The following is a 72,089-nucleotide window of genomic DNA, read 5'->3' on the forward strand; positions in this document are numbered from 1 at the left end:
TCAAAATATAACTTTGAGAGGTTTCCTTGACATCTTGAAAACAGGCAACATGCATATACTGTACAAAAGGATGGAAACAACTAGAACAGGATCAGAAAAATAATGGTGAAGGGAGGGGAATGGAAAGGACATATGCTAATGATATCCTGCCATGTTGCTCTTTCATGAGATCTTGGAAACTAGTATGATTTGGAGGCAAAGAATAGGGACTCAGCATTGTGAGAGTTAGACAAGGAACAAGCTGCACATAACATCTGGTTGGCACGTACAAGAAATTGGGCTGTTATTTGGAGTGAGCAATTACCCACCACAAGGAATAATCTCAACCCATGTCAGAGTGAACTCCCAGTTCTCTAAGTTAATCTGAGCTTCACCCCCTAGTAGCAGACAAGCTTAAATTATGGTAGTGTGTAAAGTTATATGCAGTACCAAAACAATATTTAAGCTAAAATCAAAATAAAACTCCTGAGCGAAATATGAAAAACAGAATCAAATGGCAAAAATCCAATAATGGGAAACAGATCTGATTTTTCAAAGTTTTGAGTAGAAACAGTGCTAAGCAGTTCTCAGCTAGTCTATGATGAGGGTAAATTGGGACATAAGTGGAATTTGAGAAGGACTGCGGCAGAGCGCCAGTTGAATAAACCAACCAGGTTCACCCTAGCCAAGGAATTTACTTTCTGACTTAGGGCCTGATTTAGAGTTTGAAGAATGGGTTACTCTGTCACAAACGTTTTCCATAGGATATAATGGAATCGTAATATGGTAGACAAAATATCCGTCATGTTTGTGATGGAGAAACCTAACCCACCAAACTCTAAATCAGGCACTTAGGGATTGATTTAGGACTTGGTGGAGAGGAATACTCTATCACAAATGTGACAGATATCTTGTCCACTGTATTATGTTCCCATTATGTCCTATGGGGATCATAATATGGTGGACCGGGTATCTGTCATATTTGTGATGGAGTATTACATTCACAAAGTTCTAAATCAGGCCCTTAGTCCCAATCCACCACAGGAACACACGTTTAATGCTCCTTGAACCTCAGGGGAGGCACTCAGACTCAGAAGATTTCAGGCAGAGGTCAACAGCAGGGTCCAGTTTGCTACTGACCAGCTGTGTAATTCCCAGAAAAGACCTCTTGCAACTTTTATTTCCCATTAGCCAGAAAGGAAGTCAGCCAACTGACCCTAAGGGTCCACGCCTTTGTCTTGGGTTCATCTTTGGATTTCTGTCAGAGTACCGTCAGCAATCCTAGTCCTCTTCTGATTTTCCTCAAGTCCAGAAAGTGTTTTCAAGTGGGCGTCTGGACACATGAGCTAATGGGTGGGTGGGACTCCTGGCCCCTCCCTTACCAATTAAGTAAATTTTCCCAAGTCCTGACCTACCTACTTTAGAAGGGTAATTCCTGATTGACACATTGTAAACAGGCCCGAAATGCCATGCTTCAGAGCATTTACAAGATCCTTTTCCTCAGCCACACTGAACTGGGCTCTGAGGGCAGGGTGTGTGGGGAGTGTACCATGGTAATCCTATTACCTTCAAACATCTAACACTAAAATCTAGTTTCGAAAAGATACTGGGCCCAAAAAAAAACCACAGGCAAAGATCTGGTAGGACAAAAGCAAGATCCTCCAGCAATCAGACAGTGGATACACACAAATTGTCTAGGCATCCTGTTTCTCCCTTTCAAGTGTGCCATAAACTGCTACATGTAAACCCAGTAGACTGGTCATGCAGGATTTGACATTCAAGCAGAATCTGACACTACAGTGTCTCAAAGTATGTCACAGCTCCCACCTTGTATATTCCATGCAATTCAGAGGAGTCATCTCTGCCCATTTAGGTCAGTCTATTGTTTGCATCTAGAAGGCATGTCACAGGGAAAGGGTAGTGTTACAAAATTACTTTTCTCAATATTTATTTAAAAGCCCAACTTTACCATTGAATTGGACTTTTAATAGCTCTCAAAAGTATTTGTTTATTGTTCCAGGGGGTCTCATTCCTGAGATATAGTATTATTATAATCCACTCTCTGCGGTTCTAAACAGGACAGGCAGGCCTACCACAGTGAAAATACCTTTTGGGCCTTTTCACTCTAGGGACATGGTAAAATGAATGCTACATATCGCACTCTTAAATATCATGCATCCTACATTGTGGGCTAGAAGGCTTACATAGGCGTGATTTCATATTGAAAAGAAAGGTTCTCTCCTGTCAAAACCTATTTATTTTGACAGGTCACAATGCATGTTTTTCTCTGGTATTCAGGCTACAGTAGTAAGCTTGAATCAATGTTTGAACTGCATCTATTGTGTATGGCACAATTAGTGATGCAGCCCTTAATTGGCATTTACCATCCCAACCCAAGTGCATTCTGTACCATGTATTAAGGACTTATAGGCAGGTTAAATATTCCAAATAGGAATATGCCAATTTGACCATGTTAAAATTGGGAGCACAGACATTTTACCCCAGGTTAAAAGGTTTAAAGTCCACTGAGTTCTAAAAAAAGCAAAACTATAGAGTCTTTTAAAAGGTGAAAAAGACCACACAAAAATAGTAGATTTTTCAAAGGCTCCATTATCATCCTATTTACTGTTGACACCTTGCTCAAATCTGCCCCGGCCCATGTACATATTGTGAGTCTGTATTCCTTCCTGTTAACTTTAGCAACAATCTTTTGTTGGCTTACCAGAAGGTATGAAAACGAGGGGCGAAGGAACATTTATTGCCACAGTAATAAAAAGAGAGGGAAAAGAAAGCTAGACAGAATGAAGTCAGTTTCAGATGCAGGGGAAATATAAAAGAAAACACAAGGATGTATGCTAGGATAATGAAAACACCATATAGGCAAAGGGAACTTGAAAAGTTCACAAAGCCATAATGCATACTAGTTGTTGAAGGTAGATGAGAAATAATTAACGTGACTCAGCAGCATGAACTGCTGCCTTGGAGGATGTGGTGTTGCAGTCACCCTGGGCTATGGAGGTCATTTGTTTCTTTCCCCTTAGTTCTCTTCAGTTCTCCTGAAAGGTAGAAAGAAAAAGAGGACACTGGTTAGTAGTACTCTACAAAAGGGCATATCACAGACAACTCTACATGACTAGTCTGACAAACCAATCCTTTTCCTCCCTTCACCTGTATCCTACAAATAAAATATTTCACTGTTCTACACACTTCTTCCTACAAATGCTATTTGATCCTCCACTTGTTTCACACATTTTTACTATTTAATCACTCTCTAAAATATAGGCATAGTGAGCCTTCTTATGTGTAATGAAACTCACAGAGACTGTACTAGTGACAGTGTGGCCAAGTCGTGGGAAAGTGCAATGCCCTTGATATCAGACTACACTCCTGACATCGCTTACATCAGCCTAAGCGTACCTGCCTCATTGTGGAATAGAATCCAGGCAGTATAATTTCTTGACATCCACTCGACCCCCAATATTCCAGTTCTACAACCTTCACTGTCAGGCTGACATCACCCTCTACTCTCTGGACCACTCACACTCCCCAAAATCTATAAAGAAATCCTAAGGCAGTAGATATCAGCTCTTTGAAATAAAGCCAGCAAATAAAGTTAAATTATTAAGCACCAACGTGTTCTATCTCTGAAATAAGTGCTGCTCTTTTCACTATGAACACTGTGCCACTGACATAAATAAATGTACTTTTTACACCAAAGGGCCTGTCTGGGTCCATAGCCTTGGTTGTAACGATGGAAAGGAGTGGAAATTAAACAAATGTAAATCATTATATTGTCCACATGTATTTATATATACACGACTGATTTACCTATACAATGTATATAATGAAGATACATGTATTTATTGGCATAATATATATATAGTGTGTTTTAAAGTACAACAGGTTTCTATGTTATGCACATATATATTTGTGTATATTATGTAAAATTTCCATCAAATGGCTCAGCGAAAACCATGAGTGGACTTGCTCTTATATAACTATCCTTTTGGCTATGCAAACACACCCACACCCACACACCCACACACCCACGCACCCACAAACACACACACACACATGCACACACACACATATGTATGTGTGTGTATATATATATATATATATATATATACATATATATATATATCACCAGCATGATCCTGCTTATCTTCTGACCACATCCGCCTCACGGAGTCAGTCCCGGGCAATGGGTGCAGGACCCACTAAACATACGTTGTCACCAATCACCTTCCACAAGTTTTGACAAAGACTGAGAGGTCAAACTGCGTCAGTTGCTTTTGGAATAGAATTTGTGAGCGTGACTCCTTTGTTGTGGAAGTGCTTAGTGACAAAGTATATATATATATATATATATATATATATATATATATATATATATATATATATATATACATACATAAACACACACATGTATTTATTTATTTACTTATTTATTTATTTTTGCAATTTTATATAGTGTGGACAGTGCCCGAAGGCATCAGAGTGCTTTACAACACACAGGAAACAGTAGTTTACATTAATGCCATAGGTGCATGCCTCAGCCACTGGCCAATGCACGCACACCATCCCTGGTGTGGGTCATAACCAGCGGTTGACACCAGGGAGGGGTATTAAAAATCCTCCGGTGCGTTGTCCCGGAGGATTTTTTTTTTTATTCTATCAACAAATTCAACTCCTACATGGAATCCCTTGTTGTCAAATGTGCACCCCTGAAATGCTAATTATCAAGACCAAAATCCTCTAGGCCCTGGTTCTCTAAAGATATGGAAGCTTATCTGAAAATATGAGAATGAATGGTGAAAAGCACCATCTTTCCTGAGTATGACTAAACTTCACAAAGTGAGAAAACAATACAAAGACCAAATCCTTTCATATCACAGCCCTCATAAATTCTGCAAAGACTAGACCGAAGTGCCTGTTTAATGTTATTGCACAGTTTACTAACCCCTCTGACACTTCACTCTTAAGCAATCCATGGCCTGTTGTATTGACTTTGTGGATTTCTTTGACAAAAAAGTTAGAGACATCCATATTTTGCTTCCCTTGAAACAGTTGAGTTTCTACAATGCTAAGCACTACAACCATGGTCATCTTTCTCTACAATCTCTGAGCCGTACATGCAATGAACAATCTCCAAAGTGAAACCCTCAAACCATCTCCAGGACTCGAATCTAGGCTCTCTCAGCAAATTTCTTGCTACACACCTACTCCCCATATGGACCACCATCTTCAATTCCTCTCTTAAACAGGGCCTCTTCCTTGAACCACTAAAATGTGTCAAATCACTCCACTCTTAAAAAACAACCTCTTGATCTAGAGAACCTGCCCATTCTCCACACAACAGTTTTTGGGAAAAGTCAGCTAAAGTTGTGTAGCATCTCAACAAGCCTCACACATCCAAACAAATATACCCCTAGTCACTCTCTAATTAGGTTTCTGCCATAGTCATAGTGCAGAAACTGTGATCCTCCAAATAGTTGATGACTCCTTTGGATCCTCAACTCCTCCCTCCTGGTCCTCCAGGATTTATCTGCTGCATTCAACACTGTCAACCATCATGACCTCCTTTGTATGGTTCTCCTACCACCTATCCAACTGTTCCCAAATTGTGAAAATGGGCAAGTTGTTCTCAAGGCAAGTCAGCGTTAACCAAGGTGTCCCTCGAGGTCCAATCCTTTCCACAACCCTCTTCAACCTGTACCTTGAACCTCTATGTGTGATTCTCAGAAACTCAGGGACTCTCTTCCACCTCTATGCTGACAATACCAAAATGTACTTGAAAATCTCTTCCCCAGAGGACGTTACCTTGCTCTCAAATACATTCTTAAAGATTCAGATCTGGATGTCCAACCACCATTTAAGACTCAACCTAACTAAAACAGAATTTCTTTTTATCTCACCACCGAAAGCAAAAATGCCAGTGGAAAAACAGATGGCCAAATTTTCTGCCTGTTGACAACACCTATTTACTTTCTGCAATGTTTAACTGTTCATGTTCTCTGCCTTATTGTTGTAACTGTCTCTTGTGGTAACTCTTGTATACACATACACTGCTGTAAATGTCTGAGCTTTGCTGGGCCTCTCCACTGTCTGGGCACTTTTTTGGCTATTAGGGGTAGTTTGCATCCTTTTTTTCCAAAATCCTGGGGATTCTAAAGGTACCCAGAGCGTATGGGTTCTCATGGAGGAGCCAGAGCAATTAGCCAAAATACAGCTAAAATTTGTTTTTTTGAGGGCAAAATGGGGAAAAAGTGCTGCAGAAGACAGCATCTGTTTTTTTCCTTGCAGATAGGACCTACAAAGGGTGTGCGGTAATAAAATCAGCATCTGCCCAGCTTTCAGAAACAGACAGACTTGAATTAGAAAAACATTTTTTTCACACAGTTTTAGCATTTTACTGGGACAAACTCCCATTTTTACTATTTTTTGTGCTTTCAGCCTCCTTCCAATTAGTGACAGAAATGGGTGTGAAACCAATGGCGGATCCCGGACAGCTAAACACCTCTGTAAAGTAGACACAATTCTGAATTCAGAAAGGGTAATTTGTGTAGATCCTTCAAGATTTTCCTACAGAAAGTAACAGTGGAAATAAAAAAGATATTGACATTGAGTTGAAAAAAACAGCCCTTTCTGACTTCAATTTCTTCTTTAAATTTTCCCAACTATAAAAGATTATTGAAAGCAATATACAGTTGTGTTTGCTGGATCCTCCTGGCTGCAGAGATACATAGGTGTTGTAGGTTCATCAAGAACCCAAGCTACTCAAAGCCAATAAATGAGCTGCACCTTGCAATGGGTTTTCATCGTATACCGAGTATGCAGCAATTCATTTGGTAAAATATATAGAGTGAAATATAGGTATCAAGGAAACCTATGTATTTCTGAAATGGGAACAAGATAAGGAGTTTAGAAACAGTGGTTATTTGCACATCTCTGAACTCAAGGGTCCCCATACTAGCATGTGAATTTCAGGGCATTTCTCAAAATGACTTCTTTCTTACACACTGCCTTACATTTGGAAGGCAAAAATGTAGAGAAAGACAATTGGCAGTAACACTTGTTCTTCTATTCTGTGGTACCCCAAGTCTCTCAATAAAAATAGTACTTCACTTGCGTGGATAGGCCTAGTGCCCGTGACAGGAAATGCCCTAAAATGCAACATGGACACATCACATTTTTCCATTGAAAAATGATGTGTTTTTTGCAAAGTGCCTTAGGCTGTAGCTCAGCGGCACCTAGGGAAACCTACAAAACCTATACATTTATGGAAAGTAGACATCTAGGTAAATCCAGGATGGGTTGAGTTGTCGTGGTCTCACTGGGTTCTTTCACCCAGGATCCTATGCACACCTCAAAATTGGGCTAAATAACACTTTTTCCTCACATTTCGGTACTGCAAAGTTTCTGGAATCTGGGGAGAGCCATAAACGTCCTTCTACCCAGCTTTCCCCCAAGTCTTCCAATAAAAATGGTACCTAACTTGTGTGGGTAGGCAGGTACGGCACAGAGATTGTAGAGAAAGATACGTATATATATATCTATATATATATAGACATATATACATATATATATATATATATATATATATATAGAGAGAGAGAGAGAGATCTTTCTCTATATATTCACAGATATCTATAAAAATATTTTTTTAATAGCTGTTTGGTTTCCCTGGGGGGAGACCCTGTGTCAGTTTCATTTTTGTTTTTTAAATGCATTTTTTTTTTTAAATCCCTGGGGTCTAGTAGTATTTCCTGGCCCCTGGGGGGGTGACCCATTTACAGAGGGCGCAGACTTACCCAAGTGTAATCCCTGGTGTCTAGTGGGATTTCCATTTTCAGGAAGGCCTTGTTTCAAAGGGGATAATCTCCCCTTTCGAATTAGGCCTTCCTGAAGGTCAGGGAGGACCTTTCAGGCCTGTTTTCCCTACCAAAGCAGAAAGTGGCCTTACCTGCTGCTTCCTGCTCCAGTGAGGAAAACGAATTGTGATGTCAGCATGCATCGCGATACACTGATGTCACGGGGATGGGTGGGGTGGGAGGAGGAGGCACAGAAGCTCATCCGTGTCTCCCGAGGGGGGCTTGCCTGCTTGATGTCAAGATGAGATGTGATTCCATTAGGGTGGAAAAGGCCATAATGACCATATCTTCTGTGTCAAAGTTGGATGTGTCTCTAAACCATATTTTCTCTTTCTTAGGTTGAGTTTTGGTGTAAGAATCAGTTAGAGAGAATGGGATCTGCATGTAACCAGACCAGTCGACTGGGATGGGGTCATATGTCTTTAGATAGGGGGAATTTGAGATAATCAGATCCAGAATGGTCCTTTTGTGGTGTGTAGGTTTATTAAAGTGTTATTGGAGATCGTTGATATTAAGAAAGGAGGTAAAAGTGTCCACATACCTGCTGCCCACTGCTCCTCATTGGATGTTGAAGTCACCAATGAAGCTATTGTTGTCAGAGCTGATAAGCTGAGAGGTGAATAAACCCATGCATTCCTCAATGAAGGTGTCGTTTTGACCCGGTGGGTGGTAAATCACATTCAATCTGAGGTTGGGGGTAGTGAATGTGGACAGTTTCACTGACAAGCTTTCAAAGGACTGAAAGTGAGCTGTTCCGAGGGTTAGACACCTCAGAGAGTTTCGGTAAATGAGTGCAAGACTTCCACCCTGTCTATCGTCCCGGTTGTGGCACAAAATGAAGTAGTTGGGAGGAAAAAGAAGGTCTAGAGTGTAGTTAAATGAGACATTGAGCCACATTTCTGTGAGGATCGGGATGTTAAGATTATGGGTCTGTATTGAGTCTGATAACTCTAGACAGTGTTTGACTGCAGATCAACATTTGTCTAGCATGAAGTTCAGGGAGAAGCTGGTGTCTTTCTGACATGGGTAACACAGGAGTTAGTTGGATTTTTATCAAGTTTAGGGGGATGAACATGCAAGTTTTAATGTGGAAAGAGATGGTGGTGGAAATCTAACAGCCCCCTATGGGAAGATAGGAGGAGGGGTTTACGGGAAGATAGCAGGAGGGTGGAGCAGAATTGGAAGATGGGGAACTCTTTAGGTGATGGAGTAGGTCTGAGTTGTCAAGGGGAGGTTGTGTCCTTTTGGGTCTGGGCATTCGGATGTCTCTCAGTATGCTGGAAATGTGTTAGGGGGCCCAGCAGGGGGTGATGAGAATAGAAGTGAAGGGAAGAAAGGGAGTCACTAACCTGTAATACAGCCAAAATGAGGATGTCCATTCTTTAAGAGAGAAGACAGGTGGCAAAAAAGGAAGGGAGGAAGGGGGGACATGTATACCAACTGTGGGGATGAAAGAGGGGTGGTGAGAGTAGTGAGAGTGAGGGATAATGGTTTGTGGAAGGTTGGAGAGGAGTGGTGCAGAGATGGTTTGTGGCAGGGATGTTCAAGGTCTGGAACTGGTGATGAGGGTGTGGGGGCATAATAGATTGTAGGATTGTCTGGGGTGAGAGAAGTTGTCTGGGTAGACCAGAATGGGGGGCATGAAGTGAGGGTTGTTATAGGTGAACAGAGAGGTAGATCATGGAGGATAGTAGGAGGGACTGAGGGTGAGATCAATCAAGTCGAGTGTTTCCAAGATTGTGTTGTTGGCTTGGAACATGATCTTCCCATTGTTGTAAATGGATATAGAAAGGTTGCCCAAGTGACCAAACCAGGAGTAGCATTTGAGTTTGCATCCAAAGGGGTTGTTCAATTCAAAAGAATTAAATTAGCTTTTGCAAAGCACAAATATTCACCCATAATGGTCTCAAGGCACTGTTGGGGTTTGGTCCTCTGTGAATGAGTCGAAGAGCCAGGTCTTAAGGTGCTTCCTGAATTGAGGTAACAATGGTGACTGCCTGAGGTGAAGAGGCAGGGTGTTCCAGCTCTTTGCTGTGAGATAGGGGAAGAATGTAGCTCCAGCCGAGTTCTTCGCTATGTGGAATATGGTGGCCAGTGCCTCTTGAGCGGTGCTGAGAGGTCTGGTGGGGGAGTAGAAGGTGATGGGGTGGTTTAGGTAGGGAGATCCTTGTATACATGGATGAGGCGATGGAAGTTGATCCTTTACTCGAAGGGGAGACAATGGATGTCTCTCAGGTGTTTTGTGATGTGTTTGCATCAGGGGATGCTCAGGATGAGACTGGCTGAAGTGCTCTAGATGTGGTACAGTTTCTTCATATTCTTCTGGGTGGTGCTGGTGTAGCCATAATCGAGTCCGCTGGTGACCAGGGTGTGAGTTACGGTCTAGCGATAGTCATTTGGGATCCATTTGAAGATTTTCAAGAGAAGTCAGAGTGTGTGAAAAAAGGAGGATGCAACAGAGTTGATTTGACTGGTCATGGTGAGATCTAAATCCAGGCTGAAGCTGAAGTTACGTGCATGGTTCATTGGGATGTGGGGGTGCCAAGAGTCACAGGCCACTAGTAGTCATCCCAGGTGGATGTGGAGGGTCCCAGGATGAGGATCTCAGTCTTGTCTGAGTTGAGCTTGAGGCAGTCTCCTTCACCAGGCTGCTACGGCTTCCATCCCATTGCGGAAGCTCATCTTGGCAGTTGTAGGGTTTTCGGTCAGTGAGATGATCAGCTGGGTGTCATCAGCATAGGAGATGATGTTCAGTTCATGGATTCTGATGATGAACGTGAGCGGGACCATGTAGATGTTAAATAGCTTGAACCTCAGAAGGAGCCATGGGGCACTCCGCAGCTGATCTCTGTAGGTTCTGACAGGTAGTGTGGGAATCTGACTCTTTGTGTTCTGCTGGTCAGGAAGGAGCATATAAGCTGTAGGGCCTTGCTGTGGATGCAAGCTGTGTGGATTCTGGAGCAGAGGGTGTGGTGGGGGACTGTGTCAAAAGTGGCCGACTGGTCCAGCAGGATCAGGGCTGCTGTTTGGTCGAGAAGCCAGCGAATGTCATCTGTCTGTGGCGGTGATCAGGGGGGTCTCCGTGCTGTGGTTGCTCCTAAAGCCCGACTGGGAGAGGTCCTGGATGTTGTTGTTATCAATGTGTTTGCGGAGCTGTGCATTGATGGCCATTTCAATGACCTTGGCTGGGAAAGGCAGTAGAGAGATGGGGTGGTAGTTCTTGAGATCCAGAGGGTCAGCCATGGTTTTTTTTCAGGAGCGGTCGAAATTGCGGTGAAGGTATCCGTTTCCAAGGAGCAGTTGAGGGTGTGGTGGAGCCCGGATGTGATGGAGGTGTTTCTTTTGTTGAAAATTTGGTGAGGACAGGGATCTGTGGAGTTTCGGAGTAGATGCTACTCATGATTGAGTGGGTCTTGTCGGAGGTGAGTGTGGTCTAGCAGTGCAGGACCTGCAGAGGTTCAGGTGATCCAGGCTGATTGGTTGTAGGTGGGTTCAGAGGGTTTTGGGGTCAGGAGGGCCCCACAAGCCACATCCCAGCTGACCCATGAAGGACTGCCAGCCACAGCCCAGCTGGGCAATGACAGACCGCCAGAGCAAGGACCGCTGAACAGGGCAAAGACCGCCATGGCAACCACCGCTGAACAGGGCAAGCACAGCTGAACAGGGCAAGCACTTCCCTTGTGTCGTAAGGTGTGTGCAGGCTGGTCTGATGGTGTGCTTTGGATAGGCAGAGGTACAGGGGATTGGGTCTGGGTGGAGGAAGTTGGAGGGGGGAGGCTAGACACAGGGACAATGGCTGCCATCAGTGCTGAGGCCAGAGTTTGAAGGGTTTGATGAAGGGCAGCCTGACCAGAATGAATGCCCTCCAGGAATGCATTTGTATGTTGCAACTCCCTTTCTACACCCTGGATGGCATTCAAAATGGTAGACTGCCCAACAGTGAGTGACCTGAGGAGGTCAATGGCCTCCTCACTGAGGGCAGCAGAGGTGACAGGGGCAGGGGCTGAGGTGCCTGGGGCGATAGTGATGCCTACCCTACTGGGTGAGCGGGCACGGGGCGAAGGCTGAGGGGCTGCTGGGAGGGCAGTGCTGGTAGGGGGGTGGCGGCTGTACCTGTAGTGGGGGGCACAGATGTTGCCGCTGCCACAAGGGAGCTCCCATCGGAGGGCGAGTCTGTGTCGCTGGTTGCAGATCCTGTGACCGCCATGGTGCTCCCCTCGCCCTCCGTCCCACTGGTGTATTCAGAGTCTGTAGTGTGGGCCTCCATGCCCATGTGGGATGCAGCTCCCTCATGCTCCGGAGCCACTGTACCTCCGTCCTGATGATGCTAATACACACAAGAACAGGGAGACCGCCAAAAAAGGGGGGGGAACAGAAGAAAGACAGGTTGAGTGCATGGCTTACCGCTACAGTTGGCGGACAATACAGACACAGCAGCCCCCTGCACTACATCGCGCTGTTGGGCTCTACAGTGCAATTCCTGGGAAATGGCCTACAAGGCAATGGACGACATCTGCACACATAGATGACCCTGGGACATGAATAGCTGCACTTGGCACTCTACAGAGGTGGGGTGTGGGGGCCACAGGGCCATGCCCTACGAATGGGCCTAGCCTACGGAACTCACCCTGGCCTAGGGGAACCCACAGCCCTCCTCCCCCACCCAGACACCTTCACTGCGCGCAAAGTCAGCTGAATGATAGTGTACTCACCCCCTTGTGTCTCCTGTGATGCCCTCAAGTGCCCATCCAACTCAGAGTAGGCCACCGCCAGGATCCGGAACATCAGGGGGGTCATGGTTCGACGGGCACCCCTCCCACGTTGGGAGACCATCCCCAGATGAGCCTCCGCCGTCTTCTTACTCCAGCGGCGAATGTCCCACCATGTCTTCCGGCAGTGGGTGCTCCGTCTGTTTTGGACCCCCAGGGTCCGGACGTCCTTGGCGATGGCACGCCAAATATCCTTCTTCTGGTGGGCGCTGACCTACATGAAATGTACAGGGGAAGAAGAGAAGTCATTACCAACTGCACCGTCAAAGTGAGTGGCCCCCATCCCTACCCTTGCCATGTGGCACATGCATTCACCATCTTTCATGCACGCAGAACTCTGCCCACTTCCTTCTCACAACCAGCCCTCTCCACACAGGCATAGCCCATACAACATGCTCCCTGTGTACTTACCTGTTGGTCTGGAGGACCGTAGAGTAGTGTGTACTTGGGGAGGACCCCATCGACAAGCTTCTCCAACTCCTCTGCAGTGAAGGCAGGGGCCCTTCCCCCAGACGCACGAGCCATTGTCTCTTCCAGACCGAGGTCACAGCAGCACTTGCAGTGTAGGTCCTCTCCTGAAAAGATCAGGTATCGAGTGATTAAACAGTTAGAAAATGGCAGTCACGTCCGCGGCGGTGCGTACCATCACCGCCGGCGTACATCGTCATTGGCTCCTGGGACCCATAGGGTCCAATGTTAACCAATGCAGCATTACGCCGCGGTCTTCGACCGTCTACTGCAACGGTTTACAACGCCAGCGCAGTTACCTCACATCCCATTGTCCCGCTTTAGAGGTCAAACAGCTGCCATTTCAGGGGCCCACATGGCCTAATTACCAACTACGTCACACATACCTAGGCCTACTCTCAACGCACATACAGGCCAGATTTTGTGTATGATTGGTCTTCTGTGCAGACTGTGGGTACATACCTCTGAGTTGTTTGACTCTGTGCTCAATGTTGTCCTTCATAGGCACCGTCCACTGGGACATGTGAGGAGATGGGGGAATCCTCCGGTGTACCGATCACTGGTTGACATGTCGACAATGGAGGAAAGACATTTGATCATCACCTACAGGTTTGACCGTGCCACAATCCAGGAACTGTGTACCCAGTTGGAGCCAGACCTAATGTCAGCAATCCGCCATCCCACTGGAATCCCCACTCAAGGGCAGGTGCTATCAGTGCTCCATTTCCTTGCAAGTGGGTCTTTTCAAACAACTGTGGCCATGGCATCAGGGATGTCCCAGCCTATGTTTTCCAACGTGTTGTGCAGAGTGTTGTCTGCCCTGCTGAAACACACGCGGAGCTACATCGTTTTCCCTCAGGTGGAAGACTTGCCTACAGTGAAAGGTGACTTCTATGCCCTTGGACATATCCCCAACATCATAGGTGGCATTGATGGGACCCATGTGGCTTTGGTTCCCCCCCACAGGAGTGAACAGGTGTACAGGAACCGGAAGAGTTATCATTCCATGAATGTACAGATGGTATGTTTGGCAGACCAGTACATCTCCCATGTGAATGCCATGTTCCCTGGCTCAGTGCATGACGCCTACATCATGCGGAATAGCAGCATCCCTTATGTGATGGGTCATCTACAGAGGCACCGGGTGTGGCTATTAGGGGACTCTGGTTACCCCAACCTGTCATGGCTACTGACCCCAGTGAGGAATCCCAGGACCAGGGCAGAGGAACGCTACAATGAGGCCCACGGGCGGACTAAGAAGGTGATCGAACGCACCTTCGGCCTCCTGAAGGCCAGGTTTAGGTGCCTCCATATGACAGGTGGATCCCTATTCTACTCACCAAAGAAGGTGGGTCAGCTCATCGTGGCCTGCTGTATGCTTCATAATTTGGCTTTGCGACGACAGGTGCCTTTTCTGCAGGAGGATGGTCCAGATGGCGGAGTTGTGGCAGCTGTGGAGCCTGTGGACAGTGATGAGGAGGAAGCAGAGGAAGAAGATATTGACAACAGGGACTCAGTCATCCAGCAATATTTCCATTGAAACACAGGGGAGAATACATTCCTGCCTACTGCAAGTACTTTTACCCTTCTACCTCTATCCTGTCTGTGGATTTCACCCAGTATATGGTCACTGAGTTGTCACTTTCTCTTACGGTTTCACAGGTGTGGGTTCCAACGTGTGTCATCTGCTTAGATTCATCATGGACAAGAGCTGTGTGACATAGGTATGTTGACATTACTATTTTCTGGAAATTTTGTCACTGTAATTGCAAATACACTATTTCAAAATCACAGACAGACTCAAGATCTTTTGGTGCTTAAGGTGTGTTTATTTACATACCAAATATTGGAGGGGGAAGTTAAATGGTGAGGGCTGATGACGGAGGAGTGTCCATGGCAGAGTCCAGTCTATTTGTCTCATAGGTGCATTGCCCATATTGGCATAGGAAGTGGAGCTGGGGCAGTTCTAACATGGACAGGGTGACAAAGTGGGACAGTGGGTTGACAATCAGGGTGTTCTCATTTCTTGGCGGCGGTCTTGGCATCGTGCTCTGTCTTGTTCCTGGATCTCATTGACCGCTTGCGGGGTGGTTCTCCATCTGCAGGGGGTGGGTGCTGGTGTGGTGGGCCTGTGGCGGTGCCTCCTGTCCACTAGCGCCAGCGGAGGTGGTGGGCAGTTCATCGTCCATGCTAGTGTCATGGGCCCCTTGGAGTGCCACAGTGTCCCTCCTGGTGTTGAGTATTTCCTTCAGCACCCCTACAATGGTGCCCAGGGCGGAGCTGATGGTTCTGAGTTCCTCCCTGAAGCCCAAATACTGTTCCTCCTGCATGCGCTGGGTCTCCTGAAACTTGGCCAGGACCGTTGCCATCATCTCCTGGGAGTAGTGGTATGTTCCCATGATGGAGGAGAGGGCCTCGTGGAGAGTGGGTTCCCTTGGCCGGTCCGCCCCCTTTTGCACAGCAGCCCTCCCAGTTCCCCTGTGTTCCTGGGCCTCCGTCCCCTGGACCGTGTGCCCACTGCCACTGCCCCCAGGTCCCTGTTGTTGTTGGGGTGGTGGGTTATCCTGGGTTCCCTGTAGTGGTGGACACACAGCTGATTGACGTGTCCTGGGGATGGAGGTATGGGCCCGCTGGGTGGGTGCTGTGCTGGTGTTACCAGAGAGTGGAAGGTCTGTGGTGGCCTGTGCCTGTGCAAGGGGAACCGACTGTCCTGAGGCCCACAATGGTCCGGGCTGGTCATCTGGATCTAGTTGGACAGAGCTGCTGTCATCACTGTGGGCCTCTTTTGTGGGTGGGGTGGAGATGTCTGGACCCTCCTGTCTGGTGATGTTGGGTAGTGGTCCTACAGGGGTGTAAAAGCTTAATTATTGCATCTGTGTGTGTCATGGTGGGCAATGGGTGGGTGACCGGTGTACCCCAGTGCTTGCATTCCTATGTGGGGACTTGTGTGATGATGGTTTAGGGGGTTGTATGGGTATGTGCAGTGGGCATGCTTTAGTGATGGGTGTCCATGCGTTGGGGTTTCATGCAGGGCTTGGTGTTGGGTTGGGTGGTTTGTGATAGTGAGGTATATGTGAGGTGGTGGAGTGATGAGGGTGAGGGTACGGGTAGGAGTTTGTGATGGCATGCAGGAAGGGTGGGGGATATAGTGGTAAAGATTTGACTTACCAGAGTCCATTCCTCCACCGACTCCTGCTGGGCCCTCAGGATGCATAATCGCCAAGACCTTCTCCTCCCATGTTGTTAGTTGTGGGGGAGGAGGTGGGGGTCCGCCGCCAGTCCGCTGAACCGCCAGATGGTGTCTTGAGACCACAGAACGCACCTTCCCCCGTAGGTCGTTCCACCTCTTCCTGATGTCGTCCCGATTTCTTGGGTGTTGTCCCACTGCGTTGACCCTGTCGACAATTTTTTACCATAGCTCCATCTTCCTTGCAATTGAGATGTGCTGCACCTGTGATCCAAATAGCTGTGGCTCTACCTGGACCATTTCCTCCACCATGACCCTGAGCTGCTCCTCAGAGAACCTGGGGTGTCTTTGCCGTTCCATGGGGTGGTGTAGGTGATGTGTGGGGTGGTGTGTGTAGCGATAAGTGTGGTGATATGTAGTGGTGTGTGGTGTTTTGTGCGTGGAAGTTGTGCGGGTGATGGTGTTGAGTGCCTGTGGATGCTAGTTTGTGGATGGTGGTGTCTCTCTCTGGCCTTCTTTCTATAATATTGGTTGTAGGGGTTTGTGGGTGATGTGGGTGTGTGTTTTATATTGTATTGGGTGTGTGGGAGTGGTGTGTGTATTTGTATCAGGTGTGTGTATTTTGAATTGTCCAATATGGCTGTGTTTTGTATATGTGTGTGTATTTTGAGCACAGTGGTGTGTACCGCCAATGGAATACCGCGGTTGAAAGACCGCCGCGTGGATTCGTGGGTCGTGATAGCGTGAGCGTATTTTTGTTGCCGTGACGGTGGAGGTTTTGTTTTCGCCAGTTTATCACTGACCTTTGGTGTGGCAGACTTGTGTGGGTGTCTGGATTTTGTCAGATTTGGGTCACAATAGCTGTGGCGGAATTCCGCAGTCGCGGCGGTATGTTGGCGGTCATCTGCACGGCGGTAAGCGGCTTTTACCGCCAATGTTGTAATGAACACCTTTGTCTCCAGTCAAGGCTGCAGGAGGTCTCAGAAGTTCTCTTTTTATGTGTGGCAGCACCACAAAGTCCCCAGATTATAACCAGGGTCACAGGGAGGGCAAAGGGGAGCAGAATCAGGGACCACATCTCTATCTGTTCAAAAGTGTGTTCTGAGGTTCAGCAAGGGCTGCAGGTCAGAGTTCAAAGTCTCTGACCAAAATAGTGAGAGGTGCGCTCTCTGCTCAGTCTTGACTGGCGGCCATACAGCTCTTGGACAGAGTCAATTCGATTAGCTCTGCACAATTAGGTGAATCAGGTGGACGTCACCTGCTTATTTTGTGGCTGTAGGCTGATCATCATCACCACTTTTTCATCATCTGACACTGGGTCCTGGAGTATCACCACAGTCTGCAGAGAAGATGGCTTTCTGATTTTGAGGCAAGGGTCGTCCTGCTGTACCTGTGCAAAGGTTACAGGGACGATATAGTTAGGTTCTGAATTTACCTATACAAAACCATAGAAATTCACCTGTAATATTTAGAGATATCTCAAGTAAATATAACCTGTGCCCTAAGGTAACTATAACTCTCGCCCTGGTTTTGTACATTTAAAATGTGAGCCTAACTATAATATTCATGTAACCGTAGGTTTGTTCAGTGAATTTCAATGTTTTTTAATGTAAACTAATTTTTATTACTATATGTTAACCCAACTACTGCTGCACACAGCCTTTGGCCAGACTCCCCTAACCAGCCAGCCTCCTGTTGCGCATGTTCTTTGGCCATTCTAGGTGGGATGTGGGCACGGCCTGTCTCTCCGGGTGTGAGAGGGTGTATCTGGGTGTGAGAGTGTGTGTATCAGTATCTTAGTCGGCCTGTGAGTTGGTGGGTCAGTGTCTCTGTGGGTCTGTGAGTAGGTGCATGAGGGCTTGAGTGGGTTTGTGAGTGGGTGTGTGAGTGGGTCTGTAAGTGGTTGCATAAGTGTCTGAGTTGGTCTGTGAGTGAGTACTTGAATGTTTAAGTGGATCTGTGAGTGGGTGCATAAGGGTCTGAGTGGGTGTGTGAGTGGGAGAAAGAGACTGAAAGAGAGAAATTGAGAAAGAGAGATAGAGTGATAGGGAGAAAGATAGAGAGTTTTTTAGGCTTTGGTGAATGATATGCTTAGAATAAGATATTTCAGGACAAATTGAAAAGAAAAAGGTATTTGTTAATTAAAACAAGTGAGATCACCTCAGTATGAGCCTTAAACTTCTGATGTTTCAAAGAAATTAATGACAGAAAATTACCACAGACACACCTGGAATAGAACCCTCTACTTTTAACGGGAGGGTCTGTGACCTTAACCTTTAAGCCATACCTGACTCCTTACTCTGATGCTTTGACATACCATTGACAGTCACCCACACAAGTGACTAGAAAGAAATGTGAATGTTCCATCACTAGGAAAGTTTAACAGTCAAAACACTAGTAAATAAACAAACTCACTGCCTTCAGCCTACTGAGTGACAGCAGAAGACTGTGGTCATTAGGCCAGAAGTGACTCTGTTCTGCTCTGCATCCAAACGTAACTATAACATTCATACAAAACATCTTGTAGTCTGACTCTTTGAGGTCATTGTATGGTAAGATCATTGCAATAACAATGTCTCTCTCTTTTCCATCCTTTTATGGGATGGAAGAGGGAGAGAGATTGACCAAACCACAGGGGGGATCCTCAAGGCCTTCATGGTCCTAACCAGCTGTCCACATCCTGTGGGAGCTGGCATTGCTGCCACAAGATGGGAGCTGCTTTAAATATCAGCTCCCTGTGTGCAGGAACAATGTTTTCATCTGTTTTCCTGCACACATATTTGCATGCAGGGAAACAGAATAAAACTGCTTTCTGCTAGCAGGAGCGGTTTGACAGCACTAGCTGTCAGAAAGTGGACTTTGTTTGCTTTTGCTTAGTGGCAGCTATCAAAAAATCAAACAGCTATGTCCTGGGCTGAGCATCCCAGGTCTTAGCAGGAGTTAGCCCTGGGCCGGCGGTCCCCAAGCCATCATTGGCTCCTTGGGAGAGGCACACAGCTGCCCTCCAATGTGCATTGCCCCAAGGAGGTGGTGGTCCGAAACAGATCCCCTCACTGTTTTACTTTAGCCCTGGGGAGGGGGTGGTCCCTGGGGCTGCAGGGGGGCATGTGACCCCTATCACACAACTAAATCTTTGCACTGGGGAGGTGGTGGTGCCCAGGGCTGTGGGGGTGTCAGATGGCCCCCGCATGTCATTACTATTGTGACCCGAGAAGGTGGTTGTCCCCAGGGCTGTGGGAGGCCCAATGGCCCCCCGCATTTCATTACTATTTTGGCCCAGGGAGGTGGGAGTCCCCAAGGCTGCAGGGTGGCCAGGCAGCCCCTTGCCTTTAATTAAACATTAGCCCTGGGGAGGTGGCGGTCCCCAGGGCTGTGAGAGGTAGCAATGCATACCCCTGCATATCATTTTACATACGGCCCAGGGAGGTGGCGGGCCCCAGGGCCAAGTGGGCCAGATGGCCCCCTACATGTTATTACTATAGTACCCCAGGGAGGTGGCAGTCCCTCACGCTGCTGTGGGGCCCCGCAGCCTCCCATGTATTAGTGAAAGTTGGCCCTGGGGAGGTGCTGCTCCCTGGGGCACTGAGGTGTTGGAGGACCCCCCTATATTAACTAAGCCATTTTGCACTGTGAGATGGTTGTCCCCGGGGTGCATGGGGCTACGTGGCGACCCACATGCAATCTATTAAGGATGTGGTAATCCCTGGGGCTTCAGCAAGTCCTGGAGGGGGACCGTTTGTGACCCACTCCTTATTTTTGGCATGTCCCCAGGACTTGGCCCACCCTGGGCCTTCAATAAAAGAAAAGGCGGGAAACCACCTTTTCTTCATGTTTGAAAAGTCTGCAGATCCTGATGCTTTTTAGCCCTGGTGGGGTCCCTCTGGGAAACCAGCACCAGACCTAAGGGGTCAGGATGTTCCCTTTTCTTTTTTTTTACTTTTGTTTCTGGGATTCAGCTTAAGCTGAGTCCCAATATGGCTGTCAAAACGTCCTAGTTGAAGTGACAACATCCAATCAGATGTCACCACAGAGACAGTTTAATCAGTTGGACAGTTGGAAATATCTATATTTTTGAAACTCTAATTTTCTCCACAACTATGAAAGATATTTTCACCAAATTACAAAAAGCATGCTTTCTGGACCAAGAGCTAGCTTTCTGCCAAATTTTGTTTAATTCCTTTCAGTGGTTCGGGCTGTAGTTGTGTTAAAAAAATTGTAAAAATCCCATTGATTCAAAATAGGGGGAAAGTGTTTTTGGGACCCCCCCATTTTTCTTGGCCCGCACATGACGGATCACCGAGAAACTTTCAACACAGAAGCTGCACTAACCAAAGTATACGTTTTAAAAGTTTTGTGAAGAAATTCATCAAACAGCTCCAAAGTTATTGGAAAAACAAAAAATGCTCTGTCTATGGAAAAACCGCTAGTAGAATGGATACATATATATATATATATATATATATATATATATATATATATATATATATATATAAAGATCTAATGAAAATGGAAACCACTGCACTCCGTTTCAACGAATAGCCAATATTTTATTCCAGCCAACAACAAACAACCAATGGGTTTTAACCCCAAAATAGTCTTGTTCACGATTAAAGAGTTACTCTTTCATTACCATTATATACTATTTTCACAGATAGCCCATAATGAGGCATTCTGGGACATTGTGGTTCCAAAAGATGAAAAGGAGAAAATATCGTTATTTTTTCATAAAATAAAAGTACACCTTTAAAAACAAATAACAAACAACTGAATCAGGCAAAATGGAAATAAAGAGAACTCAAATATGGTGACACATCAGAATAATTTGTAAGTCCGTGTCTCTTAGTAGACACAGAGACCATTTTATCACAAAGCCAAATATACGAGTCAGAGATCCTAAATTTCTCATAGTTGGTAGTCTATTCCAAACTCTATATATATATATATATATATATATATGAGGAGGAGGCCCCTCTTTCTGGATTCATTAATAGTACTGGGGACCGCCACCCCCACAGGGCCAGCTCCAGCTATCTCCCAAACAAAGATGTGCCACCCCTTATCACATGTGCTGTCAGCTTGCATGCTACACTGATGTAAATAGGCATGGGCCAGACTGCAGCACTGCATATACTGGTTGTAAAAGTCTTTATCACTATGGAAATCAATAAAATTATTTTGAAAAAAATAAGACCTCTTATTTAAGATGCATTAGAACAAGCATACAGAACCTTAAAGGTCTGAAAGCAAAAGCACAGTTCATGAGACATTACATGGTAAGAGAAATCAGCATTCACCGAATGAAAAGTCAATTTGTTAGTTTGATACCATACTATGGATTTGTCAGAAACTGAGCTCTAAGTTTATGTAAACAAGAGGCTAAATGGATCAAATAAAAGGATACAATCTGGTTGATGGGCTTGAATGACAAGCATTTCTATTAACTTCTTATACAAAAGAAAGCAGATCTGTGAACTACAATGGGCATTGAGGAAAGATCGTAAGATGAACTAGTTTTGCAGGATGTACACATTTCCTGTGGAAATATAAATGCAGATCCTGCTTGGAAGGACACACAATAGACTGTTGATTTAATGAAAGAATAAAGTCTTGCCCTTATCTCAATCTGAAAGAGTTAGAGACTGATTTAGATCTTGATGGTGTTACTGACAAGCCACCTTGGCCCAAAAAAACCTTCAATTTGGCAATGTTCCACCCGCTGTATTTAGATGCATTGAGGCTGAGCCAGAGACTGCTATGAAGGAGTGCACTCTATTGCGTAAGCTGCATCCCGCAGTCAATGTGGTGGACTCCAATGCTGACGAGTAGGCATCTGTCACTGTCTTGACAGTAAGATCTGATGAGCCTATTTAGATCACTCAGTCGTCAGTCACTCAGTCGTCCTAGGGGTGTATCAGCGGTGGGCCCATGTTGGTGGGAGTCTCTTGTGTGACCCGTTCAATATAGTACTATGGCTGTGGCTATTGGTTGGATGCTAGTAGCCCACAATTGTTATTGATATGACAATTTTGAACACCTTTTGGTTAGTTTTACTTTCTCTCATTATCCTTAATTTTTTTGGGCACTCTATTTGTTTAAAAAATATTCACAATGGCAAGGAGGAGAAATCCCTGTTTCACAAAGAGAAAGCTGTCTGTCATGGTGGATTAAATCATTAGAGTAGAGCCATAATTGTTTGGAGCACAGGTACAAAATACAAGCATCGCTCAGAAAATGTGGTCCATAATAGCTGACAGAGTGAATGCTGTGTCAAACAATCTGTGCACAGGACAAGATTAGGAAGAAGGTGGGATGACCTGTGGAAGAGAGTGCATTCCCTGGCCTCTAAGCATCACTTGGAGGCCAAGATGACTGTGGTGATGGTTCCCCCAGCCCCGCGTCACAGCTGTCGCCCTGGGAGGAGATGGTCTTGCAGATCCTACATCCTGATGGCTTGACTTGAGTCCCTGGTGGAGTGGAGTCTGGTACGTTGCACTTAGCAATGTATCAACAATCAATGGGTTTCTGGCTTCAGGTTAGACATGAGGGCCACATGTACATGACTTTGTTTGGTCACAAACATCCTGATTCGCTGAATTGGGCCGTTTCCAACCAACAAAAGTAGTTTCCTATGTACAAAGCACTATTTTGCAATTCTGTAACCTATGACAGAATTGCAAAATGGGTTGCGGCTCGCTATTACAAAGGAGTGCCCCAAGATCCTCCTAACCTAGTAGCAACTGGCAGGGAAATGTATGATTGTTTTGCAACCCAGAATGCAGTTGTGAAACAATCGCAGTTATCACCAATTTTGAATTGGTGGTATCCTATTCACACACGGGAGGGGGTCCCCAAGGAACGCTTACCCCGTTGTGAATGGGAGCAACAACATTGTTTCAGAGGAGGCAGAGGTCTCAAGGAAACTTTTTAATATTTTTTTGTGATGCATCTCATTTTCCTTTAAGGAAAATGGGCTGCATTAAAAAAAAAAAAAATCTTTATTTAAAAAGCAGTCACAGGCATGGTGGTCTGCTGACCTTAGCAGGCCACGGTCCCTCTGATTGTGGCCATTCCCAAATGGGTCGCAAATTTAGATCTGCGTCATGAATATTAGTGAGGCAGGTCCCTTGAGTTCCAATTGGGATTCACAAACAGTGTTAAACACACTGTAGTACATAGAAGTGTGTGATTTCCTAATAGCGAATCACAAAAATTAGCTATTAGGAAAGTGCAAACTTAAAGCTACGTATATCAGGCCCTTAGAATGGTTCACCACCCTTAGCAAAACAGATATATCTAAACTTGACTCCAGAAAATATCTTGTTTCATACTAATTACTAGCATCATGGTTGTATATCTCTTTTTAACAATGTGCAATATGTTTAGTTAGACTGTGTGTTGCTCCCCATGGGTCATCCCTTGTATTTGCTCAGACCGTTGCTTTTTATCAATGTATTCTGTTGTTCTAAAAAAAAACAGGTCCAAAATAACTCTATCCATTTGCACTTGAAGGTTTTTTGCTTGTAAGTGGTATTTACATCTGTTCACATCATACCCATATGTGGAAACATGTTGTAAATGTGTGTTCATCTGCACTATGGTTTTTTAAATAGATTTGAGTAACTCACTGTTTAAACAATTATTGTTTATAGTGTTAACAGATGACAACAAGTACCACGATGGCCTGTTTTTGTACCTGCAAAACAATAGTGCAATGTAATGTTGATGCACCTTCCTTTACTTCTATATGCCCACAGATCTCAAAACCGTGTGCATTTGACAGTAACCTGGTCATGCTATGGATTAAAATGTCACTTGTGTATCTCACACTTGTTGACACATTTTCATAGCTACATTGAAGTGATGTAAATGCTCACATAATTCATAGTCTGTTGAATCCAAAATTTCCTGCCATATGATGTGGCATGTTGAATCGAAGTAGTAGCCACACACAATTTACTTTGCACTGTCCATATGATGATCAATGACATCTTCAATATTAAGTTGAACACACAGTTTGTCTAATGTTTCATAGCTTGCTAGTCCCTGGAATGGTCTGATACTTTAATTTACTCACCACTGTGTTGGGTTGAATGTCTGCTTTATGTAATGTACAATTAAGAAATAGCACTTTTGCATTTCAGGACATCTTTACAATGTCATCACTGGAGTTGGTATCTCTGTAAATCAGTTTGCGTGCGTAAAACAATGAAAATCACCTAAATGCCTAATCAGTATTTAGGTTGCGCAATTTGTAGCTAAAGGCGCAAATGTGATGTAAACTAGATTTTAATTTCATATTGTCTGCTTTCTTCTGAGGTCAGGCCCCTGTACCACTGTTTGCCATGCAAGAGACATCCACTCCAGACCAGGAGCATGCCTTCAGTGAGGACTCCAGTCCTGCAAGTCTGTATGATTGGGACCAGCCTGGTCCATCTGGTCTATCTAGTTGGACAGTTCCAGTGAGTCACACTCGACCCACACCTTCTCCTCCCTATCCCAACAGCAACAACATCTCAGCATCAGGATACCTCCACTTCCTGTGTGCTAAGGAACTACACACTGATCTTCTGCCCTCCAGCCCTGGCTCCTGTTGGGACAACACCAATATCACCTCCAGTTGTGCCAGGATCCAGTGAAATGGGGCACACTGCCTCATGGGCATAGGGCATATTGGGTAGGGTTCATGGGAGGGAATCTGTGGGCTGGCAAGGTGAGGCCACTGGCATTTTGGCAGCCAGACTGCCATTGACCAAGTCTTAGGAACAGTACAACAGTCCCAAGATGAGATGAACCAGGTGGTATTTGAGCTCCCGAAGATCAAGGAGGTGCAGAGAGAGCTTATGTTGGAACTGCGGAACCACAATGAAAAAATGAGCTCATGTTTTTTAACATCTACTACCACATGTGCAGGGATTTTCCCATACCATCCACCCCTGTCTGTAGTCCTTCTCCATCTGGAGCAAGTACACCACTGTCAGCCACAGACAGTGAGACAATGCCACATGAGGAGCCTGCTCCTCCCACCTCAGTCGCTGAATCCGTGTCCTCCACCTCACCATAAGGGACAGTGATCCGGACCACCACGAGAGGATGGCAAGATATCCACCATCACCTCCAAGAGACTCAGATCCTAATTTCCTCCAGTGTGTGTGTACCTTTCACTTTATTGACTATTTCAGGGACACATTTACCTTTTTTTAAGACAATTGTATTTTGTACATTGGACTCTAAACTGTTTCTGGCTCTACTGCCATACTTTCATCCATAATGATATACTTTTTTCTGTTCATCTCCTCATTCTGTGATCCACCTTTGTGTCTTTGGTGTCATCTAAATAAATCATACGGACACAAACTACAAGACTCTTGTTGGACTTATTGTGGAATTTCATTTGTCACGTCAGTCTTCCACTAGCATATTGTCAAATCTTTTGAATGTTTATTTGCAAAGGAAAAATTTATTTGACAAAGAGGTAATACGTTACCCAATTCATTCAAACAAAACAAATCAAAATCTCAATGTATTAGTAACATATCTATGTAGGTAATAAGTCCTTGACAAAATTAGAGTAACGTTTCACAAACCATGCCTAACCCCAATAGTCTGTGCCATGTAGGGGTGGACACTCCGCAACCTTGACACCCTGGAAGAAAGGGAATATTGTATGTTATCAAATTAAATAGGCAAACTATTATTGATGCATAACCTCAGCTAGAGCCATACATCCTTCCCCCACAGTAGGAATCTTACATCAATAATAACAATAGTCTACACCAGGCACTGCCAGAGTGTATTGAAAAGAGCCAGAGGCCACAGAATGAAGTACTGCCATGAGTTTCATTATTGGAGTTATTGCTCTTGCGATCATGCGGTCAGGCTCCAGCTGGTAACAGAAATCCAGGATAGTTTGACTATTTAGCCAAACCCTTTTCATAACACCCCTCTACTCTATGGTGACAAGGTCTGGCCAGAGGTCATCGTCTCCCACCCATGCCTAGGTTCAAATATCTGCATGTATGGAAAATAAAATATCAGCTTTACTGGTCACACCATACTTGATAATCAATACACATCTTAGGACGTGGTAACATTATGAATCTAATTGTGTCATACAGGGAGTGCAGAATTATTAGGCAAGTTGTATTTTTGAGGATTAATATTATTATTGAACAACAACCATGTTCTCAATGAACCCAAAAAACTCATTAATATCAAAGCTGAATATTTTTGGAAGTAGTTTTTAGTTTGTTTTTAGTTTTAGCTATGTTAGGGGGATATCTGTGTGTGCAGGTGACTATTACTGTGCATAATTATTAGGCAACTTAACAAAAAAAAATATATAACCATTTCAATTATTTATTATTACCAGTGAAACCAATATAACATCTCAACATTCACAAATATACATTTCTGACATTCAAAAACAAAACAAAAACAAATCAGTGACCAATATAGCCACCTTTCTTTGCAAGGACACTCAAAAGCCTGCCATCCATGGATTCTGTCAGTGTTGTGATCTGTTCACCATCAACATTGCGTGCAGCAGCAACCACAGCCTCCCAGACACTGTTCAGAGAGGTGTACTGTTTTCCCTCCTTGTAAATCTCACATTTGATGATGGACCACAGGTTCTCAATGGGGTTCAGATCAGGTGAACAAGGAGGCCATGTCATTAGATTTCCTTCTTTTATACCCTTTCTTGCCAGCCACGCTGTGGAGTACTTGGACGCGTGTGATGGAGCATTGTCCTGCATGAAAATCATGTTTTTCTTGAAGGATGCAGACTTCTTCCTGTACCACTGCTTGAAGAAGGTGTCTTCCAGGAACTGGCAGTAGGACTGGGAGTTGAGCTTGACTCCATCCTCAACCCGAAAAGGCCCCACAAGCTCATCTTTGATGATACCAGCCCAAACCAGTACTCCACCTCCACCTTGCTGGCGTCTGAGTCGGACTGGAGCTCTCTGCCCTTTACCAATCCAGCCACGGGCCCATCCATCTGGCCCATCAAGACTCACTCTCATTTCATCAGTCCATAAAACCTTAGAAAAATCAGTCTTGAGATATTTCTTGGCCCAGTCTTGACGTTTCAGCTTGTGTGTCTTGTTCAGTGGTGGTCGTCTTTCAGCCTTTCTTACCTTGGCCATGTCTCTGAGTATTGCACACCTTGTGCTTTTGGGCACTCCAGTGATGTTGCAGCTCTGAAATATGGCCAAACTGGTGGCAAGTGGCATCGTGGCAGCTGCTCGCTTGACTTTTCTCAGTTCATGGGCAGTTATTTTGCGCCTTGGTTTTTCCACACGCTTCTTGCGACCCTGTTGACTATTTTGAATGAAACGCTTGATTGTTCGATGATCACGCTTCAGAAGCTTTGCAATTTTAAGAGTGCTGCATCCCTCTGCAAGATATCTCACTATTTTTGACTTTTCTGAGCCTGTCAAGTCCTTCTTTTGACCCATTTTGCCAAAGGAAAGGAAGTTGCCTAATAATTATGCACACCTGATATAGGGTGTTGATGTCATTAGACCACACCCCTTCTCATTACAGAGATGCACATCACCTAATATGCTTAATTGGTAGTAGGCTTTCGAGCCTATACAGCTTGGAGTAAGACAACATGCATAAAGAGGATGATGTGGTCAAAATACTCATTTGCCTAATAATTCTGCACTCCCTGTATATGTACATGCAATGTTTTCCAAATATTTTTGAATTCAAAAATCACTTTTTTTCCTATCTATGTTTTTTTATTATGATATTATGTGAAAATAACACATTAGAGACGCATTATTTGCACATAATTAAAAACAAAGGGGCATATTTATACTCAGATTGCGCCGGAATTGCGTCGTTTTTTTTTACGCAATTCCGACGCAAAACTAACTCTATATTTATACTTTGGCGTTAGACGCGTCTAGCACCAAAGTCCATGGAGTTAGCGTCATTTTTTAGCGTGGACACCTACTTTGCGTTAATTATATGCAAGGTAGGCGTTCCCGTCTAAAAAATCGACTCCGAGGCATGTGCGTCGGATTTATACTCCCGGGCAAAATTCACGCCCGGGAGTGGGCGGGTCAAAAAAAATGACATACGGCCGCTTTTGCGCCGTTTTTTTGCACCTGCAAAAGGCAGGCGTTAAGGGACCTGTGGGCTCTGAAGGAGCCCAGAGGTGCCCTCCCATGCCCCCAGGGACACCCCCTGTCACCCTTGCCCACCCCAGGAGGACACCCAAGGCTGGAGGGACCCATCCCAGGGACATTAAGGTAAGTTCAGGTAAGTGTTTTTTAAAAAAAAATTTGTGGCATAGGGGGGCCTGATTTGTGCCCCCCTACATGTCACTATGCCCAATGACCATGCCCAGGGGACAGAAGTCCCCTGGGCATGGCCATTGGGCAAGGGGGCATGACTCCTGTCTTTGCTAAGACAGGAGTCATTTCTATGGGGGTTGGGAGTGAAAAAAAATGGCGCAAATCGGGTTGAGGCCTCAACTTGACTTGCCCCATTTCTTGACGCCCAAGCCCCATATCCCCCTACACCGGCGCAGCCTGGTGTACGTCGTTTTTTTTAACGCACACCAGACGGCGCCGGCGGCTAACGCCGGCTAACGTCATTCAATAAATACGGCGCCCGCATGGTGCTTCAGAATGGCGTTAGCCGGCGCTAATTTTTTGGACGCAAAACTGCGTTAGCGCAGTTTTGCATCAAAAAGTATAAATATGGGCCAAAATGTAATCAAAATTTTACTAATGGAGGTATTACTTCCCCCGCCGCACTATCAATGTAAACACAGTTATAGTTCACTTTTAATTCATCATATGTTGCCAAAAATAGTATTGTTCTTATCTGACATTTGTATACACACTAGCCTCCATTTTGAATGCTGGTGACACATTAACAACTGAAAAATGCACAGCTTCACACCTTAAAATGGCAGATGCCTGACCTTGATGTCAGAACATTAACTATCCAAAGGCCCTTGACCCTGCTTCTGGCAGGCAGGTCACTCCCTACACTGCCGTCTCTGCCACCTCCACTCCATGTGCCATTATTTTTTTTCCTCCGATCTCTGGTTTTGTCAGTCCACTCCGAAGCACACCAAAGGACCCTTCTCCTGCAAAGTCTGCAACGTCACCTGCAACCTAACATCCAAGCTCCAACACAAAAGCTACAGACAACCACCTCAGCTGCATTCTGCTCAACACTCGCTCTGTCCACAAGCATGCAATCGAACTCTGGGACCTACTGACCTCATCATCGCCTGACGTCGCATTTGTCACTGAAACCTAGATGAATTCGGCCTCGGAACCAGACATAGCCATAGACATACCAGAAGGCTACAAGATCACCAGAAGAGACCGCAGCAACAAACCAGGAGGAGGAATTGCCATAGTCCACAAAAACACCATCAGAGTCTCCGCCAGCTCCCACGACACCATCAACTCCGCCGAGCACCTCCATTTCAAAATCCACATCAACGACAACACCATCCTCAGAGGAACACTGGTCTACAGACCCCCAGGCCCCTGACCTCAGTTCTGCAACGACATCACCAACACCATCAGCACCCAAGCCCTCACCTCAACGGACTACATCCTCCTTGACGACCTGACCTTCCACCTAGAAAACAACAACGATATCAACACCACCAACCTAATCGACAACCTCGACAACCTCGGCCTCAAGCAACTCGTCACGTTGCCCACCCACACCGCAGGACACACACTCGACCCCATCTTCTCAGCCAGCAACAACATCTCCTTCAGCCACACCACCGACTCCACTGGACCGACCATCGCTACATCCATTTCTCCTTCCAGAATCCAGTCACTCACCACCTCAGCACTCAACCCCCCCAGTCGCTATTGGAACAGAATCTCGATAGAACAGCTGATCTCCACCCTCGCCCAGGCACCTCCTACAAGGACCCGGGACCCCAGCACAGCCGCCACCTACCAGCATCAATGGATAGATGACTGCGCCCACACCCTCGCACCACTCAAACAACCCTCAGATATCCACCACAGACCCAAGGCCAGCTGGTTCACCCCCGACCTGCAGGCCTCCAAACGGGAATGTCGAAGAATGGAGAAGACCTGGTGCCTTGCACCCACTGAATCCAACCACATCGCCCTCAAGACAGCCATCTGTACACATCACCAGCTGATCCGCACTACCAAAAGAACCTACTACAAAAGCCGCATAGACACCAACGCCCACAACAACAAAGAGCTCTTCAGCATCATCAAAGAACTCTCCAACCCCAGGCCCTGCTCCCACAAACCCTCACCATCACAGGAGCTCTGCAACTCCCTCGCCACTCACTTCCGTCGAAAGATCGAAGACATCCACAACAGCTTCAAACCCCAGACCCACCAGCCAACCACAGACAACCATGAACCCAACGCATCAAGCAACACCAACCCTCTATGCTCCTTGACCCACGTCAACAATGAAGCCTCCATCGACTCCGGCTCCCCCTCGGACCCCTGCCCGCACCAGATCTTCAACAAAGCCAGCAACATCATCACCCCCCACCTCTGTGCCATCATCAACAGCTCCTTCGAGACAGCCACCTTCCCGGAGAGATGGAAACGTGCTGACGTCAACGTCCTGTTGAAGAAACCCAAACCGGACCCAGATGACCCCAAAAACTACCGGCCCATCTCCCTCCTCCCCTTCCCAGCGAAGGTCATTGACAAAATCGTGAACAGCCAACTATCCCGCTTCCTGGAAGACAGCAAAGCGCTCGATACCTCCCAATCCGGATTTCGCAAGAACCACAGCACGGAGCCCGCACTCATTGCTGCCACAGATGACATCAGGACCATGCTCGATGAAGGCGAAACTGCAGCGCTCATCCTCCTGGACCTCTCCGCAGCCTTCAACACCTTTGTCACCACACCCTTTGAACACACCTCCACAATGCCAGGATCCGCGGCAAGGCCCTCGACTGGAGCTCTTCTTTCCTCTCCAGCAGAACCCAGAGAGTCCGCCTTCCGCCCTACCTGTCCGAATCCTCCAAAACCGTCTGTGGCATCCCCCAATGATCCTCCCTCAGCCCAACAATTTTCAACATTTACATTGCTCCTCTCACCAACATCGCATGACCCCACCACATCAACATAGTATCTTACGCAGACGACACCCAGCTGATCATCTCCCTCATGAAAGACCCCAAAACCGCAAGAAACAACCTCCACCATCTACTTCACGCCATCGCCAACTGGATGGAATCAAGCCGCCTCAAGATAAACACAAACAAAACAGAGATCCACATCCTCGACAGCAACCCCTCCGCCTGGAACGACTCCTGGTGGCCTACCTCCCTTGGAGCCGCGCCCACCCCCACCACTCAAGTAGGGAACCTGGGAAACATCCTTGACTCAGCACTCAGCATGACTCAGCAGGTCAACGCAGTCTCCTCTTCCTGTTACAACACCCTCCGTATGCTCCACAAGATCTTCAAGCAGATTCCCATCGAAACTAGAAAGACAGTCACCCACGCCCTAGTCAGCAGCCGACTGGACTTCGGCAACGCACTCTATGCAGGAACCACAGCCAAACTACAAATGAAAATGCAACGTATCCAAAACGCCTCCGCCCGACTCATCCTCAACGTCCCACGCCGCAACCACATCTCTGTCCACCTCAGAGACCTACACTGGCTACCCGTATCGAAGAGGATTACCTTCAAACTACTCACCCACGCACACAAAGCCCTCCACAACACAGGTCCGGACTACCTCAACGACAGACTCACCTTCCACCCCCGTCCGCCAGCTCCGCTCCACCAGCCTCGCCCTCGCCTCCATACCCCGCATTCGCCGCACCACCGCTGGAGGAAGATCCTTCTCTCACCTCGCCTCCAAGACCTGGATCTCCCTACCACTCCACCCACGCCAGGCGCAGGACCTCCTGACCTTCAGGAAACGCCTCAAGACATGACTATTCGACCAGTAGCTCCCCCCCCCAGCGCCTTGAGACCATACAGGTGAGTAGCGCGCTTTATAAATTACGTGATTGATTGATTGATTGAGTGGAAGTTGATCATATAGTAGGTAGCGCGCTCCACGATGGACCCTACCATTTGCTAACTTGTGTGATGGCTACACACAAAAGGCAATGGCTGTGTCTGTCACCGTTATGGATCACGTCCACTATGTACTTGTATGTGGCATATTGAAAAAAACTCACTTTCCTTCCAACACTGCATCCAAGACCGTTTCATATTTAGCTGCTGTTACCGAACTCTGGGAGCCACGATTCCAGGCAAAGAAGGGGACAGGGGCCCTGCCTTCAGCACAGAGGAGCTGGAGCTCCTTGTCAGGGAGGTCCTGCCCCTGTACAGCCAGCTCTGTGGCACCCCAGAAGAACAGGTACATATCTGATTGGGAAATGTTTAACTAAGTAACTGATTCCTTTTTTTATCCACAGGCTAATTTGTCCCTTTTTGTTCACTGTGAAGTGTTGTGATTGGAATATAGTAAACTGAATGAATTAGATGGGGAGAGAATGTTGTTTGCCACAGTTAGAAATATCTCTGCATGGAAATGTAAATTCACCTGAAAGGATATGCTGTAATATCTGACCATTCCAGTTTCATTAGAAAAACTGCTCCCCTTTTACTACTAGTGTCCAGTAGACAATGTACCAGTAGTACTAGTGACAACATACAGCCAATGTCAAAATGATAATGATGTTAAGTGGAAGGAAATGTGTTATAGGAATGGAGTTTTCTGATGTGTCCTGTTAAGTGGGATTATAGCCTATATTGTGGTATAGGATGCTCTGTACGGCTTAAACATGTCATGGTGCCACATATGGGGAGAGTTATTTTCTGTGCTGCAAGTCAAATGCCACAGGTTCTCAATCATCTTTACCCATACACACGGGTTCATACATCCCCTAAGCCCCTGCTCTCGCTGATTCATAGCTGACATTCCATTCTTTCCTTAGTCATTGTATGCGATGCAAGCCATGGGTATTGACTCTTAGGAGTTTAGGCATGAAGTCAATGTAGCTGTGCGTGGGTTTATGTGGAAGGATTGGAGAGATTGTTTAGCCTTTAGTAGCTCACATTGATTGTGAGTAATCAGGAGTGGGTCGCACAACAGGAAATGTTTCATAGCCCTGGCCTAGATGATGTTTGGGCCTTAAATGGTAACATGAGGAGATAGAAAGTGTTGAGGGTTCGTAAACGGTCACTGCAAATCAGTATTTCCTAGGAACCTCTAAATGTTTTATGAAAAGATGAAGTTACTGTTTGGTGAATGCATGAGAGCCATGCACTAATACTTTGTCACAGCACTGCTGAAAAACCAAATCATTTAAAACTTATTTTCTTGTTCTTCTCTATCATCCATACAGGTCAATGCCCATCAATAGGGGAAATCAGAAAGGCCATCGCTAAGAAGGTGTCAACCCTGGAGGTCCATAAGCAGCGTAGTCTGCATTGTTGGAAGAGGTGGGAGGACCATGACGCTTGACGTGTAAGTCTGCAGATGGCCAGCTCGGTCAGTCCTCCCAACGATCCAAGCAGGTGTGCCCCACCCTGACCCCCTTCATGGCCTGCATCCTTGCAGTGGCCTACCCGGAGTTTGATGGACAGTTGAAGGCCCAAAAGCAGCATCAAGGGGTAAGTTCTTGTCTGTGGATATTTTTATTGTTAAAACTTCTTAATTTATTTCCAGCAATGTTGTATGGTGTCAGCATGACAATTGACACACTTCCAACGCACATGAGGATTTCTGAAGGTGTAAGATAATCAGACAGTGTCTCATGCTGTGTCTGCTGCATAGCTTTGTGCTGAAGGTTGCCACTAGGCTCCTCATCACAAACCAAGTGCTGTTTTGAGCAAACACATGGCTGCATACAAATAAAAGGGTATCTGCATTTTCTTGATATCATGAGGGACCGTTAGACTAATCATGCCTCATTTTATGATTGGGTCAAGTGGGACGCTCCATCATAAATGTGAGTAGATAATGTAGGCCCTAGTACTGGTGACATGGCAAACTACTCACTTATGATGCATTTGATGTATCAGACTTAACATTGATAAGTTAGGGCTATGACAATATGGTGATGAACATCTGCTCCAAAAGGACTGGAAACATGTGTACAGTGGCATCATTCCTTACCTGAAACAGGTTTGAAAACTGTTTTTACAACAAACTTTTAGTCTGCTCATGTGGACAGTAGCGGGTTGGCATGACACCTTAGTCCTGCACAAATGTGCATGTAAGCCAGTAGGTGTCAGACAACGTGAACTTGTATGCCAAACTGTATTGATTGCAACAGACAGAACTTGTCCACATTGGTGAGAGCGTTACACATCCCCCAAACAACATATTGTTGTCCTTAGTTCAGTCTAGGTAGAAATCAATGATGGAGAGAAATGCAATACTTAAAGGGACATTTGCAGATAGAAGGTTACATCACATAAATGTTGTAGTATCCCAGATTGAGAATTAATTTTGCAGCCCAACACATGGCTTTTTCGGAAATGTGAATATATTTTAGCTCTTTACTGCAGTGGGTTAGAAATGTATTGTAGGATAGTGCCCTCTTTCTTGGCATGGTTACCCCCATTTTCTGCCAGTTGTCAGTGTGTTTGACTATGTCCACTGGGATCCTGCTAAGCAGGACCCCAATAGTTATGCTCGCTCCATCTAACTTGGTAAATTAACTTTTTTCTTCCCACAATTGACATACTGGTCCCATAGTATATGGTAAATAGGTACCCAGGGCATTGGTGCTCCAGGGGATCCCTAGTACTGCAGCACTAATTCTGCCACCCAAAGGGAGCCCATGCAAAGGGTTCTGTAGGCCTGCCATTGCAGTCTGTGTGAAACGGGTGTATGCACCCGTTTTCACTACAGGTCACTGCACCAGGTCACTATAAGTCACCCCTATGGTAGGCCCTCTCAGCCCAGAGGGCAGGGTGCAGGTACCTGTGTGTGAGAGCACCCCTGCACTAGCAGAGGTGCCCCCATAAACTCCAGACCCATTTGCCTGGACTTTGTGAGTACAGGGATGCCATTTTACGCATGTACTGGACATAGGTCACTACCAATGTCTAGCTACATAATGGTAACCTACGAATCTTGGCATGTTTGGTATCAAACATGTTAAAATTATACCCAAATACTGTTGCAATTATTGGAAGTATGGTTCCATGCACTCTAGGGGCTCCCTAGAGGACTCCCAGCATTGCCACCACCAGCCTTACGGGACTTTCTGGGCAGTCAAAGCTGCTGCCACCCCTCATGCAGGTTTCTGCCCTCCTGCTGCTTGATATGACCAAGTTAAGGAAGGCAGAACAAAGGATTTCCTTTGGGAGAGGGAGGTAACACCCTCTCCCTTTAGAACTTGGTGTGACTGGCTTGGGAAGTGTAGCCTCCCCAAGTCAATGGTATGCATTGAAGAGCACATATGGTGCCCTCAGTGTATAAATCAGTCCAAACCGGTTCAGGGACCCGCAGTCCCTGCTCTGGTGCAAAACTGGACAATGGAAAGGGGAGTGAGCACTCCCTCTTCCCTGTACATCAGCACCCCAGGGGTGGTGCTCAGAGCTCCACCAGAAGGTCCCTGTGTCCTCTCATCTTGTTTCCAAAGTTAGCATTGAACTCTGGGAGCATCTGAGTGGCCAGACCACGCAGATGATGTCAGAGCTCCCTCCTGATATGTGCTTAATTGGATAGGGGACCAATCCCCCTTTCAGGGCTATTTAGGGTCTCTCAGATTTGGCTTGCAGGACTCCAGCAGGATTTCTCTGCAACCTCTACTTCGATTTCTAGCCACTGGAACTGCGACTCGACCATCTAGGAACCAGGAATGCTGCAATCAACGAAGTAGACTCTTCTTCAGCTTTGTTTCCACAGCTCCTGCCAGCTTTGCACCATTTCCCCAGCTGTGCATCCTCAAAAGACAGCAACTTTTCAGCCTGCACAAGAAGATAAAGGAATCTCCCGTGGAGTGAAGGAGTCACTCCCCTGCATCCGCAGGCACCTGCTGCATTGACGACCAGCTGTGTGGATCTCCCCTCATCTTGAGCTGTGTGGATCCTGCATCACGGGTGGTGGTCTGTAATAGTCCTCTAGGTCCTCTCTGCCAGTTGTACAACTGTGGTGGAGGTAAGCACTTGCCTTCCCACCAGGACTGTACCCCATGCACTGCATCTCTTGCAGCTACCAAGGCTTGTTTGCATCTCCTCCAAGGGATCTTCAGGCGACATTTAGCTCCAGTCACCAGCACTCCTTCCTGTGAAGCACAGCCATCTGTGTGGTTCTTCTGCAGAGTGGAATCCTTTTTTGTAGTGTTGCATGGGCTCCTTCTGTGACTTTGTGTCCCCATCCTGTGGAACTCCTGTGAGTGCTGCCTCTGTTGCTGTAGGCTCTCTGCAACACTGAGGGCCCCCTGAGACTTGCTGGTCCCCAGCAGCACCACTTTTCTACTAACTGCAACTTTGCCTTTGCCAAGGCTTGTTGGTGGAATTCCTGCACCGACACTCATCTACAATCTTCACTCTAGCATGGGAGACTTGCTGCATCCATCTGGAACTCTTCTCTGGCTCAAGTGTTGCAGTGCTGACCTGCTCTTCCTCACCGCCATCCAACTCCTGCAAGTACACCTGGGTGTGTAGTAGCTCCTACTCCTCCTGGACTCCACTGTGATTTTTGGACTTGGTCCCCTCTCTCCATAGGTCCTCTTCTCCAAGAATTCACCACTTGTTTCTTGCAGTCTTGTCTTCCTTTTGGGTGGTTTGGCGACAAACCAGTGATTTACTCCTGCTTTCCTGGTCGCTGGGGGGTACTGTGTTACTTATCTCTGTGGTTTTCTAGTACTCCCAGCTCCCCTCTACACATTCCACTTACCTAGGTGGGGGTCCTGTGTTCGCATTCCATATTTTTAGTAAATGGTTTGGGATCCCCCAGAGTCACTATTGGTTATTGCTAATAGTGCTGTTTTCTATCCTTTTCTATGCCTGTTTTTGACTACTAGTGTATAAATTTGGTGTGTTACTTACCTCCTTTTGGAGGGTTGCCCTTCTAGTATTTTGTGTTATTATATTCCAAAAATAAAATACATTTACTGTTGCACATTTAAGTGTTTTCTTTCATGTGTGTAAGTGCTGTGTGACTACAGTGGTATTGCCTGAGCTTAGCATGTCTTCTACATAAGCCTTGGCTGCTCATCAACAGCCACCTTGGGAGAGCCTGACTTCTAGACACTGCCTACACTTCACTAAGAGGGGATACCCATACCTGGTATAAGGTATAAGTACCTTGGGTACCCACCATACACCAGGCCAGCTTCCTACATGTCTGAAGGCCTATGTGTGCGCTCATGCTGTTGAAGCCCTTTGTCATGGAGGGAACTATAAGTGGATAAAAGACAAAGGCATACATGATTAGAAGCTAGCATGGGGGAATTTCTAGACTTTGAGCAAAGGTTGTGTGATCAACTTCATGTCCAATTGTATTTGCACAGATACCCGCAACGTGTTGCATCTATCTTTTCAGTGTCATCTGTGCAAGGCAAAGGTGACAGCTGTGATGTCGGCAGGGAAGAAGCTGGCCACTGTGGCTCAGATATTAACACCACTGACACAGAGGGACTCAGTGGCATAGAGGGTAGGGGGACTGGCATGGAGGCACAAGTTACTCTGCTTCTTCTTTGGAGCCCTTCAATGAAGACCAGACCCTAGGGGAAGCGGATCCTGGAGCAACTGGTACACCTGAGTCATCACTCACCACCCACATTCCAATCTTCACCCTCCCCCTAGTTGACCGTAGCCACCACCCTAAAAGGGGTGGCATCACCTTGGGTTCAGGCCCCTACCCCCACAGAGGTGTCCCAAGCTGTGCTTAGTCACGAAGCTGTAGATCTTTTAAGGACTATCACTGTAGGCCAGACCACAATACTGAATGCCATAGAGGGGCTGGTCGTCCAGAATACCCAGAAGCTGGCTTACCTGGATGACATTTACAGTGCCCTGTCTGGCCTACAGAGCTCATTTCATGGTCTGGTGTCCTCACTGAGTACAAACTCCCACCCAAACCCAACCTTGTGCTCCTACAACCATCTCTTCCTCATCCAAAATCCCTCCAACCAGCCGGATCACTAGTACACTCAAGCATTTGCACGCACCCTAATCTTTTTCCCAAGGAAAACCTCCTTACTCTGGCCCTGACCCCTTCCACATCCCAAACCACCCCTCCCAAACATCTTTTCACCCCATCCAAATCTCAACCCACCCCCTTAAATGTAAGTCCACTTCTCTCAAATGTCTTTCCACAGCTTCCCCACCCCAGTCCATCACTTCCATACCCCAGCCAGCACCTTCCAAATGCCAACCCACCCCACCCAAATCCCAACCCATCCCTCCCAAACTCACCCCACCCAAACCCAAGAAACCACCCCAGTAGCATCATTGAGGTGCCTGCTCTCCGCCCCATGAATACCCCTTCCAGAGGAGATTTATTGTGACGGTGACATTAGGAGGCAAGTTGTGGGCATGCACCCCCAGAATGGAAAACTGACCTAGTGCCTTTTTTCTGTTCTATTTTATTTACTTACTTATGAGAGAGTTATCTCATTTCTAAAAACACCTTTGTCCTGCCATTATTTAATGATGTTTACTAATTTTTGCTGATAATGTTATTTCTGCTAATGTGTGTGCCATACACTTACTCTCATTTGTGACAGCAACAAGTACAGGGTGTTGATTTTAGTATATATTTTTTTAAGTGCATACATTAGTGTTGTACATCTGTGATGGATGTATTTATTTTGGTACAAGCATTCACCATCATCATCATCATCTAATACTTTATTCGGCTAGAAAAAGGCAATATAATGTACATCAAAGCAATATACAACATTTCGTAACAAGGTTAAAACCAATAAAAAACTTTTAAAATATCTTTGCCAAGCCCCCTAAAAATTCAATAGAGAAAAAATACCAACATTAATTTACAGTACAGAGCTTTCAAAAAAGGTAGAATGTAATCTTAAAGTGTTTTGGATAAAATTAAAAACAGCATACATAACATTTTCATTTCCAAAGCACTGTAAATAAGTGAAATCAGCTATATGAGATCTAAACCCCCCTTCCTGTAATATCAGGCACAAGAACCGCCTTCTCTGATATGAGTAAAATGTGTAAAATAAGGTACAGTGAAGAGGTGACTGATCAGCCAATGCTTCACAGTGACATGGGGGCAAGTTTAAAAACTAAGGGCCAGATGTACGAAGCAGTTTTCAAGTTGCAAACGGGCTGATTCGCAAAATCGGCCTGTTTGCAACTTGAAAAATGTTTTTGGGCTTTCGCGATTCGGTATTAGAAAGGAGCGTGTCAAGGGCATCCCTTCCTAATACCGAATCACAGAGATATGTATAATTGTTTTCTGACCGTAAATGCGGTCACAAAACAATCGCAGTTAGCACCAGTTTCAAACTTGTGTTAACCCATTTGCAAATGGGAATTTGTCCCCATAGGGCCCATTCCTCTTTGTGAATGGCAGCGAAAATATTTTTTCTGAGCAGGCAATGGTCCCACGGACCACTGCCTGTTTTGTAAAAATGAAAAGAAAACTTTTCATTGTTGAGTTCACCATCCCTGTGAGGGAGGCCATTCCCAATGGGGTCGCAAATTGCGACCTACCTCATGAATATTCATGAGCTAGGTCATTTGCGACCCCATTGGGAATCGCAAACAGTGTAAAGTACACTGTTTTAAATCCGGTTTTGCGACTCGCAATTTGCTAGTCGCAAAACCATATCTTTGTACATGTGGCCCTAAGTGCCTTTACTGGGGAAAGCTACTAAAAATGTATCGTATTAAGCCGAAATCTTGCCAGTAAAAACTTCTGTCTCTCGTTTTTAATTAACTGCAGATAAAGTGCAGGACGTGCTAACGGGGCCAAAACTATAGCTCCCCTTTCCTCAGAGCTAGTTCTTGAACATGCCCTATACACCTGTTCAAGAATGAGTTCCTTGACTTTACTAGAGGAAATGCTAGATAAACTAGCCGGGGTATGATAAAATGCTGGGGTCCCCAACCTTTCAAAGCTCCTTCTGATATATTTCCAAATTTGTATCCATAAGCAGTTGTAGTTTAATAAAATCCTTTAAAAAAGTTAGCCATACCTCATCGTGACAAAATGACATTGATGTAGACTGTGGAATTACCAACAACCTTTGTATAAACTATTTTTGTGCAATTTGTAAATATGTACTGTTAATATAACCCCAAATACCCGTACCAAATGCTGCATTAGAACATTGGAATGCTTGGGGCTCCATTGAAAACAATGGAGTGCTGTGGGCTTTTACTGGCCGGTAAAAGCCCGCAGCGCCAACATTCCAATGTTCGCTTTGTTCACAGCAACAGCTGTGAACAAAGCCTCACGGAGCCCGAGGGGATTTTAATCCCCTCGGGCTCCTTGAACATTTTTTTTTAATAGAACATTCTGCCCTGAGTGTCAGAATGTTCTAATAGCCTTAGAACCCGCTGTAGCGGGCTCTACCGGCTATTAAAGTCCCTCTCCCTTGTTAAATGCCCTCGCCTTCGGCTCGGGCATTTAACGCGGGGAGCAGGCCTTTAATAGCCGGTAGAGCCCGCTACGGCGGGTTCTAAGGCTATAATAGACACGCATATACTCTTATAAATACAAAGTAATTCACTTATTGGTTAGTGGCCCAACCTTTTCGCAAACCTAATGAATGTTTCTATTGCCTTTTGAAATTGCAGGACCCTTGTATTCAATAGAAGCTTCAAGTTAAAATCAATATCAAATTGGATACCCAAATACATAATATGGGGTGTTTTCTTGATTTCCTCACTTTCGAGTGAAAACTTTCTAGTCTTGGACAATTTTGGTCTGCACTTCATTATGAATGACTTTGTGTGGCTGATTTTTTAAGCCTAGGTTTTCCATGAAAACATTAAAAGCATTTAACAGAGACTGAAGACCACTAGCTGTTCGCGCTATAAGAACTTCGTCGTCAGTGTAGGGTAAAACTGGTATTTCCCATGATCTGACTTTAGGAATGCCTTTCCTAGGCCCTGTCACGTGATCTCCCATGGCAGTGATATAAATTAAGAAAGGAAATGGCACCGTTACACAGCCCTGTCTCACCTCAGAGACTAGCAGAAAACCTTCTGTGAGGTCCCCATTCCAAGTATAACGTAATCTGTCTGTGGTATGTGCATGCAATCTGTGAAGAGAGGAGATAATGGCGCTGTCTATACCTTATTGTAACATTATTCCCCAAAGCCTAAAATGGTCCACTGTGTCAAATGCACGTCAGATCCATAAAGGGAAGATGGGCTTCACCCTTTTTTGGCATTAATATACTTTTGGACTATAAAAGACAATTTTAAAGCATGATCAACTAAACCCAAGCCTGGGTGAAACATAATCTGCAAATCTGAGAGCCTATGGGTTTAAGGGCCCAGCTTTCTGATTTGGCCAATATGACCATTTCCCAGAATCTTGACTGTGCTACCCAGGAACGAAATCAGTTGATAACAATGGGGATGACTTTTGCACCCTTTGTTAAAATAGGAACAATGGTGGCCTCCTCCCACGTTTTGACCAGGGGATCAGTAATTGCACTTCTCAGGATGTTAGTTACTAAGGGCCAGATGTAGGTAGGTTTAAAATTGTGACTTGCAATTTGCGAGTCCGTGCGACTCGCAAATCGCAAGTCGCAATTTGTCATGCAGAAAGGTGTCTCAGACACCTTCTGCAACTCGCAATGGGGTCGCAAAGACCCACCTCATTATTATTAATGAGGTGGGTCGCAGTTTGCGACCCCATTGCGAGTATGGGCACTCACAAGGATGGTGGCCTGCTGGAGACAGCAGACCACCATGTCCGTTGATGCTTTTTAATAAAGCAGTTTTTTTTTTTTCCATCTGCAGCCCGTTTTCCTCAAAGGAAAACTAGCTGCACTTGGGAAAAAAAAAACGAAACCTTTAGTTTCGTTTTTTTTCAGGGCAGGCAGTGGCCCATTGGACCACTGCCTGCTCTGAAAAAATAATTTTGTTTCCATTCACATAGCGGAGAGGCTTTTGCGCCTCGCAAACGGTGTTTTTCGCTGTTTGCGAGGCGCAAACCCTTGCCTACATCTGGCCCTAAAGGCCCCCAAAACTGGGTGATAGATTAAAAAATATCCATAGGAATTTGATCCGGATCTGGAGCCTTCTCAGAGAGGCTGTTATTGATGGTTAAGATAACGTCAGCGACATTTATATTTTTGCCCAGTTCCACATTGGCAGAATGATTTAAAATACTTAGTGCCAGATGTAGGAAAATCCAATTTTGCCCCTTGCAAATTGCGAGTCTGACCGACTCGCAATTTGCAAGTCATAAAATTGGATGCAGAATGGTGTCTCAGACACCTTCTGCGGCTTGCTATGGGGTCGCAAAGGCCCACCTCATCAATATTCATGAGGTGGGTCGCATTTTGCGACCCCATAGCGAGTCCCTGCACTCACAGGGATGGTCACCTGCTGTAGTCAGCAGACCTCCATGTCTGTGACTGCTTTCTAAATAAAGCATTTTTTTGTTTTTCATTTTGCAGCCCGTTTTCCTTAAAGGAAAACGAGTTGCAAAATGAAAAATAAACCGAAACCATTTGGTTTCGGTTTTTTTCAGAGTAGGCAGTGGTCCATAGGACCACTGCCTGCTCTGAAAAAATATTTTTGTCGACATTCACAAAGGGGAAGGGATCCCATGGGGACCTCTTCCCTTTTGTGAATGAGTTACCGCCAGTGTGACACTGGTAGTAACTGCGAGTTGGTTGCGACCGCATTCGCGGTCACAAAGCAACTCTGAATTGCGATGCGAGTCGCAAATAGGAAGGGAACACCCCTTCCTTTTTGCAAGTCGCATTCCCAAATTACAAGTCGGTACCGACTCGAATTTGGGAATGAGAATCGCGTTCGGCCGTTTGCATGCCGCAAACTGCGATTTTTGCAGTTTGTGACATGCAAACGGCTTACTACATCTGGCCCTTAGAGCCTTATTGACATGTGTGTGAAATTGCTCCTTAGGATCAAAAATAGATGAAAATGAGACATCGCGCCACTCTTGGTGCAAACATTATTATTGTTACTGGACACATACACCAAAATTATATGTGAATGTAGAATGCATGGGTGTTTATTTTGACATGATGTGTCAATAATATGCACATCTGCATTACACAGGGAACCTGGTACCTTACAGTTAAATTACATCTAATTTTTGTTATATAATGCACATACTATGGGGGCATTTGACCTTCATAAATGACTGCCCTATTTGCAGTTTAGAGGTAAGATTGGTGGTACATTATGTGTACACATATTTGTAGCATGTTGTAGTGCAATTTCTACATTATCATGGGATTGAGTAGTTCCTATTGGGTATACTGTTTTAGTTAATGCTTTTGAAATTATTGGGAAATTATTGCTCATACTTGTGTAGACACATTTCTATTTGTGATTGCTGTGATGTTTTGTATAGGTGTCCATATACATGAAGGCAGTTCATACCAAATTGGTGGATGCTACTAATATCTCAAGGTGTGTTTTTATACATTACACACATAAGCATTGTTCATCATTATGGTGTTGTTTGCAAAATGTTTTTACCAATGCACAAGTCCAGTGCTACTGTACAACAACAATTCCAAGGATGACAGGTATGACAGTGACTTACCTTCTGTTTTGGTGATGACGGGGTTGATTTTCTTCTTGGTCCAGGAGCACCAGCAACAACAAGACTTGTATGACTGGGTTCATATCCATAGGAAATGTGGAAACTCGAAAAAAGGTGAGTTTTGTCCTTTTATCCCTCTTTATCCAGGGAACTCAGGTGTGGAAGCGTAGAAACCACAGTTGCATCAGTGGGAATGCACATTGTGATTGGCTCAAAGGAAAAGGGGCTGGAGTCCTGTCACCAGTCGCTTTTGCCTATGGGCCATCAATGTGATCTATGATTGTTGATGATGATGGCAGACCTTCGACAGTCTTTCGACTGTGCTCCCACTAACATCTAAATAGGGCGGGCAGACTGTCATGGCGGTGGATGGATTTTCAAGCTGAAAATCAAAGGTGGGATTGTTACTGTCAAGATATAAATCAGGCCCTTAATTTTGGTTGTTCTCTTGACCCTGATCATGTTTTTACATTAATATTATTTGGTATAGGTGTCAAACACTAATGTTACTACTTTATCTGCAGATATTGAATTTCTTAATTTCTGGAGCAGCTCAAAATGTGCAAAACAATTTAGGCTATTTAGCTGAACTTTCCTAATGAATCATACTATATATCTTGAGAAATATCATTATTTTGTCTAGGTCTGAACACTAAAAATCTGTCAGAGTCACCAGATCCTCGGGTTCTGTGCACGTTCCCATCACGTCCACCACTGAACAGCTCCAAGGCTCTGATAGATAAATCACAGAGACTGAGAGAGTTCAAGAGGGGAAGAGGGGATTAGGAAGGGAACAGCTGGGAAGGAGACCTGTAGTAAGAAAAAGGTTAGAACACACAATATGAAAATTATATCTCCTGAAATCAATACTAGACTATAATTCTAAGCCTAGTCACTCTGAAAACATGAACAATCTAAGAGTTAAGTTTAAAATGATTAAGTTTCAAGATGGCCGGATACCTGTAGGGGAATCAAGATGAATTAAATGAAAACTTTCTTATTCAAGCACTTTCCTTTACATGAGAATCAGAAAAACATTCTGACTAAGTTTCAAACTAGTCATATAAATCCTGTTTTGAGAATGTATACTAGGACCATACATTATTGCATCTGGTAACTCTGGCCTTCTGTGTACTCTTAAACACAAAATGCGCATTGCAGATATATATATATATATATATATATATATATATCTATATATATATATATATATATGTATATATATATATATATATATATATATATATATATATATATATATATATATATATAGTAAACACCATAAAAGGATTGTGCACCATGAAAAACATGATATGGATTCAGGAAACAAATCACATAACTTGTCAACTCGAATCTTACATAATAAATATATTAGAATAGTGGCATACAATAAACAACATAAAATAAACTCGAGGAGAGAATTGTGCGTCTTGCCGATGCGAGTGTCACCATGTAAAATACCAAGAAATGGTAACACGCAATGAATATCAAGGTCAAATCATCATTAATCAAATTGCGCGTCTTGCCGGTTCGTAAAACACAATGTAAATGTCAAGAAATAACAGCTCACAATAAATAACAAGATCAAAGTACAATGAAACGAATCGCGCTTCTTTTGCTGATTCTTAAGCCACCATGTAAATGTCAAGAAATGGTAGCGCGCAATGAACAACAAAGTTAAATCCTCATGAAACGAGTTGCGCGTCTTGTCAATTCGTAAAACATCATGTAAATGTCAAGAAATAGTAGCACGCAATGGACAACAATGTTTAAACACCATAAAGCGAATCGCGCATCTTGCAGATTCTTAAGCCACCATGCCACAAAGTCAAACCTTTATGAAACCAATCACGCATCTTGCCTATTTGTAAACTACCATATAAATGTCAAGAAATGGTAGCGCGCAAGTAATCTGTTACTCATTTAAGAATTAAACTAAGAATATGAAAATTCTCAATAACGGTGTCGGGACAGTCCAACCACCGTCTTACCGCTTGGAACAATGATCACCAATGAAGGATGAAGGGCAGAAGACTGGAAAATCCAAATAGGCCGCCGGAACAGGAGCTCAGGAAGAAGCTGCTGCTCTGCACCGGGACCTCTGAATAGTGAGCACTGGGAGTTGGGCTGGCTCTCTTTTATTGAGTCTTGGCCCAGCCCAGAACCACGCCCAGGCATGTTGCTGGGAAAGTCTCTGGAAGGCCCTGGAAAGGGGCCACACCCTAACACACTCTGAAAACCTGCAGCAATACATTGCAAAGGAACAGTATTTGTAAGCATATTAAAAATACGTTTTCAGGATTGAACTCTGCAATGCAAAAGGTTAAACCACAACATATCAACACAATGCATAAATTACTTTGTTTTGAGAGTGCTGGGTTTTTGCATTTTTGTCGCCAATAGAGCGCGTACTGCTCTGGTGTTGACAAAATCTTTATCAAATGTGATGAACATTTTACTCTGAACACTAATCTTAAATTATTGTGTTGAGGCTTGTGTGGGTCAACCAATGATTAAGCATGCATAAGGTATGGAACTCTTATCTCTGCATAGGTAGAGTCAGGACACAGGATTAAAGCCACAAAGTCTACATAAAACTAGGTTTGAACTAATTTAAGGAGCATGTTATTGAATCTTTATTAATTCACAGTAGTTAATACCCATCAAGAAGAGAAAGACAATGTCACACAGCAAGGCCCAAGACTATAACTCTGTCTGAGAAAAAAAGTATTAGGACAAACAGCTTATACACTAATGGGCATGTTTACAAGCCCCTTGTACCACCTTAGTGCTGCCATAGCATAATTTATTTATGCTAAGGCAGCACTAAGGCAGCCTTACCCCCTGCACCAGATTTATAAAGTGGCACAATGCATGCATTGCACCACTTCGCAACCCCTTGCACCACATTATGCCTGAACCAGGCATAATGGCACAATACATGCAAGGGGGGTGTTCAGATGAACGGAGGCCTGAAAAAATGGCGCCCGAAAATTTACTAGATTTCACGGCGCTATTTTTTCTGCCATTTTCAATCCCTACTCAAGGCAACCATTAGAATGATGCATCCATTAAAATCAATGGCCCCCCATGTTCTTTCCAGCACTGATGTAAAAAATTAGTGCCACAACAGCATCAGAAATTCTGACGCTGTTGTGGAAATGACCGCCATGGTGCACTGTATTGTAAATACAGTATAACTATGGTGTCGCTAGGTGGACCAAGGGCGACAATAGAGAAGTCGCCCATTGTGACTGATGAGTCACTTTCTCATAAATATGCCCCTGAATGTGGGAATCATTTACAGAATCAGTAGTTTGAAAACCATTTAACTGGACCTGCTGTCCATACCAGAGGCCTCTGGAGACATCTTACAACTTCTCAATGGACAAGCATACACTAAAATAACTTTAGAAACCTGAGTTGGGGAGCAGGACAACATGAGAGAGGAGGACACATATTTATAAAAGTCTGCAATTGGGCTGGTCTCATAACTTTTCACAAAAACAACAGGAACAAACATGGCATTTCAGATTGCTTATTATTGTGATTTCAAATTTATGGAGCTTGACAGCTGGTGGTGTGTGACATGGCAACATTCCCAGAATGTCATGGTAACGTGGAATGTGAGCAAAGAGATGACCGTTGGAAGGAGAGGAGGCTGGATCTGTGAATGTCAGCTCAACAGCCCCCAAAGATTGTTGCAAATACGCTGGTCTTGACATTGCAGCAGGCAAGGAGTGCTGGTTCTAAAGTAATGGCAGGGAAGGGCACTCTGGCTATTTGGGCACAGTTGATAGCACGTCTCAACAATTTTGGCTGCACTACAGAGTCAGAGGATTGTTGGCTCATAAGGTTATTCCTCTTTACACAAAAAAGAGTGTTTTGTTATTCTGGATTGAAACCGTTGACGTTCACGTGTAAACTATTGCTGAGCTCAACGTGTTTGATAAGACCAGCAAGACGTTTCCTGTTAGTGTGATTACGCACATTTCGCTACTCTGGGATTTCTTTTAAACCGGAATGTGAATTAACGTTTCTTTCAGAAGGAAAGTTAAGCAGCCATCTTCGATGTGAAAGTATTTTCTTTTGTTAAGAAATAAGGAATTGTACTAGTGGTGCTTTGGGAAATTCTTTGATATGCAGGCATGATTTGCTTGTCACCAAATACACCAGGAAAGCTCTGTGACAGGCACACACATCTAACAAATTATCATTTGAAGAGAAGAATGGAAACTTGTAGTGCATAACATTTCTCAGAGTTTCTTTGTATTTAGAAATGTTTTTCTCAAGTGCTTAGAATTTCATTTAAAAAAAATTGAGAATGCAAAATGTTACTTGTCCTCCATTTTTCCCGGTTGATCCAGGGGGGGCACCAGTGAAGTCGCAAAAGTGAAAAAAGATTTTTGCTAACTATGAAAGAGTATGTGGAACAAATCATAGTACAGAGCGGAAAAATGCATTATTGCTTCATTGCCTGGGAGGAGACGGTGAAGAAGCATTAGAAAATTTGCCAGATTTAAGTGACAATGATTAAAGAAATCAGAATGAATATGAAATTAGTATTAAAAACTAGATCAACACTACTTACCGAAAGTAAACACAGAAATGGAAAGGTGCTATTTTGGGATAAGAGAAGAAGGAAAAGATGAATCTATAGAAGATTTTGTAACAACTCTTTGAAAGTTGGCTTCTAGTTGCAAATTTGGAGCTCTTACAGAAGAGAGAATTAGAGGCCAATTTGTAATACAGTGCATTAATGATAAGATAAGAGAAGAGTTATGGCTGAAGGATGAACCATCTCTGGAGGAGGTAATAGCTATATGTTGAGCATATGATGATATGTGTGGGAGAACTGAGCAAAGAAAATAAGTTAAAAAATTTGGGAGAGAAAGTGAATGAGGTAGTTTGTATTGTGCAACATAAACATAATGCCTTAGAAAATAAATAAAGTGCAGTTGAATCTAAGATGATGTTTGCCTTTAAATGCACTTGATTTATATGTGGAATAGTGGGACACAAGGCCAATGCAAGTGAGTGTCCACAGTTCAGGTGGTGCGTAATCGGTGTGGTCAGAGGGGTCACTTCGCTAAATGCTGTAAAGGAAGAGGTAAGAATGATCAGAGGCAAGAAGTGAAAAAAAGTTTTACAGGTGAATAATGCTACTAATGAACATCCTTCAGAGTAGGTAAAAGTAGAAAATTGTAAAAAAAAAAAAATGAAATTTGATTCTTGTTCACAATTGTCTATTGTATCAAGACAATAGCTTGATAGCAATTTTGCAAGTAAAGGGCATCAGCGCAAGTCCTATGTTAGACCAACATCATATGAGGATCTCCCATAAAGTTATTTGGTTATTTTTGGAGTACAATGGGAGGTTCACAGATGCTAAACTATGTATCAGATAAAGGAGATATTTTATTTATCTGGCCCCATCAAGGGCGATTAGGATTCACGTTGAACCCCAATGCAGATCCACCAGTACAAGTTCAGGAGGTTTTAGGTGTTGAGAGCAAGTTTGCTGAAAAGTATACAGACCTGTTTAGGGAAAAGCTGAGCTGTTTACGTGGTTACAAACATTATAATAAACTGCGAGCAGATGCAAAGCCTATAGTAGCTAAAGTTAGGAAAATACCCATTAACATGCAAGAGCATGTCCAAGAGGAAATTACAAAACTTATAGGAAAAGTCATTATAAAAGTTGCAGAGGCCACGGAATGGTTGGCTCCATTTGTGATAAGAAGAAACCTAATAATGAAATTAATTTATGTGTTGATCTGAGAGCACTTAATAGGGAGTTTATTGTGGACAGATTTCTACTCCCTATCATTGAAGATATGGTATCAACTTTAGGAGGAGCTAACTAATTGACAACATTAGGTCTAGCCTCGGCTTACCATCAGGTGGCACTAGATGAGTCATCACAAGAGCTTATGGCTTTTATCACACCAATGGCTGCGTACAAAGTCTGTCAAATGCCCTTTAGGTTAGTCTCAGCTGCCTCAGTATTTCAGTGGATAATGACTAATATTTTGAAAGGTGTGATAGAAGTTAGGTGTTATCAGGATGAGGTGTTAATCTTTGGTAAAGAAGAACATGATGTCAGAGTTATGTGCGTGCTGGAAAGATTACAAAACGCAGGTTTGATGTTAAGAAAGGACAAATGAACATTTTGTGTAACTGAAGTCAATTTTTTGAGACATCAGATTTCAGGTCAAGGTATACAACCAAAGAGGGAGTTGGTTGAAACCATCTTGAATCTAAACAAACTTGAATTTAAAGAAGAATTAACATATTTTCTAGGAATGGCTGAATTCTATAGTAAGTTTGTAAAAAGTTTTGCGGATAAGAATGTTCACCTAAGAAAATTGTTGGGCAAGAAGGAAGCATTTGAATGGAGTGAGGTATGTGATAAATTTACTCAAACAAAAAATGATCTTGCCAATGCACTGAGTCTAGAACCATATACCCCAGGTGGGGATACTATAGTAATAACTGATGCTAGCAACAATTGTTTAGGGGCAGCACTAATCCAAGTTTGAAATGGGAAAGAAATTCTAATAGCATGCATCAAGATGTTTGAAAGGTGCAGAGATTAAATTATTCTGTGAGTGAAAAAGAAGTATTGGCCATATTGTGGGCACTGAAGAAGTTTAGAAATTTTATCTGGGGTTCTGCTTTTAGAGTGAGATCAGATCCTAAACCATTGAAGGATGTATTTGAGAAAAATCAGGAGATGGGTGGTTGCTCTTCAAGAATTTGACTTCACAATGGAGTATAATCCTGGTGTGAGACATTTTACTATAGATTGCTTATCACATATATTTGGACGTATTGACGCCCAAGATGTACAGGAGGAATGGGATGAAGTAACTGAATAAGATATTACAGTGTGTGAGATAGCTTTGGGAGCTATTCAAGAAAATGAGTGGAAAATTGAAGTATCAAAGGACACTGATCTACTCAAGGTTATGAAGTTGATAATGTCAGAGTACATAGACAAATTAAATAAACCATGGGCAAATCTTAAAGAAGAGTTGCCAGTGAAAGAGGGTGTATTAATGCGGGCACTAGATTAGTTCCACAAGAGTCGTTAAGGAAAAAGTTAATAAATATAGCTCCTAAAGGGCATCTGGGTATTGTTAAAACAAAAGTACGCTTGTAATTTCTTGTGGCCTGGGATAGATCTGATGGTGGAACAGGCTGTGACAGATTCTATTCCTTGCAGTATAAATGATAAGGTACACATAACTTGTAATGTACCCATGGTCTCTAGAGAATTAATTAGGTATCCATGGTATGAAGTGGCAATTGATATTGTGGGACCACTACATGGAGATCATCATACCCCATATTTGATTGTGTTCTTAGATCTGTACTCAAGGTGGATGGAGGTAACTTGTGTACGTGAGATTTCAAGCTTTACTGTAAATACATTTCTAGATAACGTTTTTAAAAGAAAGAGTTATCCACGATACATTCTGTCGAATAATGGAACACAATTTTGTTCACAAGAAATGGAACATTATTTGAATAGTTGTGGTATTATTCACAAAAAAGCTCAGTGTACCATTAGGAAACTAAAGGGGCAATTGAGAGACTCAACAAAACATTAAAAGAAAGTATCCAATTGGCAAGAGTAAATAATTTAGATTGGAAAACTGAACTACAAAAGAGAATTAATGCTTTTAGGTTGTCGCCCCATACCACAACGGCAAAAACTCCTTTTAGGAATTTAAAGGAAGAGCAGCAAATGCAAAAAAATATCCTATATGGTTATCTTTTCACAAAGGCATAAAAAGTAATGAAACTGGGGAACGGAGGGAAAGAGAAATTTATCATCAGCAGAGAAGAACGATATGTTATGATGCTTACAAACATGTTAAGAGCATTGTATTTGGAGTTGGAGATTGGGTGAAAATCAAAACACCAGTATGATGTCAAGAATGGTCGAAATTCACTAAAACAAAACAGATAATATAGGTGTTTAAAAATCCAGTAAAAACTAATTATGGTAGGATTTGGAATATGAATCGAGTGATATCCTCACAGGAAGAAGCAAATTTGAAATACTCAAAGGTACAGAATACATTTAGTGCAACCAACTTTACTTCGATGGAAAAACATAATGTTGTTAATAGGAGGAGTTCAAGAACACACACCTTTCCAAAGTATTTAAATGTTTATATCAGAAGGTAAAGTTGTGATGGTAGTAAGGTTTATTACTAAAAGGATGTCTTTTTATTCAATGAAGATATTATGTTTAATGATCTTAATGTCTGAATACATATATATTTATTTTCCGCTGGTTGTTTAAATAAGATCATTTCATGTAGTTAAGAAGATTATAAGATGTTGATGTGGATGAGTTTTGTGTAAAGAGGGAGAAGTATGACATGGCAACATTCTATGAATGTCATGGGAACGTGGAATGTGAGCTATGGGACAACCGTTGGAGGGAGTGGAGGCTGGATGAGGTGAATAAAGGAACCTCTCAACCCTATCATATGGCTAATAATTCACTTGAAGACCATGCCCAATGTTGGGAAAAACATGGCAGATTGCAATCACATGGCACAATTAGTTGAATTTTGTGCCTTGGTCGTGATAGCTTCAATATTTGTGATTACAGCTTCATAAAGGAAAACATTTACTTGGGTGGAAGCAAGGAAAGCTAGTAGAGTGAAGAGAGCTTGGTGGGGAATCAAAGACTGGTACACCAGCTCCCCTAAAGTCCAAATAACCAACCCTGCAGCTACCACAATCTATTCATCTTCCTAACAGTGTTCTCTCTCACTTTTTCACTCCTTGAAACTTTCATTCTTCAGGAAGTTACAAATAAAAGCAATGACACCAGCGATAGACATCGCTCACATTGTTACTGATGGGCAGAATCAAATGGATCAAAATGGCCATATTGCTCAAGCTACTATACTTGTTCCATAATGTCCCATTATACTCCTTCATATAAGGTACACCTGGCAATCAAACACAATAGTGCACCCCACCTCAAAGACAGTGCTTCAGGAACAGATCCCATATTAAAATCGAACTAAGATTGGCACAGTAGCATGTATGCAGGCAGCATGGGAAAAATTGTAAGAGACATCTCCAATATTTTATGCACCTAAACATGCCCTGAGCCACCACCCATCTTCTTCACTCATGTGCACTGAAGGCATCTTCCAACAGGAGGGGACTCTGCTGGCCGTCTGCAGAGGGGCTACTTATGAAGCCCCATTTGAAAGCAGATGCCAGGACCCCAGACAGAGAACCAGTCCAGCCACAGGAACAATAAAACCAGGATCAATGAAGGGAAATAAAGTTTAGATTACAGGAATCCTGAGAAATCCTCTCCTGGGGACCAGATCCCGCCACCAGGGGTAAAAGACACCAAAAACATGTAATCCAGCCCAACTCGGCCAGAGTAATGGACTGTGGAGTTTCAGCCCCCCGGATGGCAAAAAGGGAAATAGAGTGTATAGCGTTACACTAGTGTTCTGGATTTACTCCCACAGAGAGTCAAAGCTCCAGACCTCGACAAAAAATGAGTTGCCCCTTTCCTCCTAGCATTTTCCAGTGCACCAGGGTGGCCCCTATCTGCTTGGGAGTGCAAAGTGAAGTGGGAAACTGAGCACAAAATCATGCTTTTCTCACTGGTCTCCAGGACCCCCAATTTCTTAGGACCGAATACAGGCCAGGCTGAGAGGTCCATGTGTTAGTGTCTGTGGGTGGGCATACCTAGCATCAGGGTTCCTGTTAATGGCTAGAAAGACATGATTGCCTACTTCTGCCTGCACTTGCATTCAAGCAGGTGGAAAGTAGACAAGGGGGCTAGCTTACATGAGGCACCTGGGAGGGGTGTCCAACATGTGCTGAGCCAGGGGTTTTCCCTCATGGCATAACATGAATCATGGATGATGGTGCCCTGAGGGGCCTTGTGACATAAGAAAACATGGCAGAATACCACCTACAATAGATACACCAAACCGTAAGGCACCTAATTAATTATTCACTACCTTGAGAGATAGCTTGCATGATACGGCCCTGTGGTTGGCCCAATAATTTACATATTAATCCTTGTGGTGCCCAAGAAGGGCAAGGGCATCACAAATGTTATGTAGGGACTGTCAGGAGTGATGCAGCCACCAAGTGGCAAAATCTTTTTTTCTGTTACTCTAAGTCTTCCAAGGAGGTTCAAAGGATGACCTCAAAGGATTGTTGTTCAATTTCATACCTCTTGAGGCTTTGGCTTGTGCTCTGAGCTCTGAGTCTCTGGTTAGTAGAGACCCCTGTTGAGTGGCCCTGTAGCTGCTGAACGTGTTGGAAACAAGAGAGACTCTTGTAGAATGAATTGAATTACTAGTCCTTTACTGGCAATGATGACATTGATATTCAAATGTTATGATTTACTCTGTGGATTCTTGCATCCCAGCAGACAGGAGTATTAGCCCACACCTCCCCCTCTCCTCGAGTAGATCTTGGACTCCTCTGCTTTGTTTTCCTGGGAGAATCAATTTCTTAATGGGGGGCATCAAAATTGCCTGGCCTGGTGCCCCAAAATTATTAAGATTACTCTTGACTGCCATTCCATTTATTTGTATCTGTCTTGTATCCCAGTTTAGTGAATCCAAAGTTGTAGCATGGCTCAAATTCAGTTTGAAATGCTCAGTTGTTGCAACACAAGGGTGGCAATTATGTGGGAACAATCTATTGTTATCGCATGTTAAAAATATAAAAAGTAACATTGATTTGGTTCAACTGAAGCAATTGACATTACATCCAGGCAGGTGTAATGAAGTCTGTCAATTGAAAAATACCCCTATTTTTGTGCAGGTGGTGTCTGGTCCAGATCCTCTCTTCAAGTTACTAACATTGGGGGTATAGGTAACTTTGATTGATTTGAAGGGGATATTTTGGGGTGATTAGATGCAGCAATCAGTGTTTCTACAATGATTTCTGTATGTTTTTGACACTACATTTCATACTGATGTCACAGCTGCTTTTATAAAATGAAGTACTTCAATTCCCCAGATATTGCCTCGAATCTAGTATTTCTAATATTGTTGGTAGCTTGTGTTACCAGCCCAAGTGGGTTATCATGGCACTGACAACGTGGCAATAAGGGCCAGATAGAAACTTGCAAATCTGTCGCAAAATGGTTTGCAAATGAAAAAATACTTTTCACGATGTACGAAAGTGATAAACAAAACCAAAAATAGCGATGTGACTGGTTTGCAAGTCAGTAATTTTTGTAACTGACAATAGTGACTTGCACTTAAGAAAAACCTAATTGTGAATCGCAAGTGGGATATTAGGGACAGTTGCAAATAGCGACCATTCGAAAAATGACGCATTTGTACATGTCGTTTATCACCAATTAAAGCCAGGTGGTAACTGGGCGCAAAGTATATAAACAGGCCCAGAATGTATTTGGGGTTTCCACAATGGCTGCCCAGTGTGTGATAACAAGTAGGATGCACATACTGGTGGCTCATCAAAGGAGGAGGCAGAGATGAGAGAATTTTCAGGGTCAAGCTGACCATTTATGAATGAACAGAGGAAGAAGTTTATGACAAATACAGTCTAAGTATCAATATCAATTTGGAGATATTAACCCTTTTAAACCCACATCCAGAAAGAAGTGATCTCTGCAGCAATTCAATCCCCACCCATGTTCAGGTGTTCTGCTTGTTACACCTATTAGACTCTGGGCATTACCAGAATGTGATTGCTGTTGTAGGAGTAGTGTCTCAAAGTGCGCTTTCACATTTCTTCCAGTCATTCCTAGATGCTATGCCTATATAAATAAACTGCCACATGTACCTGCCAGAAATGATGAGGAAATGTTAAGTATAAAATTGCAATTTTACAGGATTGCCAGATTTCCCCATGTCATAGAGTGTTTAGATGGGACACATGCGCCTATATGTCCCCCATCCCATACTAAATACTTTTTTAGGAACCGGAAAAATACAAATTCCCTAAATATTCAAGTGGTTTGTAATGCCCAACATTTAATTACTGAAAGTTTGTGACAATATCCAAGACGCAACTATGAGTCCTTCATGTTTAGACACAGTGGAATTTACAGAAGACTAGAAAGAGTGGAGTTTGATGATGGATATTTAAAAAAAGTAAATATAGATGTGCTATTGTCCAATTCTCCCAAAATGTATGTTGGTTGATACCAGTATTTGTTCTGAGGGTGACAGTGCGTATGCCCTACGTCCCTAGATTCTCACAACCTACCTTTCACCCATCACCCTAAATGAAAGGCGATACAACATGGCACGTCGTAGCACCAGGACTGTGATAGAACTGACATTTGGTCTACTTAAGTCACGTTTTTGCTGTCTACATAAGAGTGATGTTGCCTTGCAATACTTACCTATATAAGATAGTAGCAACGTGTGACACTGTACACAATATTGCCTCCAGGAGGGGCCTACATATTTCAGTGTCTGAATCAGACTCAGAGGATAAAGATTCTGGGCCACCTGTTCATCAGCCAATAGAGGAGAGCAGAGCAGTGGAAAGGAGAAGTCGCAGGGACCACATTGCCACTCATTAATTCTCAAGGTAAGTCATAATTAAGGGTGGGCAGAACTCATATAGTGGTACTCGCGGAATTCTTCAGAGTTATATAAAAACTCCTCAACATTCCATGAAGTTCTGCATCACTGTGGAATAAGGCCCACACAGTCCAGCTGCTTCTAACACAATACTCTGCAGCACTTCGAAAAGAGTGAAAACAGTACATAAATACCCACAAGAGGCCCAAAAACAATATGGATAACCACAGCCAGAGTAGTGCAAAAATAAACACCATAAAACTGGGTCCTGTAAAGAATAACGAGATGAAGCAAACAGGGTTTGGAAAACTCCAGAATAAAAAAATAAAAACTGATGCTGCAGCCTTTGTTAAAACATGGTAAGCACTTGAACTGAAATAATTGTGATGCGTCACAAGGGTGTAAAAAGGCTGTAAGAAGTCATGTCAATGTGGAAGCAACTGGCAATCTGAAACTCCAGCCGAGGTTTGTTTTTCTTCCACTTTTACTTTAAAGGTGTAATTTGTTTTGCTGCAAAGTCTCCTACTGGTTTTTGAGGTCAAACCAAGCCCTCGGCTCTCACAGTAATTCCACTGCTCTTGTTTGTTGAATGCTATCATACTGGGGGAATATTTAAGAGCCCCTAGTGCCTCCTTGTGCCATATTAGCGTATTTTTTTTATGGTACTGTGGCCCAAGGAGGCCAAAATCCCCACGTCATATTTACAAAGCGATGCAATACATGCATTGCACTACTTTGTTATGCTTTACGCTACATTATGCCTGCACCAAGCACAGTGTAAACAAAGGGGTCATTACCCCGTTTGGGTGGGGGGGCGAAAAAATGGCATAAAGAAATCTAACAGTTTTCTTTGCATCGTTTATTTTGGCACTTTTAACGCCTGCTCAGAGAGGGCATTAAAAGGAAGCACACTATTGATAACAAAGGGCGACAATGAGCTTTGCAGGATTAGTGTCAACATTTCTTACACTAATCCCGCTAATCCTGCAAAGCTTCGGACTAGCGTCCAAAATTCTGATGCTAGTCCCCTAACTACCACCTTGGTGCGGTGTCTTCAATACGGCGCACATATGGTGATGTTAGGGGGGTGTTAAGGGGCACAAGAAAAGTGGCAAGGTGGAATTAGAAGGATTGTGAGCATACTGCAAGTGTTTATGTGTAAAAAAGGTATGTGTATTTTTCTATTGCTGTAATATTATTTATGCACACAGATATCTCACTGCTGTCCCTCTTCCACAGTGGGTGCATGGAGGCTCTTAATCAATATTCTGCATTTCCAAAAGTGTGTACAAGTCTCTATTTTATTCGAAGACAGTACTGCAAGGGATGTCTGAAAGGGAGTTATAAAATGAAAGGTCCTGTGGGCGGCAGTCAATGAAACTCTTCAGTCATGCAGCACTTTGCACAATGTCCATTGGGTGCTAAATAGACATAGTACATCTTTAAAAATTAAATGCATAGGTCCTCATTAGTCTTAAGACTGCAAGACCCACGGTGGCAGTCTCACAGCTGACGGGCTGGCAGAGAAGGCCACCAAATTACTATTTCGCCGGTTAGGCCTAAGCCAAACCATCGCTACTCCACCCGTTCCACCACTTTTCCATGGTCCACCGGACTGGAGGTGAGCACCTCCGGCCCGGAGGATACTGTAATACCGCTAGTGGTATTATGAAGTGGAAGACCACAGCATTACACCGCCAGAAAAAGCTGGCATTCTTCTATCCCGGCGATGGGATTCTGCATTCTTGTCTCCGGGATACTCCCACACACACATCTACATACCCACAAAAATGCATCCACATGCTCCCACACACAAACAAACACCCCCCACGCACTTGCGTCATACACCCCATTCACACCAACATACATACACAAACACCGCACTCACACACACATTCAGTCCCCCTCCTCCTCCAGCGCATATATACATTCACTCCCTCCTCCCCCTACAGTGCATACATACATTCGCACACCCCTCCCCCTGCACCACATACACACACTCACCTGCCATCCCCGTCCTCTGACACACACACCCGCTCTCCCATTCAGTCACACAAACACACACGCCATCCGCTCACTCATACATGCACCCCCTCCCCATCTACATTTATACACACGCACACACACACTCACCCCTTCCATCTACTCAATCGCACTCACGCACTCAATTGCTCACACCCACACTCATGCACTCACCCCCTCCCCATCCACAATCACTCACACACACCCCATACCCTATCCACAATCACTCACACATGCAGACATGTACCCACAAACAACCCCCCACATTAACAATATGCACACACACACTCACACAAGCATATACACACACCCACGTCGGATGATTCACTTACCTCATCCATCGTGGATGTCGTCCCATAGGGGACGGGTCCCGGCGCTTCCACTGCCGGCAGCGCCCCATCATCAGGACACTGCCATGCCGTATTACCGGTCGTAATACGGTTTGTGACATCCTGCATTCCACACTTTTGATTGGCTGCCTGGCACAGATTTTCCAGTATGTTTAAGGATAAATTGTCTTCCAAAAGTGTCCAGTGCAAAACAATCTGTTCACAGAGTTGCAGTCAACAAGCCACTCCCACATCCAAATTGTTTTTTTAAATTGTCCGAACAACTGAACCCCAAGCCGCCCCTCTGTATTACCACATTATAAACAGTGTTGAGTGATCCATTCTGATGGTGGAGCGGAGAGTCAGAACTTATTAGTAATTCCACGTTACAAGAGTAACACGGAATTACTTAAATCCACCAATTCTGCCGGCGGAGCTAAAAATTCCACTCACTATTAGTCATAATTAATTGGACAAAATTTAACAAAATTGAACCACATTTGTTTGTTACCTCAAAGGAAAGATTCCTTTAATGTCAGGTGTTTCACAACAGTTTCCAAAAAACATGTTTTTGTATCAATTTATACAGCATAAAGTTATCATATAAGTCGGTTACATAACCTTCATTAACTAAACAAAAAACATGTACACATTCCCTGAATGGTGCCCCTTAATTTTTATTTCTGACTGCACCCAGAATGGATGTGCCCCCATGTTCAGGTGCAGGAGTACAGCTGCTACTGCGTATAAACACATCTGTAGCAGAGCTGCCGGTGATGCTGGACAACTCACCATCACAATGCTCTGCCCCAAATCCCATTTGCAAATAGCAATGTTTGTATGGCTTCCACTGCATTGGTAATCTGGCCAAGGCCCTTTGACACATCCCCACCAAAGAGGGCCATTTCTATCTGTAGCGTTACAGAATGCTTTGAAAGGGTATTGGAGGCACGTGCAAGCATTTAGAGACACCTTGTTGTGGCATCCATACGCAAAGCACAGCTCCTCTCTCCGCACCTCTGATTGCTAGTGTCCCCAGGGGCCCCGCGGCACCCCCTACCGCCATCCTGTTCCCGGCGGGAGAACCGCCAGGAACTGGATGGCGGTAGGGGGTGTCAGAATCCCCATGGCGGCGGAGCGCGCTCCGCCGCCATGGAGGATTCTCAAGGGCAGCGGAAAGTTGGCGGGACACCGCCGACTTTCCGTTTCTGGCCGCGGCTGAACCGCCGCGGTCAGAATGCCCAGCGGTGCACCGCCAGCCTGTTGGCGGTGCTACCGCCGACCTCCGCCATGGCGGTAATTACCGGCAGGGTCAGAATGACCCCCATAATGCCTGGTGCAGACATAGGCGGTCATTCCAACCTTGGCGGTAAAAGCCACTTACCGCCAGTCAGAAGACCGCCATAACACCGCCGCGGTAAACCGCCACGGTCATTCTGACCCACAACAGCTAAACCGCCAAAATTCCGACATCCACAAAAGTCCGCCACACCAAAGGTCAGCGATAAACTGGCGATGACCAAACCTCCACCGTCACGCCAACAGAAATACGCCCATGCCATTACGACCCACGAATCCACGCGGCAGTCTTTCAACCGCAGTATTCTATTGGCGGTACACACCGCCGCGGTCGAAATACACATACTCGTACAAAACACAACCACATTGGACTATTCGAAATACACACACCTGATAAACATACACACACCACTCCCACACAACCAATACAATATAAAACACACACCCACATCACCCACAAACCCCTACGACCAGAAATTCAGAGAGAAGGCGAGAGAGAGACACCACAGTCAACTACCAAGCATCCACAGGCACACAATACCAATACCCACAGAACTTCCACGCACCTCACACAACACACCACTAAATAGCACCCCACCTATCACTACACACTCCACCCCACACATCATCCACACCACCCCATGGCACCTCAAAGACACCCCAGGTTCTCAGATGCTGAACTCAGGGTCATGGTGGAGGAAATCCTACGAGTAGAGCCCAGCTGTTCGGGACACAGGTGCAGCACACCACCATTGCCAGGAAGATGGAGCTATGGAGCAGAATAGTGGACAGGGTCAACGCTGTGGGACAGCACCCGAGAAAAAGGGACGACATCAGGAAGCGGTGGAATGACCTACGGGGGAAGGTGCGTTCCATGGTATCAAGGCACAACATCGCGGTACAGCGGACTGGCGGCGGACCCCCACCACCTCCCCCAGAGTTTACAACATGGGAGGAGCAAGTCTTGAACATCCTGCATCCTGAGGGCCTCGCAGGAGTCGGTGGAGGAATGGACTCTGGTAAGTCTCATCTTCACTACTTCATCCCCCCCACCCCACCTGCATGCCAACTCATACCCCCACCCCCACCCTTACCCCCATCACAACTACCCCTTGCAAATGTCTCACCATCACAACCCACCAATCCCAACACTTAGCCCTGCATGCGGCCCCAAAGCATGGACACCCATCACCAAGGCATGCCCAATGTACATACCCATCACCCCCCCCCCAAAAATACCGTCACAACAGCCCCCACAAAGGAATGCCAGCACTGGGGTACACGGGCACCCACCCATTGCACGCCATTGGCACACACAGAAGCAATAACCATACTTTTATACCCCTGCATGACCCGAATGCCAGGTCACCGCGCAGGAGGGTCCACAAATGTCCCCTCCACCCCCAGAAGAGGCCCACAGTGATGACAGCAGCTCTGTCTCCCTGGATCTAGATGACCAGCCCGGTTCATTGGGGACCTCGGGACAGTTGGTTCCCCTCAGACAGGCACAGGCCACAGCAGACCTTCCCCCCTCTGGGAACACCAGCACAGCACCCACCCAGCGGGCCCATACCTCTGTCCCCAGGACACGTCAATCAGCGGTGTGTCCACCACTACAGGGAACCCAGGCTAACCCACCACCCCAACAACAACAGGGACCTGGGGGCAGTGGTAGTGGGCACACGGTCCAGGGGACGGAGGCCCAAGGAAACAGGGGAACTGGGAGGGCAGCTGTGCGACAGGGGTGGGACAGGCCAAGGGAACCCACTCTCCACGAGACCCTCTCCTCCATCATGGGAGCATACCACCACTCCCAGGAGACGATGGCGACGGTCCTGGCCAGGTTTCAGGAAATCCAGCTTCTGCAGGAACAACAGTATATGGGGTTCAGGGAGGAACTGAAAAACATCAGTACCGCCATGGGTATCATCGTAGTGGCCCTGAATGAGTTAATCTCCACATTGCGGACCACTGTGGCACCTCAAAGGGCCCCTGACACTAGCATGGACCAAGAACAGGCTACCACCTCCGCCGGCGCTAGTGGACAGGAGGCCCCGACAGAAGACCAACAGGCCACCAGAACCCCACCCCCTGCAGAAGGAGAACCACCCTGCAAGCGGGCCCTGAGATCCAGGAAGAAGACAGAGTAACATGTCAAGACCCCCGCCAGCAAAGGATACCGCCCTGATTGTCATCCCACTGTCCCACATTGTCACCCTGTCCAACCTTCAACTGCCCCTGCTCCACTTCCCACAGGCATTTGGACAATGCACCTGTGAACCTGATAGTCTGGACTCTGCCATGGACAATCCTCCACCATCACCCCTCACCGATTTGCAACCACCCATCTAATTTAGAGCACTTGAATAAACACACTTATTGCACATAAACAATCTGGAGTCTGTCTGTGATTTTAACAAATGTATTAGACATGACAGTGCCAAAATTTTTATTCACATTGTGATGCCAACAAACCGCTGTCACACAGCTGTAGTCCATGGGGTAACAAAGCAGATGTCACGCAGTGGGGCCCACAGCTCTGAAAACGGAAGGGAAAGTCACAACACAGTTACCATACACTGGGGGAAAAAGTCAGACAGTAGAGAGGTAGGAGTATTTAAGTAAATGTAATATGCCGGTGTGTACTCTTACCTGTGTGTCACTGAAAATATTGCTCTATTACTGTGTTCCTGTTGTCTATGTCGTCCTCTCCGGCTTCCTCTTCTTCACTCTCCACAGGCTCCACAGCTGCTACAACACCACCATCTGGACCATCCTCCTGCAGAAAAGGCACCTGGCGGCGTAAAGCCAGGTTGTGAAGCATACAGCAGGCCACGATGATCTGGCACACCTTCTTTGGTGAGTACATTAGGGATCCACCTGTCATATGGAGGCACCTGAACCTGGCCTTCAGGAGGCCAAAGGTTCGCTCGATCACCCTCCTAGTCCGCCCATGGGCCTCATTGTAGCGTTCCTCTGCCCTGGTCCTGGGATTCCTCACTGGGGTCAGTAGCCAGGACAGGTTGGGGTAACCAGAGTCCCCTAATAGCCACACCCGGTGCCTCTGGAGTTGACCCATCACAAACGGGATACTGCTATTCCTCAGGATGTAGGCGTCATGCACTGACCCAGGGAACTTGGCATTAACATGGGAGATGTACTGGTCAGCCAAACACACCATCTGTACATTCATCGAATGATAACTTTTCCTGTTCGTGTACACCTGTTCACTCCTGCTGGGGGGTACCAAAGCCACATGTGTCCCATCAATGGCACCTATGATGTTGGGGATATGTCCAAGGGCATAGAAATCACCCTTCACTGTAGGCAAATCCCCCACCTCAGGGAAAATGATGTAGCTCCTCATGTGTTTCAGCAGGCAGACAACACTCTGGACAACACCTTGGAAAACATAGGTTGAGACATCCCTGATGATATGGCCACTGTTGTTTGAAATTACCCACTTGCTAAGAAATGGAGCACTGACAGCACCTGCACTAGAGGGGGGATCCCTGTGGGTTGGCGGATGGGTGACATCAGGTCTGCCTCCAGCTGGGCACACAGTTCCTGTATAGTGGCTCGGTCAAGCCTGTATGTCAGTATGACATGTCTTTCCTCCATTGTCGACAGGTCCACCAGCAGTCTGTACATGGGAAGACCCCTCCATCTCCTCGCATTGCTCAGCGGACAGTGCCTAGGAAGGACAACAGCGAGCACAGAGTCAATCAACCCATAGGTACGTTCCCACAGCCTGCACACAACACGATTCACTATGCATTGAATGGTTTGTATGAGTGTTGAGGAAAGGCCTAGGTATGTGTGACGCAGTAGAAATTAAGCCATGTGGGCCCTTGAAATGGCAGCTGCCTGACCTGTGAAGTGTGACAATGGGATGTGAGGTCAATGCGCTGGCGCGGCACACCGTGGCGGTAGGCGGTCGAAGACTGCGGTGCAAAGCCGCATTGGTTAACATAGAATCCTATGGGTTACACGAGCCAATGACGATGTGCACCGGCGGTCGCGGTACGCACCGCTGCGGTACGCACCGCCGCGGGCGTGACCGCCATTTTCTATCTACTTAATCACTCAATACCTGATCTTCCACAGGAGAGAACCTACACTGCAAGTGTTGCTGTGACCTCGGTCTGGAAGAGACAATGGCTGCTGCGACTGGGCAAAGGGCCCCTGCCTTCACTTCTGAAGAATTGGAGAAACTCGTGGATGGGGTCCTCCCCCAGTATGCGCTACTCTACGGTCCTCCAGACCAACAGGTAAGTAAACTGGGAGCATGCTTTGGGGGCAATGCCTGGGTTGAGTCGGGTGGATGAAAGATGGTGGGGAGGGGAGCGATTGAGGCATGCATCAGACGACAGATGAGAGCATGTGCCACATGGCAAGGGTGGGGATGGGGGGCCACTCACATCAAGCATGCAGAAGGTGATGATTTTTGTTCTCCCCCTGTACATGTCACATAGGTCAGCGCCCACCAGAAAATCGCTATTTGGCGTGCCATCGCCAAGGACGTCCGGACCCTGGGGGTCCACAACAGACGGGGCACCCACTGCCGGAAGAGGTGGGAGGACATCCGACGAGGGAGCAGGAAGACGGCGGAGGCTCTGCTGGGGATGGCCTCCCAACGTAGGCGGGGTGCCAGTCGTCAATTGACCACCCTGATGTCCCAGATCCTGGCGGTGGCCTACCCCGATTTGGATGGGCGCGTGAGGACATCACAGCAGACACAAGGGGGTGAGTACACTCTCATTCTGGTGACTTTGCGCGCAGTGGAGGTGTCTGGGTGGGGTGGTGGGCTGTGGGTATCTCTAGGCCAGGGCGATTTCTGTAGGCTAGGCCCCTCTGTAAGGCATGGCCCTGTGCCCCCGCCCCCCACCTCTGTAGGGTGCCAAGTACAGCTATTCATGGCCCTGTGTCATCTATGTGTGCAGTCGTCGTCCATAGGCCTATAGGCCATGTCCCACGGATTGCGTAGTGGACCCCAAGTGCGCAGCGTAGTGCAGGGGGATTCTGTGTCTGTCCTCTCCGCCAACGGTAGCGGTAATCCATGCACTCAACATGTCTTTATTTCCCCCCCCCTTTTTTGTGGTCTTCCTGTTCATGTGTGCATTAGCATCATCAGGCGGAGGAGAAGTGGCATCGGAGCACGAGGGAGCTGCATCTCACATGGCCATGGCGGGCCATGCAACTGACTCGGATTTCACCAGTGAGACGGAGGGCGAGGGGAGCTCCACAGCGGGGACTCGTGCTGATGTCAGTGGCAGCGACTCGTCCTCTGAAGGGAGCTCCCTTGTGGTGGCGTCACCATCCGTGCCCCCCGCAACAACAGGTACAGCCACCACCCAGCGCACCAGCACCGCCCTCCCAGCAGCCCCTAAGCGTTTGCCCCATGCCCGCTCGCCCCAGGCACCTCAGGCCCTGCCCCTGTCACCCCTGCTGCCCTCAGTGAGGAGGTCATTGACCTCCTAAGGACCGTCATTGTTGGGCAGTCTACCCTTTTGAATGCCATCCAGGGTGTACAAAGAGAGGTGCACCAGAGTAATGCATACCTGGAGGGCATTCATTCGGGTCAGGCTGCCCATCAGCAATCGTTCAACGCTCTGGCCTCAGCACTGACGGTGGCAATTGTCCCTGTCTCTAGCCTCCCCCCTCCAACTTCCTCCACCCAGACCCAATCCCCTGTACCTCTGCCTATCCCAGACACACCTACAGACCAGCCTGCACACACCTCAACACCCAAGGGAAGCTCATCCAGACATAAGCACCACACTTCACAAAAGCATTCACACAAGCAACGTCCACATGCAGACACACCAACACCCACTGCCTCCACTGTGTCCCCCTCCTCCTCGTCTCCCTCCTCCCTCCCTGTGACGTCTCCACTCACACTTGCATGCACAACATCTTCAGCCACTACATCCATCACCAGCACACCCACCAGAACACTCCGCACACGTGCAGTCACCACCCCCACTGCCATTTACACGTCCCCTGTGTCCTCTCCCAGTGTGTCTGTCACCCCCTCTTCCAAACCACACAAACGCAGGCAGCCACCCACCCAACAGCCATCCACCTCACGACAGCCTCCAGCCCACGCACCTGCACCCAAAGACACCAGACTTCACACTCCTACAACCACATCCTCTTCCTCCACTCCCATACCCACTACACCTAGCCGTCCCTCTCTTTCCAAATTGATTTTCCTTTCCAAACTTGACCTCTTTCCAACAACTCCCCCACCCCTTCCATCGAATAAGACTGCAATCAGCACCTCGGCTACCACCAAACCAGGACCTATCAGGACTGTTGTCCAAAGACTGTGGAGTCCCCCACCCTCAAGGGCAACTAGTTTTGGTAGGAGCCAAGGCACGGCCAGCCCACCCCCAGAAAAACACCCAAAGATCACCAGTGCCCGGCGCGAGAGGCCAAGGACACCAGGGACCAAAATCCCTACCCTGGCTCCGCCTGGAAGTGAGGTGCCACCTGGCACACCGCCAAAGGTGGGAAAGGGCCACAGACGACCAGGGAAGGGTGGGAAGGGCAGCACGCCCGACAAGTTCGGCAGCAGGCCAGCTGCCCAGGAGGGCCCCACCAGCCCCATCCCAGCTGCCCTGGAGGGCTCCGCCAGCCACAGCCCAGCTGCCCAGGAGGGCCCCGCCAGCCACAGCCCAGCTGCCCAGGAGGGCCCCGCCAGCCACAGCCCAGCTGGGCAATGAAAGAGCGCCAGCCACAGCCCAGCTGGGCAATGAAGGAGCGCCAGCCACAGCACAGCTGGGCAATGAAGGAGCGCCAACTCAAGCACCGCTGAACAGGGCAAGGACCGCTGAACAGGGCAAGGACCGCCAAGGCAAGCACCGCTGAACTGGGCAAGCACCGCTGAACAGGGCAAGGACCGCCAACTCAAGCACCGCTGAACAGGGCAAGGACCGCCGAGGCAAGCACCGCTGAACAGGGCCAGGACCGCTGAACAGGGCAAGGACCGCCAAGGCAAGCACCGCTGAACTGGGCAAGCACCGCCAAGGCAAGCACCGCTGAACAGGGCAAGGACCGCTGAACAGGGCAAGGACCGCCAAGGCAAGCACCACTGAACTGGGCAAGCACCGCCAAGGCAAGCACCGCTGAACTGGGCCCTTCATCTTAAGCACCGCTGAACTGGGCCCTTCATCTCAAGCACTGCTCCGCTGGGCACCGCCGTCTCAAGCACCGCTGAACTATGCCCTTCATCTCAAGCACCGCTCCGCTGGGCACCGCCGTCTTAAGCACCGCTGCACTGGGCCCTTCATCTCAAGCACCGCTCCGCTGGGCCCTTCATCTCAAGCACCGCTGAACTGGGCCCTTCATCTCAAGCACCGCTCCGCTGGGCACCGCCGTCTCAAGCACCGCTGAACTGGGCCCTTCATCTCAAGCACCACTGAACTGGGCCCTTCATCTCAAGCACCGCTGCACTGGGCCCTTCATCTCAAGCACCGCTGGCCCATTGGCGGAAGGGGCAGTGCCGCATCTGTGTCGGGCAGGGCTGCACGAAGCACTCTTGGCACCAGTCCCCCTCCAGAACCAGTGGACACTGTCATCCACTTGAGAGACTGTGGCTTTGCACTCCCCAGGATGGTACAGTGGGCAAGCCACCCACTGTATGGACTTGAGAGACTGTGGCTTTGCACTCCCCAGGATGGTACAGTGGGCAAGCCACCCACTGTATGGACTTGAGAGACTGTGGCTTTGCACTCCCCAGGATGGTACAGTGGGCAAGCCACCCACTGTATGGACTTGAGAGACTGTGGCTTTGCACTCCCCAGGATGGGACAGTGGCCATGGAGGCCCCTCGTGGATCTGGTGTCGTGTACTCATGTGGCTGAGGTGCCCCCCCTTCCCTTCCCCCTGAGGTGCCTGTAGTTTTTCTATCTGATGCCCCTGCAGTGTTCTCTCCGTTGGTGTCAGGTATCCTGTGTGGGCCTTGCCCATGTGATTTGGGCCCAGTGGTCCACGGACAATGACAACTAAAATTATCGGACTTTTAATATTTATGAATATATTCGTTTTAAATGTGTGATATTTTTATATGCCGATAATACAATATATTCGACTGTTTATGATCATTTCATTTTGTCTTTGCATTCTTCCGGGGGGTTTGGGGGTTGTAACAGTTGTAACAGTGATATATTGCTATGCATTGATGTGTGTGTTGTAGTGGGTGAGGGTGGTGGTGGGTGTGTAGCGTATGTGTGCCTGTAATATTTTCTCCTCCCCCCTCCCCCTCCCCTGTGTCGTAGGTGCAGTACTCACCGTAGTCTTCTGCGCCGGCGTTCGTGCTCCTGGAAGAGGAGCAGGAAGACAATGGCCGGTATTATGTGTAGTTCGGGTTCCATGCTGTCCAGATTCCTCGTGGGGTGTATGGAGGTGAGCGTTTTCCATTTGAAATGTCTGTTTCTGCCGTGTTTTTATCGGCGGGGCTACCGCCCCGGAAAAGGTGGCGGATTGGTGGGTTGTGATAGGGTGGGCGGTACATTGTCTCCCGCCTGTCTGTTGGCGGTGACCGCCGCTCTGTTTGTTTGTCCCGCCATGGCGGTCGGAGTGTTAAAGTGGCGGTCTCTGTTGGCGGTTTCCGCCATGGTCAGAATTGCATTTTTTACACCGCCAGCCTGTTGGCGGGTTAGCCGCCGCTTTAACACCGACTGCCAGGGTTGGAATGACCCCCATATTGTGGCACAAGGGCTTAAAAAAGTGGTGCAATGCAAATATGGTGCTGGAAAAATGCCACTTTACTGCTGCCTTAGCTTAAAAAAAATAACGCTATAGCAGCGCGAAGGTGGCGCTAGGGGCTCTTAAAACTGCCCCAAAGTATTGCAATTCTTGGTGTAGCAACTAACAGCTGCAATCAATAGGTGATTGCATTTTTATTAGCCAACTAAAAATTATTAATGGGCATTTCAAATATAGGAATTATTTAACAAGCCCGGTCTGGATTTTAACCTGAAAACCACTCCTGCCCAGACCTACACACATTCTACAATGAGCGTGCAACCCACTGAGCTTTCCTTCCTGCTTCAGTGAGCCTGATAATAATTTATAAGGGATGTACAACAATGCGGCTGGGCGGCTAAGAAAGGTATGTCGGTAATGCATAAGCATAGTGCTAGCTGAATGACCTCAAGGCCCTGGGGACGATTTAGTAAGAGAATATGGTGCCCATGACAGACATCAGGCGCAGACAGCTGAGGCTGAAGGCACTGCCAGTTTCCCACTGTGCCCATCAGTGAGTTAAGTTCAATTTGAAAAATAGCTAAAAAGTGTACTTACTTACATACTTGGTGCTCCTCTCCTTCTCGTTTTCAGCCCATAGCTCCAGCACAGGCTCCCAGACCCTCAGCCAATTCCCCTCCACCAATCCAAATGCTGCATTCATGCTGCTCAGGGAGCATAAGAGAAGCACAAGGATTGTCTGGAGTGGACTGCCTGGACATTCACTTGGGCACTGGGGTCCTGTGCCTGCTCCTCACCCAGCTGTCTAGGACAGTTGTGTAAAGAGTTTTAAAGTGTGCATGTCAGGTTGGCCGGCTCAAGCCAGCCTGCCAAAGTGACATGCATGCTCTAAACTGAAGTGAGCACCACTGCCCTGCTGCCAGTCAGAAGCAGTAGCCCACCCCACCCTCAAATACAAATCAGGAGCTGTGAAAAATAAAATGGTGATAAGTTCATTTTATTACCATTTTATTTTTCACCTTTGCTGTGCTTGCAGAAGAGGGGCGTTGCTCCTCCACTCTAATCGACGGGCCACCACTGGATATGCTGCCTGGTAAGTAAACTGGTAATAACTTTAAAAAAAAATGTTCATGGTTCCAACACCAACCACTGCCTCTGGCTCCAGGGTAGTCTTTACCATTGCCTCCAGTGCTGTGGGTGGGGGTACTGTTGAGGGTCCACCTCCTGTTGTCCAGGCACATCTAGGTGTATTACAACCTTTTCTTTGATGCAAGACCAGAGGCATACCACCTCTTGAGTATCTCTTCACATCAAGAGCATTTCTTTTCAGCTTCATTTCCCTGCAGATTTTGAGCTTTTGGGTTTCAGGCACAGTCATAGATGACTGCCTAAAGAGGAGGTCATGGTTATAACAGCACTCCTCAGTCAGCATCTCCTTTTCTGTAAACTTAAATTTCCGGTTCCTGCCCTAGCCACCTTCTCTGGCTCTTCCCTGGTCATTTTGTTTTTGTTGCAAGTCTTCTGCTCTTGAAAGTCTGTTTGAATGTGCTCCAGTTCTTGTCCCTCACTCTGCCTGCTTTCCTGACTTCTGAGATGCAGCACTTAAACTGTTTCTGGGGTCATCACCTTGAACCAGGAAGCATATTCACACATTTGCGACCGTGTTCGCAAATTAGGAAACTGCTAAATGAAATTTCAATATAAAGAAGCAACCACTTTGCGAGTTGAACATTTCTCACAGCCACCATACATACATGCCGAATTGCGATTTCCAAATTGTAATTTGCAAAGTATCACAAATTGGAAATCACAATTCAGAGGTTTCATGTATTTGGACCTAAAAGTATAATCTTCTTCAAACATGACTCACCATCTGAGTGATAGATCCTATGTTTAGTGGGCAAAACATCTATTAAGAGCGGAATGACCACACGTTTTCTGGATATTACTCTTCATGGGCCTTATCAGCTGGCTCAGTGCACATCTGAACGCCTGTTTCTATGTGCCTGCATTATGTAAAATGCCCTTCCTTAAGTGGATTTTTTTCCTCCTTAAAGCTTGGTTTTCAGACAGTACAACACAGAAAAGGTGAAATGCCGGGATAAAATAATTCATTTTACACACAGGCTCCTAAAAAAGAGGTGTTGGGCTCTGCACTAAGTAAGCAAAGCCCTTTCTGATATGTCTCACCTTCTTCTGGTAGCTAGTGTGTAAAGGCATTTGATAGCCTAGGCTGTTCATTTGCTGATATCATTGTTCCGATAAAGCAGATTTGACACTTGCTGTGTATTCTCCCTAAAGCAGTCATCTCAGGGATTTCCCACGTATGCACTTGCAGAGAAATGCATGCTTGAAATGTAAATTGAAGCCTTCTGCTCTGTTTCAGGAGGGGTCATCAAGGGAAACTCGTCTGATACTCTTCGCTCTTTATCTGCAACAAAACTGTGCATAATCAATTGCACAAGAGGTTATTTTACTGTTTCTGAAATTGATTATTTTCTAGAAACCTGAATAAATTGTAGCCCCGAGCAGAAGAATGACGGATACATTTTGTTGTGACTATATTGTACAAAGTTGTTCAGGAGTCTCTTCATCACACTTTTTTCTCCAGTGGAAACTAGCAATTTCAACGACAATACAGTGAAGTGAGTGGACAGAAAATTATTTTAAATGCTTCAACATATTGTAATGTGCTAGAAACAATTTACTGTTTAATTGTTACCCACTTCTAGGAAAACATTATCCTCACTGCAGTTGCGTCTGATCTTAGTGCTTTCAACAGAGGGGATAGCTCTGATCTGTGCAATGGGATGAGAACTAGTGGCATGCAATAAGGCATTGCAGGCTGTTGGTTTTCTGTATAGCTTAGTACAAATTTTGCTTTGCTTAATGTACAGAGTAAGGTCTAAAAAGTTTACTCATGTAGTGCTATGTTCATATGAAAAATTTATGTTGTATGTGTTGGTATTCAAGTGTTGGAAAATAAGGTCAAGTAAAAATGTGTCACTCGACCAAAAGAGGAGAATGTCATCAATGTACCTCCCCCAGTATAAAATGTGTTGTGTCAGATCCGCAGAGGGCAGTCTTTCCAAAGATGTGTTTTTTCGAAGTAACCCATATATAGGTTTGCAAATGATGGTGAGAATTTTGTCCCCATTGCTA

This window comes from Pleurodeles waltl, chromosome 10 (assembly GCF_031143425.1).
Source record: "Pleurodeles waltl isolate 20211129_DDA chromosome 10, aPleWal1.hap1.20221129, whole genome shotgun sequence".
Classification (NCBI taxonomy): Eukaryota; Metazoa; Chordata; class Amphibia; order Caudata; family Salamandridae; genus Pleurodeles; species Pleurodeles waltl.